This window comes from Lonchura striata, chromosome 36 (assembly GCF_046129695.1).
Source record: "Lonchura striata isolate bLonStr1 chromosome 36, bLonStr1.mat, whole genome shotgun sequence".
NCBI classification, from domain to species: Eukaryota; Metazoa; Chordata; class Aves; order Passeriformes; family Estrildidae; genus Lonchura; species Lonchura striata.
Genome location: NC_134638.1, coordinates 1,394,720 through 1,463,766, shown reverse-complemented (window position 1 = coordinate 1,463,766; position 69,047 = coordinate 1,394,720). Strand labels below are relative to the sequence as shown.

The 69,047-nt window shown below is 61.6% G+C and overlaps 2 protein-coding genes across 2 annotated transcripts; both read right to left on the bottom strand.

The window, feature by feature from the left end:
- Nucleotides 1-153: 153 nt before the first annotated feature.
- RENBP (renin binding protein) lies at nt 154-15,276 on the bottom strand. Its single transcript, XM_077789657.1, has 11 exons — nt 15,209-15,276; nt 14,535-14,630; nt 13,566-13,641; nt 13,326-13,478; nt 12,115-12,657; nt 9,784-10,023; nt 8,421-8,502; nt 6,200-6,375; nt 3,476-3,607; nt 1,480-1,567; nt 154-382 (listed from the first exon to the last, which is right to left on the bottom strand). Exons 1-11 carry the CDS (start codon nt 15,274-15,276, stop codon nt 300-302), a joined length of 1,737 nt encoding a protein of 578 aa, XP_077645783.1. The 3' UTR covers nt 154-299.
- A 2,060-nt stretch (nt 15,277-17,336) lies between these two features.
- HCFC1 (host cell factor C1) lies at nt 17,337-60,094 on the bottom strand. The gene is given in 29 exon segments (XM_077789656.1): nt 17,337-17,412; nt 18,270-18,333; nt 18,959-19,165; nt 19,168-19,258; nt 21,778-21,963; nt 23,371-23,505; nt 26,658-26,779; nt 28,658-28,813; nt 28,878-29,045; nt 31,543-31,957; nt 32,980-33,158; nt 33,257-34,952; nt 36,036-36,241; nt 37,069-37,207; nt 37,823-37,965; nt 38,808-39,030; nt 41,613-41,717; nt 43,329-43,559; nt 45,260-45,457; nt 46,599-46,759; nt 47,960-48,026; nt 48,234-48,430; nt 49,688-49,805; nt 49,970-50,184; nt 54,255-54,361; nt 54,801-54,885; nt 55,808-56,016; nt 58,349-58,509; nt 59,946-60,094. Coding segments are annotated over 29 exon segments (6,069 nt in total). The 5' UTR covers nt 59,991-60,094; the 3' UTR covers nt 17,337-17,372.
- Between the last annotated feature and the right edge of the window lie 8,953 nt (nt 60,095-69,047).

Genomic DNA, 69,047 nt, shown 5'->3' with positions numbered 1-69,047 from the left:
GAGTTTGGGGTGGAAATTGGGGATTTTTTTTGAGGCGAAAATGGAGAATTTGGGGATTTTTTTTTTTTTGGTTGGATTTTGAAGAGATTGTGAGGTGATTTTTTTGGGATTTTGGGGGTCCCACTCCCACTTTTGGAGGGGTGGCCCGTGCTATTATTGTCTATTTTTCCCTTTATTTGAATTTTTTCTCTCTCCACTTTTATCAGGATTATCGGGAGTTAATCTCAGTTTCATTCAGGGAAATTCCTGATTTTTTGGGGGGTTCCAAAATTTTTTTAGGGGGTTCCCAAATCCCAAATTTATTGCGGAGGCTTCTCCCCTTCCAGGATGTCGTCCAGCATCTCCTCGCACATCAGCAGCGCCCGCGCCACGTGGAAACAGCCTGGAAAAACGGGGAAAAACGGGCAAAAAGGGGAAAAATTGGGAAAAATTAGGGTAAAATTGGGAAAAATCAGGGGAAAAACCAGGAAAAATCGGGGGAAAAATCAGGGGGAAAAATCAGGAAAAATTGGGGGGGGGAAAAAAATCAGGAAAAATCGGGGGAAAATTAGGGTAAAATTGGGAAAAATCAGGAAAAAAACCAGGAAAAATCGGAGGGGAAATCAGGAAAAATTGGGGGAAAATCAGGAAAAAATTGGGGGAAATTGGGGAAAAAACAGGAAAAATTGGGGGGAAAATAATCAGGAAAAATCGGGGGGGGGAAATCAGGAAAAATTGGGGAAAAATTGGCAAAAATTGGAGGAGAAATTGGGGGGAAATCAGGAAAAATTGGGGAAAAAACAGGAAAAATCGGGGGAAAAAGTAAGGAAAAACTGGGGAAAAATCAGGAAAAAACAGGAGGAAAATCAGGAAAAATTGGGGGAAAATCAGGAAAAATTGGGGAGAAATTGGGGAAAAAACAGGAAAAATTGGGGGAAAATAATCAGGAAAAATCGGGGGGGGGGAATCAGGAAAAATTGGGGAAAAATTGGCAAAAATTGGGGGAGAAATTGGGGGGAAATCAGGAAAAATTGGGGGAAAAACAGGAAAAACTGGGGAAAAATCAGGAAAAAACAGGAGGAAAATCAGGAAAAATTGGGGGAAAATCAGGAAAAATTGGGGAGAAATTGGGGAAAAAACAGGAAAAATTGGGGGAAAATAATCAGGAAAAATCGGGGGGGGGGAAATCAGGAAAAATTGGGGAAAAATTGGCAAAAATTGGGGGAGAAATTGGGGGGAAATCAGGAAAAATTGGGGAAAAAACAGGAAAAATTGGGGAAAAAGCAGGAAAAATCAGGGGGAAATCGGGAAAAATCAGGGTAAAATCAGGAAAAATTGGGGGCAAAAAATCAGGAAAAATTGGGGGGAAAATCAGGAAAAATGGGGGGAAAATTGGCAAAAATTAGGGGAAAAATCAGGAAAAAATGGGGGAAAATAAAGGAAAAATCAGGAAAAATCCCCTCGCCGACCCCCGTCGTGGATCAGAGACCCCAGACCCACCTTTGTAGGGTCCGCCCTTGATGGAGAGAGCCACGGAGCCGTCGCGGTTCAGGTACCCGAACCACTCCCCGTGCTCGGGGTCACGGAACTGAGGGGAAATTGGGGCATTTTGGGGACTTTTGGGGGGATTTGGGGAGGGGAGACCCCCTCACCTCAAATCAAAAGGGTGTGGGAGACCCCCCCCCCCCTCCCCTAATCCCAAAAAATGAGACCCTAAAAAAGGTTTAGGATGGGGAAATGTCAATGGGGAGAGGCTTTGGGGAGCCCCCCACCCCAAATTAGGAACCCCCCACCCCAAATTGGGAACCCCCCACCCCAAATTGGGAACCCCCCACCCCAAATTGGGAACCCCCCACCCCAAATTGGGAACCCCCCCACCCCAAATTGGGAACCCCCTACCCCAAATTTGGAACCCCCTACCCCAAATTGGGAACCCCCTACCCCAAATTGGGAACCCCCCACCCCAAATTGGGAACCCCCTACCCCAAATTGGGAACCCCCCCACCCCAAATTGGGAACCCCCTACCCCAAATTGGGAACCCCCCACCCCAAATTGGGAACCCCCTACCCCAAATTGGGAACCCCCTACCCCAAATTTGGAACCCCCTACCCCAAATTGGGAACCCCACCCCAAATTTGGAACCCCCTACCCCAAATTGGGAACCCCCCCACCCCAAATTGGGAACCTTTAGGACCCCCTTCCTATTTGGGAGCTCCTCGGGACCCCCCCAAATACCCCTCAAGACCCCAAATTTGCCCCTCAAGACCCCAAATTTCCCTCCACAGGGACCCCCAAGAATCCTCCCAATATCCCAAAGCCCCTCCAAGATCCCAAATTCCCCCAAATCTCCCTCAAATAACCCCAAAATCCCCCCAACTTTTCCAAAATCCCATCCAATCCATCGCAAATCCCCCCCAAAATCCCCCCTAAATCACCCAAATCTCCCCAAATCCCCCAAATTTCCTCCTCATTCCCCCCAAAATCCCCCCAAATCTCTCCAAATTTCCTCCTAATTCCCTCCAAAATTCCCCAAATCTCTGCAAATCCCTCAAATTCTCCCAAATTTCCTTGTTATTCCACCAAAATCCCCCAAATTCTCCCAAATTTCCTCGTAATTCCACCCAAATCCCCCAGATTCTCCCAAATTTCCTCCCAATTCCCCCAAAATCCCCCAAATCTCCTTAAATCCCCCAAACTTCCTCTTATTCCCCCCCAAATCCCCCAAATTTCCTCCTCATTCCCCCCAAAATCCCCCCAAATCTCTCCAAATTTCCTCCTAATTCCCTCCAAAATCCCCCAAATCTCTGCAAATCCCCCAAATTCTCCCAAATTTCCTTGTTATTCCACCAAAATCTCCCAAATTCTCCCAAATTTCCTCGTAATTCCACCCAAATCCCCCAGATTCTCTCAAATTTCCTCCCAATTCCCCTGAAATCCCCCAAATCTCCTTAAATTCCCCAAACTTCCTCTTATTCCCCCCCAAATCCCCCAAATTTCCTCCTCATTCCCCCCAAAATCCCCCCAAATCTCCCCAAATTTCCTCCTAATTCCCTCCAAAATTCCCCAAATCTCTGCAAATCCCCCAAATTCTCCCAAATTTCCTTGTTATTCCACCAAAATCTCCCAAATTCTCCCAAATTTCCTCGTAATTCCACCCAAATCCCCCAGATTCTCCCAAATTTCCTCCCAATTCCCCCAAAATCCCCCAAATCTCCTTAAATCCCCCAAACGTCCTCCTAATTCCCCTCCAAATCCCCCGAACTCTCCCAAAATTCTTCCTAATTCTCCCCAAATACCCTGAAATCCCCCTCAAATTCCCCCCAAATCCCCCAAATTCTCCCAAATCTCCTAATTCCACCCAAAATCCCCCAAATACTCTCAAATCCCGCCCAAATTTCCCCCAGATTTCCCATAAAATGCCCCAGATTTCCCCCAAATGCCTCCGACTTCCCCGGAAAATCCCCAAAATCGCCCAAATTTCCCCCAAATCCCCACCTTGTCGAAGGTGTACTGGGCCAGCCGCAGGAACTGGGAGACCAAACTGGGCCGGGGCTGGAAGCGCTGGGCGGCCAGGAGGGCAACCATGGCCTCGGCGTGGGGCCACCAGAGCTTCAGGGCCCACTCCAGCTGGGATTGGGGGAAAAAATGGGAATTTGGGGAAAAATGGGGAAAAAACGAGAAAAACGGGGAAAAAATATAGAAAATTGGGAGAAAAATGGAGAAAAAATGGGGAAAAAATGGGGAAAAAATGGGGAAACGGGGGTGAGGTCACTGGTGTGGGGCCACCAGAGCTTCAGGGCCCACTCCAGCTGGGAACGGGGGGAAAAATGGGAATTTGGGGAAAAATGGGGAAAAAATGAGAAAAAACGGGGAAAAAAGATAGAAAATTGGGAGAAAAATAGAGAAAAAATGGGGAAAAAATGGGGAAAAAATGGGGAAACGGGGGTGAGGTCACTGGTGTGGGGCCACCAGAGCTTCAGGGCCCACTCCAGCTGGGAACGGGGGAAAAATGGGAATTTGGGGAAAAAATGGGGAAAAAATGAGAAAAAAACGGGGAAAAAAGATAGAAAATTGGGAGAAAAATAGAGAAAAAATGGGGAAAAAATGGGAAAAAAATGGGGAAACGGGGGTGAGGTCACTGGTGTGGGGCCACCAGAGCTTCAGGGCCCACTCCAGCTGGGAACAGGGGAAAAATGGGAATTTGGGGAAAAATCAGAAAAAACGGGGAATAAAGATAGAAAATTGGGAGAAAAATGGAGAAAAAATGGGGAAAAAATGGGGAAAAAATGGGGAAACGGGGGTGAGGTCACTGGTGTGGGGCCACCAGAGCTTCAGGGCCCACTCCAGCTGGGATTGGGGGGAAAAATTGGAATTTGGGGCTCCCCAGGTGGGATTTGATGCCCCAGGTGCCATTTTGAAGCACCTGAGTGGGTTTTTTTGGAATTTGTGAGGTGAATTTTGGGGCTCCCAGTTGAATTTTGGGGTTCCCAGGTGAATTTTGGGGTCCCCAGGTGGATTTTGAGGTTCCCATGTCAGATTTTGGGGTTTCCAGTTGAATTTTGGGGCTCCCCAGGTGGGATTTGAGCTCCCTGGGTGCCATTTTGAAGCACCTGAGTGGGTTTTTTCTGAATTTGTGAGGTGAATTTTGGGGTCCCCAGCTGAATTTGGGCTTCCCATGTGAATTTTGGGGTCCCCAGGTGGATTTTGAGGTTCCCATGTCAGATTTTGGGGTTCCCAGACGAATTTTGGGGTTTCCAGGTGGGATTTGAGCTCCCTGGGTGCCATTTTGAAGCACCTGAGTGGGTTTTTTTTAGGATTTTTGAGGTGAATTTTGGGGCTCCCAGTTGAATTTTGGAATTCCCAGTAGAATTTTGGGGTCCCAGATGAATTTTGGAGTTCCCAGGTGAATTCTGGGGCTCTGCAGTTGAATTTTGGGGCTCCCCAGGTGGGATTTGATGCCCCAGGTGCCATTTTGAAGCACCTGAGTGGGTTTTTTTGGAATTTGTGAGGTGAATTTTGGGGCTCCCAGTTGAATTTTGGGGCTCCCAGTTGAATTTTGGGGTCCCCAGGTGGATTTTGAGGTTCCCATGTCAGATTTTGGGGTTCCCAGATGAATTTTGGGGTTTCCAGGTGGGATTTGATGTCCCGGGTGCCATTTTGAAGCACCTGAGTGGGTTTTTTGGGGGATTTGTGAGGTGAATTTTGGGGCTCCCAGCTGAATTTGGGCTTCCCATGTGAATTTTGGGGTCCCAGATGAATTTTGGAGTTCCCAGGTGAATTTTGGGGCTCTCCAGTTGAATTTTGGGGCTCCCCAGGTGGGATTTGATGCCCCGGGTGCCATTTTGAAGCACCTGAGTGGGGTTTTTTTTTTTAGGATTTTTGAGGTAAATTTTGGGGTCCCCAGCTGAATTTGGGATTCCCATTTGAATTTTGGGGTCCCAACTGAATTTTGGAGTTCCCAGGTGAATTTTGGGGCTCTCCAGTTGAATTTTGGGGCTCCCCAGGTGGGATTTGATGCCCCGGGTGCCATTTTGAAGCACCTGAGTGGGTTTTTTTGGGGATTTGTGAGGTGAATTTTGGGGTCCCCAGCTGAATTTGGGATTCCCATGTGAATTTTGGGGTCCCCAGGTGAATTTTGGGGTCCCCAGGTGGATTTTGAGGTTCCCATGTCAGATTTTGGGGTTCCCAGATGAATTTTGGGGTTTCCAGGTGGGATTTGATGCCCCGGGTGCCATTTTGAAGCACCTGAGTGGGTTTTTTGGGGGATTTGTGAGGTGAATTTTGGGGCTCCCAGCTGAATTTGGGCTTCCCATGTGAATTTTGGGGTCCCAGATGAATTTTGGAGTTCCCAGGTGAATTTTGGGGCTCTCCAGTTGAATTTTGGGGCTCCCCAGAAGGGATTTGATGCCCTGGATGCCATTTTGAAGCACATGAGTGGGTTTTTTTGGAATTTGTGAGGTGAATTTTGGGGTCCCCAGCTGAATTTGGGCTTCCCATGTGAATTTTGGGGTCCCCAGGTGGATTTTGAGGTTCCCACGTCAGATTTTGGGGTTTCCAGATGAATTTTGGGGTTTCCAGGTGGGATTTGAGGCCCTGGGTGCCATTTTGAAGCACCTGAGTGTTTTTTTTCTGAATTTGTGAGGTGAATTTTGGGGTTCCCATGTGAATTTTGGGGTTCCCATGTGAATTTTGGGGTCCCCAGGTGGATTTTGGGGTTACCTGGGTGGGGCAGTGCCCGTCAGCATCCAGGAAATAGAAGAGCCCCCCGTGCTGGGGGTCCCAGCCCCATTTCAGGGGTCCCTCCACCAGCGCTGCCACCGCCCTGGCCCCCAAATCCGCGTCCCCCCGGCGCCCCGAAAACTCCAGCAGCAGCCAGGCGGCCTCCAGGGCGTGGCCTGGGGCACCCCGAAACCCGGGGGGGCGAAAATTGGGGGGAAAAAGCAAAAAAAAAGAGAAAAAAAGACAAAAAAATGAGAAAAAAGAGCAAAAAAAACTGAGAAAAAAGAGCAGAAAATTGGGGTTATGTAGCTGGAAATTGGGGTTTAGGAGCCCAAAAATTGGGGGAAATGCCTCAAACAGGGGGGACCCCGAATTTGGAGGGGGGAAGAGCAGAAAATTGGGGGGAAAGGAGTAAAAAAATGAGGGAAAAGGAGAAAAAAACCCGGGGGAATCTTCCCCAAAATTGGGATCAACCCCCCCAGATTGGGATTTCCCCACAAAATCGGGGTCAAAGCTCCCCAAAATTGGGATTTCCTCACAAAATGGGCCTCCCACCCCAAATTTGGGTTTCACCCCAAAATCGAGCTCCAAACCCCCGAAATTGGGATCAACCTCCCCCAAAATCGGGATTTTCCCCCAAAATCAGCAACTCCCTTCCCCAAATCTGGGTTTCCCCCCGAAAATTGATCTCCAACCCCCCCAAAATCAGAATTTCTGCCAAAACCAGCTATTCCCTTCCCCAAATTCATATTTTTTCCCCCAAAAATCAAGCTCCAACCCCCCAAAATTGAAATTTCCCCCAAAATCAGCAACTCCCTTCCCTCAAATTCACTTTTTCCCCAAAAAATCAAGCTCCAACCCCCCAAAATCAGGGTTTCCCCTTCCCCAAATTCATTTTCCCCCCAAAAATCAAGCTCCAACCCCCCAAAATTGAAATTTCCCCCAAAATCAGGAACTCCCTTCCCCAAATTAATTTTTCTCCCAAAAAATCGAGCTCCAACCCCCCAAAATTGGAATTTCCCCCCAAAATCAGCAACACCCTTCCCTCAAATTCATTTTCCCCCCCAAAAATCAAGCTCCAATCCCCCAAAAATGAGGATTTCTGCCAAAATCAGGAACTCCCTTCCCTCAAATTCACTTTTTCCCCCAAAAATGGAGCTCCAACCCCCCAAAAAATCAGGATTTCCCCCCAAAAGCATGGTTTCCCCTTCCCAAATTAATTTTTTCCCCAAAAATCGAGCTCCAACCCCCCAAAATTGGAATTTCCCCCCAAAATCAGCAACTCCCTTCCCTCAAATTCACTTTTTCCCCAAAAATCAAGCTCCAACCCCCCAAAATCAGTGTTTCCCCTTCCCCAAATTCATTTTTTTCCCCAAAAAATCGGGATCAACCCCCCAAAATCGGGGTCCCCCCTCCCCAAATTGGGGTCCCCCTCCCCAAATCGGGGTCCCCCTCCTCAAATCGGGGTCCCCCCTCCCCAAATCGGGGTCCCCCCTCCCCAAATCGGGGTCCCCCTCCCCAGATCGGGGTCCCCCCTCCCCAAATTGGGGTCCCCCTCCCCAGATCGGGGTCCCCCCTCCCCAAATCGGGGTCCCCCCTCCCCAAAATCGGGGTCCTCCTCCCCAAATCGGGGTCCCCCCTCCCCAAATTCGGGTCCCCCCTCCCCAAATCGGGGTCCCCCTCCCCAAATCGGGGTCCCCCCTCCCCAAATTCGGGTCCCCCCTCCCCAGATCGGGGTCCCCCTCCCCAAATCGGGGTCCCCCATCCCCAATCGGGGTCCCCCTCCCCAAATCGGGGTCCCCCCTCCCCAAATTCGGGTCCCCCCTCCCCAGATCGGGGTCCCCCTCCCCAAATTGGGGTCCCCCCTCCCCAAATCGGGGTCCCCCCTCCCCAAAATCGGGGTCCCCCCTCCCCAAATCGGGGTCCCCCCTCCCCAGATCGGGGTCCCCCTCCCCAGATCGGGGTCCCCCCTCCCCAAATCGGGGTCCCCCCTCACCAAATTGGGGTCCCCCTCCCCAAATCGGGGTCCCCCTCCCCAAATCGGGGTCCCCCCTCCCCAAAATCGGGTCCCCCCTCCCCAGATCGGGGTCCCCCTCCCCAAATCGGGGTCCCCCTCCCCAGATCGGGGTCCCCCCTCCCCAAATTCGGGTCCTCCTCCCCAAATCGGGGTCCCCCTCCCCAAATCGGGGTCCCCCCTCCCCAAATCGGGGTCCCCCCTCACCGGGGTTCATGAGGCGCCCGAGGCTCCCCGGCAGCTCCTCCCCCTCGGGGCTGACGTTCTCCAGCACCACCGAGTCCCCCCGCTGACACCCCAAATTTGGGGGGGGTCCCCCGGTGAGGGGGGGGACCCCGATTTTGGGGAGCCCCCGGGGCTGCTCGTGGGGGAAAAGAGCCCCCGGGGGGATTTTGGGGGTCCCAGGGGAGATTTTGGGGGGCCCAGGAGGGATTTTGGGGGGCCCAGGAGAGATTTTGGGGGGCCCAGGAGGGATTTTGGGGGGCCCAGGAGAGATTTTGGGGGTCCCAGGGGGGATTTTGGGGGGGCCAGGGGGGATTTTGGGGGTCCAAGTGTAATTTTTTTGGGTTCCCAGGTGTGATTTTTTTTGGGGGGGGGTTCCCAGGCTGAATTTTGGGGTCCCCAGGCTGGTTTTCAGGATGCCCAGGCTGATTTTTGGGGTTCCCAGGCCAATTCTGGGTTCCCAGGCTGATTTTTGGGTTCCCAGGATAATTTTTGGGGTTCCCAGGCTGGTTTTTGGGCTGCCCAGACCGATTTTGGGGTTCCCAGGCCGATTTTGTGGTCCCCAGACCGATTTTAAAGTTCCCAGGATAATTTTTGGGGTGCCCAGACCGATTTTGGGGTTCCCAGGATAATTTTTGGGGTTCCCAGGCTGTTTTTTGGGGTTCCCAGGCCGATTTTGGGGTTCCCAGGCCGATTTTGGGGTCCCAGACCGATTTTGGGGTTCCCAGGCTGTTTTTTGGGGTCCCCAGACCGATTTTGGGGTGCCCAGGCCGATTTTGGGTTCCCAGGATAATTTTTGGGGTCCCCAGGATAATTTTTGGGGTCCCCAGACCGATTTGGGGTTCCCAGGCCGATTTTGGGGTGCCCTGGCCGATTTTGGTGTCCCCAGACCGATTTTGGGGTCCCCAGGCTGATTTTGGGGTCCCCAGACCGATTTTGGGGTTCCCAGGATAATTTTTGGTGTCCCCAGGCCGATTTTGGGGTGCCCTGGCCGATTTTGGGGTGCCCAGGCCGATTTTGGGGTTCCCGGGATAATTTTTGGGATTCCCAGGCCGATTTTGGGGTCCCCAGGCTGATTTTGGGGTCCCCAGACCGATTTTGGGGTTCCCAGGATAATTTTTGGGGTTCCCAGGCTGTTTTGTGGGGTGCCCAGGCCGATTTTGGGGTGCCCAGGCTGATTTTGGGGTTCCCAGACCGATTTGGGGTTCCCAGGCCGATTTTGGGGTCCCCAGACCGATTTGGGGTGCCCTGGCCGATTCTGGGGTTCCCAGACCGATTTTGGGGTCCCCAGGCTGATTTTGGGGTGCCCAGGATAATTTTTGGGGTGCCCTGGCCGATTTTGGGGTACCTGCAGGTGCATCAGGACGTGCCGCGCCCCCCACTCCGCCATGGCCTCGGCCTCGGGGTCGGGCTGATTTTGGGGGTCCCTCCGGGGGTCCCCCCAGAGCTGCAGCCCCACCTTCAGCACCATCAGGGCCTGGGCCAGCGCCTGCTGGGGGGGGGTCCCCGAAAACCGGGGGCGCCCCAATTCCATGGGGGCCCCCCGGGCCCAGCCCCACACGGCCCCGGCCCAGCGCCGGGCCCAGGCCTGCGGAAATGGGTCAGGGGGCTTCGGGGGGCTGGGGGGTCTCACCCGGAATTGGGGTCAGGGGGGGTTTGGGGGGGTCAGGGGTGGTTTGGGGGGGTCAGGGGGGTTTGGGGGGGTCTCACCCAGTATTGGGGGTCAGGGGTTGTTTTGGGGGGTCAGGGGTGGTTTGGGGGGGGGGGTCTCACCCAGAATTTGGGGTCAGGGGTGGTTTGGGGGGTCAGGGGGGGTTTGGGGGGGGGTCTCACCCAATATTGGGGGTCAGGGGGGGTTTGGAGGGGGGTCTCACCCAGAATTGGGGTTTGGGGGGGTCAGGGGTGGTTTTTGGGGGGGGGTCTCACCCATTATTGGGGTCAGGGGGGGTTTGGGGGGGTCTCACCCATTATTGGGGTCAGGGGTTGTTTTGGGGGGGGGGGTCTCACCCAGTATTGGGGTCAGGGGTGGTTTTGGGGGGGGTCTCACCCGGAATTGGGGTCAGGGGTGGTTTGGGGGGGTCAGGGGTGGTTTTGGGGGGGGTCTCACCCAGAATTGGGGTCAGGGGGGTTTGGGGGGTCAGGGGTGGTTTGGGGGGGGTCTCACCCAGAATTGGGGTCAGGGGTGGTTTGGGGGGGGGTCTCACCCATTATTGGGGTCAGGGGGGGTTTGGGGGTCCCAGGGTTATTTTGGGGGGGGGGTCCCTGCATTATTTTCGGGGGGTCTCAGGTTTATTTGGGGAGGGGTCTCACCCGGCCCCAGGGTAATTTGGGGAGGGGTCCCGGGTAATTTGGGGAGGGGTCCCAGGTTATTTTTTGGGGAGGGGTCCCGGGTAATTTGGGGAGGGGTCCCAGGTTATTTTTTGGGGAGGGGTCCCGGGTAATTTGGGGAGGGGTCCCGGGTAATTTGGGGAGGGGTCTCAGCCGGCCCCAGGTTATTTTGGGGAGGGGTCTCAGCCGGCCCCAGGGTAATTTGGGGAGGGGTCTCAGGTTATTTTTTGGGGAGGGGTCCCGGGTAATTTGGGGAGGGGTCTCAGCCGGTCCCAGGGTAATTTGGGGAGGGGTCCCGGGTAATTTGGGGAGGGGTCTCACCCGGCCCCAGGGTAATTTGGGGAGGGGTCTCACCCGGTCCCGGGTAATTTGGGGAGGGGTCCCGGGTAATTTGGGGAGGGGTCTCAGCCGGTCCCGGGTAATTTGGGGAGAGGTCCCGGGTAATTTGGGGAGGGGTCCCGGGTAATTTGGGGAGGGGTCTCACCCGGCCCCAGGGTAATTTGGGGAGGGGTCTCACCCGGCCCCAGGGTAATTTGAGGCGGGGTCCCGGGTAATTTGGGGAGGGGTCTCAGCCGGTCCCGGGTAATTTGGGGAGGGGTCCCGGGTAATTTGGGGAGGGGTCTCAGCCGGTCCCAGGGTAATTTGAGGAGGGGTCCCGGGTAATTTGGGGAGGGGTCTCACCCGGTCCCGGGTAATTTGGGGAGGGGTCCCAGGTTATTTTTTGGGGAGGGGTCTCACCCGGTCCCGGGTAATTTGGGGAGGGGTCCCAGGTTATTTTTTGGGGAGGGGTCCCGGGTAATTTTTTGGGGAGGGGTCCCGGGTAATTTGGGGAGGGGTCTCACCCGGTCCCAGGGTAATTTGGGGAGGGGTCTCACCCGGTCCCAGGGTAATTTGGGGAGGGGTCCCGGGTAATTTGGGGAGGGGTCTCACCCGGTCCCAGGGTAATTTGGGGAGGGGTCCCAGGTTCTTTTTTGGGGAGGGGTCCCGGGTAATTTTTTGGGGAGGGGTCTCACCCGGTCCCAGGTTATTTTGGGGAGGGGTCTCACCCGGTCCCGGGTAATTTGGGGAGGGGTCCCAGGTTATTTTTTGGGGAGGGGTCCCGGGTAATTTTTTGGGGAGGGGTCCCGGGTAATTTGGGGAGGGGTCTCAGCCGGTCCCGGGTAATTTGGGGAGGGGTCCCGGGTAATTTGGGGAGGGGTCCCAGGTTATTTTTTGGGGAGGGGTCCCGGGTAATTTGGGGAGGGGTCCTAGGTTATTTTTTGGGGAGGGGTCCCGGGTAATTTGGGGAGGGGTCTCAGCCGGTCCCGGTTAATTTGGGGAGGGGTCCCGGGTAATTTGGGGAGGGGTCTCACCCGGCCCCAGGGTAATTTGGGGAGGGGTCCCAGGTTATTTTTTGGGGAGGGGTCCCGGGTAATTTGGGGAGGGGTCTCAGCCGGTCCCGGGTAATTTGGGGAGGGGTCCCGGGTAATTTGGGGAGGGGTCTCAGCCGGCCCCAGGGTAATTTGGGGAGGGGTCCCAGGTTATTTTTTGGGGAGGGGTCCCGGGTAATTTGGGGAGGGGTCCCACCCGGCCCCAGGGTAATTTGGGGAGGGGTCCCGGGTAATTTGGGGAGGGGTCCCACCCGGTAGCGCTCCTCGCCCGCCGCCCGGCCCAGCTCGTCCAGCCCCAGCGCGCAGAACGCTTCGCTGTAGAAGCTGCGCTGGAGCCGCTCCGGGCGCCCGTCCCGCCTCAGCGCGAAGGCGGCGCGGCTCGAGCCGGGCTCCGGCCGCACGTGGCTCTCCAGGAACTCCCCGGCTGCGGTTTGGGGGAAAACCCGCCGATTTCGGGCAAATTTGGGCGGATTTTGGGTGAATTTTGGAGGAATTGGGGGCGGCAAAAACTTCGGGCGCGCCCATAGAGATCAATGGGGCAGCGCCGCTTAGCGGCCAAAGGGGAACTGCAGCCGTTGAGATCGATGGGGGAATTTGGGGAATTTTAGGAAATTCGAACGATTTGGGGGAGTTTTAGGAAATTCGAACGAATTGGGGGATTTGGAGAATTTTAGGAAATTCGAAAGATTTGGGGGAGTTTTAGGAAATTCGAAAGATTTGGGGGAGTTTTAGGAAATTCGAACGATTTGGGGGATTTGGAGGAATTTTAGGAAATTCGAAAGATTTGGGGGAGTTTTAGGAAATTCGAAAGATTTGGGGGAGTTTGGGGGAGTTTTAGGAAATTTGAAAGATTTGGGGGAGTTTTAGGAAATTCGAACGATTTGGGGGAATTTGGAGGATTTGGGATTTTAAGGCGAATTGAGGGGAAATTGGAGGGAACTCAGAGGGATGGTAAAATGGGGGAGCTGCACCCATAGGGATCAGTGGATTTGGAATTCCCCGGCTGGAATTGGGAGGAATTTCAGGGAATTTTTGGGAATTTTGGGAGGTGGAAAAAAAAACAAAAACCGGGAAACTGCGCCTGTGGGGGAAATGGGGGAAAATTGGATTTGGGGCAACTGCGGGGAGGAAAAAGGGGAATTGAACCCAAAATTCAAAGGAGGAACTGCGCGTGTGGAGGTCAGTGGGGGATTTGGGGGAAAATTGGGAATTTGGGGATGGAAAAAGGGCGGAATTGCCCCAAAATCCCCCCCCCGGACCCCTCCCCACCTTTGCGCGCCGCCTCGAGCAGCTGGGGCCGGCGGAAGAGGGGCACGGTGCGGTACAGGCGGGAATAGACCCAGATCTGGGGGTGCGGGGGGAATTTGGGGGGGTCCCGGGGGTCTCCCCGGACCCCCCGGCTCCCGGCCCACGCCCCCCGCCCCACACGGACCTGCCGGCCCTGCAGCCACACGAATTTGGTGTCGTCGTAGACGGAACCGTCGCGGCTCAGGCAGGAGAAGAAACCCCTGGGGGGGAATTTGGGGGGAGATTTGGGGGTCCCGGGGGTCCCCTGTGGGAATCTGGGGGGTCCTGAGCTCATTTGTGGGACTCAGCTGTGGGGAAATTTGGGGGTGGTCCCAGAGCTTGGAACCCCCGTGGGGCTGGGGGGGCACTCGGGGTCTCTGGGGCATTTGGGGGGCACCGGGGGGGTCCCCGACCTCGGGGTCAGGGACATGTGGGACACCTGGGGGGTCCCGGGGTCATTCGGAGGGGCCCGGGAGGTTTTGGAGGGTCCTGGGGGTCCTGAGGGTGTTTTTGGGGGGTCCCGGGGGGTTTTTGGGGGTCCCGGGGGTGTTTTTGGGGGTCCTGGGGGGGTGTTTGAGGGTCCTGGGGGGGGTTTTGGGGGTTCCGGGGATGGTTTCGGGGGTCCCGGGGGTGTTTTGGGGTCCTGAGGGGGTGTTTGGGGGGTCCTGGGGGGGTTTTTGGGGGTCCCGGGGATGGTTTTGGGGGTCCCGGGGGGGGTTTTGGGGGTCCAGGGGATGTTTTTGGGGGGTCCCGGGGGTTTTTGGGGGGTCCCGGGGGTGTTTTTGGGGGTCCCGGGGGTGTTTTTGGGGGTCCCGGGGGGGGTTTTGGGGGTTTCGGGGGTGTTTTTGGGGGTCCCGGGGGGTTTTTGGGGGTCCCGGGGGGGTTTTTGGGGGGTCCCGGGGATGGTTTCGGGGGTCCCGGGGCTGTTTTTGGGGGTCCCGGGGATGTTTTGGGGGTCCCGGGGGGGTTTTTGGGGGTCCCGGGGGGTTTTGGGCGTCCCGGGGATGGTTTCGGGGGTCCCGGGGGTGGTTTCGGGGGTCCCGGGGATGGTTTCGGGGGTCCCGGGGCTGTTTTTGGGGGTCCCGGGGCTGTTTTTGGGGGTCCCCGCCCTCACCCGTGCTCGGGGTCGTGCGAGTGCCGCTCCCAGAACGCCACGGCCGCGTCCAGCTCGGCCGCGATGCGGCCCGCCACGCCCGGAGCTCCTCCATGGCTGGGGAGGGGGCGTCCCGTGGGACCCCAGACCCACAAATACCCCCTGTCCCACCCGTGGGACCCCAGACCCACAAATAAATACCCCCGTGACCCACCCGCGGGACCCCAGACCCACCCGTGAGACCCCAGACCCACAAATACCCCCTGACCCACCCGTGAGACCCCAGACCCACCCGTGAGACCCCAGACCCACAAATAAATACCCGCGGGACCCAGACCCACAAATACCCCCTGACCCACCCGTGAGACCCCAGACCCACCCGTGAGACCCAGACCCACAGAAACCCCCTGTCCCACCCGTGAGACCCCAGACCCACCCGTGAGACCCCAGACCCACCCACAGAAACCCCCCATGGGACCCAGAGAAATCGCCCCCAAAGCCCCCAGACCCCCAAATCCCCCCTCAGCCCAGCCAGGGGGGTCCCCAAAATCCCTCAAATTCCCCCCCAGCCCCACCCGGAGGGTCCCCATGGACCCCCGGCCCCCCTCAGCCCTGGGGGTCCCCTCAGCCCCCCCGACCCCCACCCAGGTCACTTTTGGGGTCCCCAAAATCGCCCCCCCCCACCCCGGACCGACCGCTGCCCGGTCACGAGACCCGCGGCAAGGCCCCGCCCCCTTCCCTGGCCACGCCCCTTTCCGCCCATGGCCACGCCCCCCACGTGGCCACGCCCCCAGACCCAAATTGGGGGGCTCAAAGGGGCTGGAGACCCCAAAACCCCCCAGGACCCCCCAGTGACCCCCAGACCCAAATTGGGGGGTTCAAAGGGACTAGAGCCCCCCAAAACCCCCCCAGTGACCCCCAGACCCAAATTGGGGGGTTGAAAGGGGATGGAGACCTCCGAAACCCCCCCAGGACCCCCCAGACCCGAAACTGGGGGGTTCAAAGGGGCTGGAGACCCCAAAAAAACCCCCAGACCCGAAATTGGGGGGTTCAAAGGGGCTGGAGACCCCAAAACCCCCCCAGGACCCCCCAGACCCGAAATTGGGGGGGTTCAAAGGCGCTGGAGACCCCAAAAACCCCCCCCAGGACCCCCCCAGTGACCCCCAGACCCAAATTGGGGGGTTCAAAGGGGCTGGAGACCCCAAAAACACCCCCCAGACCCGAAATTGGGGGGTTCAAAGGGGCTGGAGACCCCAAAAAAAAACCCCAGACCCAAATTGGGGGGCTCAAAGGGGCTAGAGCCCCCCAAAACCCCCTCAGACCCGAAATTGGGGGTTCAAAGGGGCTGGAGACCCCAAAAACCTCCCCAGGACCCCCCAAGTGACCCCCAGACCCAAAACTGGGGAGGCTCAAAGGGGCTGGAGACCCCAAAACCCCCCCCCAGGACCCCCCAAGTGACCCCCAGACCCAAATTTGGGGGTTCAAAGGGGCTGAAGACCTCCAAACCCCCCCCAGGACCCCCCCAGTGACCCCCAGACCCAAATTGGGGGGTTCAAAGGGGCTGTAGACCCCAAAAAAACCCCCAGACCCGAAATTGGGGGGTTCAAAGGGGCTGGAGACCCCAAAAAAAACCCCCAGACCCGAAATTGGGGGGTTCAAAGGGGCTGGAGACCCCAAAACCCCCCCAGGACCCCCCAGACCCGAAATTGGGGGGGTTCAAAGGCGCTGGAGACCCCAAAAAAACCCCCCCAGGACCCCCCCAGTGACCCCCAGACCCAAATTGGGGGGTTCAAAGGGGCTGGAGACCCCAAAAACACCCCCCAGACCCGAAATTGGGGGGTTCAAAGGGGCTGGAGACCCCAAAAAAAACCCCCAGACCCAAAATTGGGGGGCTCAAAGGGGCTAGAGCCCCCCAAAACCCCCTCAGACCCGAAATTGGGGGTTCAAAGGGCTGGAGACCCCAAAAACCTCCCCAGGACCCCCCAAGTGACCCCCAGACCCAAAACTGGGGAGGCTCAAAGGGGCTGGAGACCCCAAAACCCCCCCCCAGGACCCCCCAAGTGACCCCCAGACCCAAATTTGGGGGTTCAAAGGGGCTGAAGACCTCCAAACCCCCCCAGGACCCCCCCAGTGACCCCCAGACCCAAATTGGGGGGTTCAAAGGGGCTGTAGACCCCAAAAAAACCCCCCAGACCCGAAATTGGGGGTTCAAAGGGGCTGGAGACCCCAAAAAAAACCCCCAGGACCCCCCAGACCCGAAATTGGGGGGTTCAAAGGGGCTGGAGACCCCAAAAAACCCCCCAGGACCCCCCGAAGTAACCCCCAGACCTAAAATTAGGGGGGTTGAAAGGGGCTGGAGACCCCCAAAAACCCCCCCCCAGTGACCCCCAGACCCAATCCCCCCCCAATCCCCCCCTTCCCTAAACCCCCCCCCCGATTTTAGTAAATTTTTACTCCAAAAAAATGTCTTTTTTTAATTTTCAAAATAGCACAAAAACGACGGACACAACACTCGGGGGGAGGGGTCGGGGGGGTCTTTTTTTCCCCTCCCCCCCCCACTATGATACACAGGGGGTCCCCCCCTCCCCCTCCCCCGGGGGGGAGGGGTCTGTACAGGGTGGGGGAGGGTCCCGCGGGGGGATTTTGGGGAGGGGGGAGGGGCAGCGTTGTACAAAACTTTTCATTCCAGCAACTGCAACAGGTAAAAAAAAAGCCCCCCCCGACCCCCCCCTCCCCCCCGAGGCGAGGGGACCCCAAAATTTCCCCCCCCCCCCAAAAAAAGCCCCCCGGGGATGTTGGGGGTGAGGGGGGGGAGGCCCCGGGTTGGTTTTTTTTTTGGGGGGGGGTCCCGGGGGTCCTTCACTGCCCTTCAGCCTTGGGCTTCTTTGGAGCGGATTTCCTGGGGAGGGGGAAATTTGGGGAGGGGTCTGATGGAGACCCCTCCTCAAAATAACCCAAAAAAAAAACACCCCCGAGACCCCCCCCAACACAGCCCCACTGAGACCCCAAAACCCTCCATGCCCACCCAGCCCCCCGAAAACAGACACCTCCAGGACCCCCCCCCAAAAAAGCCCCCAGACCCCAAATTTCCCCCCAGACCCCTCAGAACAACCCCCAGACCCCCCAAAAGAGCCCCCAGACCCCTCAGAAGCCCCAACCCCCCAAAAAGAGCCCCCAGACCCCTCAGAACAACCCCCAGCCCCCAAAAAGAGCCCCCAGACCCCTCAGAACAACCCCCAGACCCCCAAAAAGAGCCCCCAGACCCTTCAGAACAACCCCAGCCTCCAAAAAGAGCCCCCAGACCCCCCCAGACCCTTCAGAACAACCCCCAGCCCCCAAAAAGAGCCCCCAGACCCCTCAGAACAACCCCCAGACCCCCCAAAAAGAGCCCCCAGACCCCTCAGAACAACCCCCAGACCCCAAAAAAGAGCCCCCGACCCCTCAGAACAACCCCCAGACCCCCAAAAAAGAGCCCCCAGACCCCTCAGAACAACCCCCAGACCCCCAAATTAGCCCCCAGACCCCCCAGACCCCTTAGAACCCCCAGACCCCCAAAAAGAGCCCCCAGACCCCTCAGAACAACCCCAGCCCCCCAAAAAAGAGCCCCCAGACCCCCCAGACCCCTCAGAACAACCCCAGCCCCCCAAAAAAGAGCCCCCAGACCCCCCCAGACCCCTCAGAACAACCCTAGCCCCCCAGAAGAGCCCCCAGACCCCCAAATACCCCCAGAAGAGCCCCCCGAAGCCCCCCACTCACAGGTCGGGGGACGCCAGGGGCCGTTTGCTGCCCGGCTTCCCGGCGGCTCCGTCCTTGCTCGACTCTGGGGGGACAGCAGGGGGTGAGGGGGACCCCCAGGTGTCTGCAGCCCCCCCCAGGGTGTGTGCAGCCCCCAGACCCATTTCAGAGCCCCCAGACTCATTTCAGAGCCCCCAGACCCACCTTGCAGCCACCACACCTGGGTGTCTGGGCTATAACCATTGTCACTGTGGGTGGGTGACAGGGGGACAATCCCACTCCCACAGCCTCCCCACGCTGTGTGCAGCCCCCAGACCCATTTGAGAGCCCCAGCCTCACCTGGCAGCCCCCAGACCCATTTGAGAGCCCCAGACCCATTTGAGAGCGCCCAGACCCACCTTGCAGCCACCACACCTGGGTGGCCAGGCCATAACCCTTGTCCTTGGCAGAGTGGGTGATGGGGACAATCCCCCTCCCACAGCCTCCCCAAGGCGTGTGCAGCCCCCAGACCCATTTGAGAGCCCCCAGACCCACCTGGCAGCCCCCAGACCCATTTGAGAGCCCCCAGACCCACCTTGCAGCCACCACACCTGGGTGGCTGGGCTATAACCATTGTCACTGTGGGTGGGTGACAAGGGGACAATCCCCCTCCCACAGCCTCCCCACGCTGTGTGCAGCCCCCAGACCCACCTGGCAGCCCCCAGACCCACCTTGCAGCCACCGCACCTGGGTGGCGGGGCCGTAGCCCTTGTCGTTGCGGGCGGCGATGCGGAAGATGATGGCCGGCTTGGTGGTGTGGTCGATGTGGGCGCTGGCCAGGCTGGAGGCCGGCACGAGGCACGAGGGGCTGGGCCCGCAGTAGACCCTCATGAAGGCCAGCTGGGCCCCCCCCCCGCGCGCCTCGGGACCCCCCCCGGGCCCCCCTGGATGGCCAGGTACACCGAGTACTCGGCGATGCGCCCCGACGTCACCGACGGCGGCTCCCACGTCAGGTGCGCTCCGTCGGGGCTCTGGGACACGGCACACGGGTCAGGGGACACGGGGACATGGGGACATGGGGACATGGGGGACACGGGTCAGGGGACACGGGTCAGGGGACACGGGGGACAGGGGACACGGGGGACACGGGGGACACGGGTCAGGGGACACGGGTCAGGGGACACGGGGGACAGGGGACACGGGGGACACGGGGACATGGGGGACACGGGGACATGGGGGACACGGGTCAGGGGACACAGGGACATGGGGGACACGGGGGACACGGGTCAGGGGACAAGGGACAGGGGACACGGGGGACAGGGGGACATGGGGGACAAGGTCAGGGGACACGGGGGACATGGGACACGGGGACACGGGTCAGGGGACAGGGGGACATGGGGGTCAGGGGACAGGGGGGACAGAGGGGTCAGGGGGACACGGGGGTCAGGGGGACAGAGGGGTCACAGGGGTCAGGGGGACATGGGGGGACACGGGTCAGGGGGGACACGGGGACAGAGGGATCACAGGGGTCAGGGGGACATGGGGGTCAGGGGGTCACAGGGGTCAGGGGGACACAGGGGACAGAGGGATCACAGGGGTCAGGGGTCAGGGGGACATGGGGGTCAGGGGGTCACAGGGGTCAGGGGGACACAGGGGACAGAGGGATCACAGGGGTCAGGGGGACATGGCGGGGGACACGGGTCAGGGGGGACACAGGGGACAGAGGGGTCACAGGGGTCAGGGGGGTCAGAGGGGACAGAGGGTCAGGGGGACATGGGGGACATAGCGGGGGACACGGGGCAGGAGGTGACATGGAGTTGGGGGATATGGAGGTATAGGGGGCTATGGGGGGTGAGGGACATGGGGGGGACACAGGAGGGTCCCCGCAGTGGGTCTGGGGTCCCCATGGAGGAAGCCGGGCAGGGATGGGGTTGGGGCTTGGGTTGGGGTTGGCGTTATGGGCTCTTGGAGGGGTTGGGGTCCCTGTTATGGGTCTGGGGTCTCCGTCATGGGTCTGGGGTCTCCATTATGGGTCTGGGGTCCCTGTTATGGGTCTGGGGTCTCCGTTATGGGTCTGGGGTCACCTTGCTGATCTTGATGGTGCCCCCAGGAAACCGAGCAGGGATGGGGCTGGGGGTTGGATCAAGTTGGGCTGGGGTTGGTGTTATGGGCTGCCCCATGGGCTGGTGTCTCTGTTATGGGTCTGGGGTCCCTGCCATGGGTCTGGGGTCTCTGTTATGGGTCTGGGGTCTCCGTTATGGGTCTGGTGTCCCTGTTATGGGTCTGGGGTCTCCGTTATGGGTCTGGGGTCACCTTGCTGATCTTGATGGCGCAGGGCGCCCCCGGGAAGCCGGGCAGGGATGGGGTTTGATCAAGTTGGGTTGGGGTTGGTGTTGTGGGCTGCCCCATGGGCTGGGGTCTCCATTATGGGTCTGGGGTCTCCGTTATGGGTCTGGGGTCCCTGTTATGGGTCTGGGGTCACCTTGCTGATCTTGATGGCGCAGGGCGCCCCCAGGAAGCCAAGCAGGGACAGGGCTGGATCGAGTTGGGTTGGGGTTGGTGTTATGGGCTGCCCCATGGGCTGGGGTCTCCGTTATGGGTCTGGGGTCTCCGTTATGGGTCTGGGGTCTCCGTTATGGGTCTGGGGTCACCTTGCTGATCTTGATGGCGCAGGGCACCCCCGGGAAGCCGGGCAGGGACGGGGATGGGGCTTGGGTTGGGGTTGGTGTTATGGGCTCTTGGAGGGGTTGGAGTCCCTGTTATGGGTCTGGGGTCTCTGTTATGGGTCTGGGGTCCCTGTTATGGGTCTGGGGTCTCCGTTATGGGTCTGGGGTCTCCGTTATGGGTCTGGGGTCCCTGTTATGGGTCTGGGGTCACCTTGCTGATCTTGATGGTGCCCCCAGGAAACCGAGCAGGGATGGGGCTGGGGGTTGGATCAAGTTGGGTTGGGGTTGGTGTTATGGGCTGCCCCATGGGCTGAGGTCTCCATTATGGGTCTGGTGTCTCCGTTATGGGTCTGGGGTTGGCGTTATGGGTCTGGGGTCACCTTGCTGATCTTGATGGCGCAGGGCGCCCCCGGGAAGCCGGGCAGGGACGGGGATGGGGCTTGGGTTGGGGTTGGTGTTATGGGCTCTTGGAGGGGTTGGGGTCCCTGTTATGGGTCTGGTGTCCCTGTTATGGGTCTGGGGTCTCCGTTATGGGTCTGGGGTCACCTTGCTGATCTTGATGGCGCAGGGCGCCCCCGGGAAGCCGGGCAGGGATGGGGTTTGATCAAGTTGGGTTGGGGTTGGTGTTATGGGCTGCCCCATGGGCTGGGGTCTCCATTATGGGTCTGGGGTCTCCGTCATGGGTCTGGGGTCTCCGTTATGGGTCTGGGGTCACCTTGCTGATCTTGATGGTGCCCCCAGGAAACCGAGCAGGGATGGGGCTGGGGGTTGGATCAAGTTGGGTTGGGGTTGGTGTTATGGGCTGCCCCATGGGCTGGGGTCTCCATTATGGGTCTGGGGTCTCTGTTATGGGTCTGGGGTCTCCGTTATGGGTCTGGGGTCACCTTGCTGATCTTGATGGCGCAGGGCGCCCCGGGGAAGCCGGGCAGGCAGGTTTTGAAGGCCGACAGCTCCGAGAAGGGCCCGCGGCCGCAGGCGTTCAGCCCGGCCACGCGGAACTTGTAGGCCGTGCCCGGCTGCAGCTCCTGGCGGCGCAGCTGGGAGTGGTCCGGGACCCCCGAGCCCTCCTCCTGCGGGGACACCGCGGGGACACCGTGGGGACACCGCGGGGACACCCCCAGACCCAGGGACACGGACAGAGAAACCCCCTGGATGTTGGGGACAGGTCCTGGGACCCCCGAGCCCTCCCCCTGTGGGGACATGGGGACACCGGGGGGACAGAGAACCCGGGGGTGTCCCCGCGGTGTCCCCAGGGGTGTCCCTGGGGTGTCCCAGGGGTGTCCCCAGTGCCACAGGGGTGTCCCTGGGGTGTCCCAGGGGTGTCCCAGGGGTGTCCCTGGGGTGTCCCAGGGGTGTCCCAGGGGTGTCCCAGGGGTGTCCCAGGGGTGTCCCCAGTGCCACAGGGGCGTCCCTGGGGTGTCCCAGGGGTGTCCCCAGGGGTGTCCCAGGGGTGTCCCCAGGGGTGTCCCCAGGGGTGTCCCAGGGGTGTCCCAGGGGTGTCCCCAGGGGTGTCCCCAGGGGTGTCCCTGGGGTGTCCCTGGGGTGTCCCCAGTGCCACAGGGGTGTCCCCAGGGGTGTCCCAGAGCTGTATCAGCTGTCCCTGGGTGTCCCCAGTGCCATTGATCCTATCCCAAGACTGTCCCCGTGTCCCCACGTCTGTCCCCATGTCCCCATGTCTGTCCCCGTGTCTGTCCTCGTGTCCCCACGTCCATCCCCGTGTCCCCATGTCCGTCCCCGTGTCCCCACGTCTGTCCCCGTGTCCGTCCCCATGTCCGTCCCCGTGTCCCCATGTCCATCCCCGTGTCCGTCCCCGTGTCCCCGTGTCCGTCCCCGTGTCCCCAGGTCTGTCCCTGTGTCCGTGCCCGTGTCCCCACGTCTGTCCCCACATCCGTCCCCGTGTCCCCATGTCTGTCCTCGTGGCTGTCCCCGTGTCCCTGTGTCCGTGCCCGTGTCCCCACGTCTGTCCCCATATCCCCAGGTCTGTCCCCATGTCTGTCACCATGTCCCCAGGTCTGTCCCCATGTCCGTCCCCGTGTCCCCATATGTGTCCCCGTGTCCCCACGTCCGTCCCCATGCCCGTGTCCGTGCCCGTGTCCGTGCCCGTGTCCGTCCCCGTGTCCCCCCCCGTGTCCGTCCCCCTGTCCCCGTGTCTGTGCCCGTGTCCGTCCCCGTGTCCGTCCCCGTGCCTGTGTCCCCGTGTCCGTCCCCGTGTCCATCCCCATGTCCCCGTGTCCCCGTGCCCGTGTCTGTGCCCGTGTCCCCGTCCCCGTGTCTGTCCCCGTGCCCGTGTCCCCGTGCCCGTGCCCGTGCCCGTGTCCGTCCCCATGTCCCCGTGTCCCCGTGTCCGTCCCCGTGTCCGTGCCCGTGTCCCCGTGTCCGTGTCCATCCCCGTGTCCGTGCCCGTGTCCCCATGTCCGTGCCCGTGTCCCCGTGTCCCCGTGTCCCCGTGTCCGTGCCGTGCCCGTCCCCGCGCTCACGTCGGGCGGGGGCGCGTCCTCGGGCGGCAGGAAGTAGTGGGTGACCATCATGGTGGTGCCCTTGATGACGCCCACGTCGAACCACTGGTTCTCCTTCTTGGGCAGCGCCTTGGGCGGCGCCCCCGGCTCCGGCTTCTTTTGAGGGGGAAATGGTGGGATTTTATTGGGGGAAATCGGGGATTTTATGGGGGGAAATCGGGAATTTTGGGGGATTTTATTGGGGGAAATTGGGGATTTTATGGGGGGAAATCGGGGATTTTATGGGGGGAAATTGGGGATTTTATGGGGGGAAATTGGGGATTTTATTGGGGGAAATTGGGGATTTTATGGGGGGAAATCGGGGATTTTATGGGGGGAAATCGGGGATTTTGGGGGATTTTATGGGGGGAAATTGGGGATTTTATGGGGGGAAATCGGGGATTTTATGGGGGGAAATTGGGGATTTTATGGGGGGAAATTGGGGATTTTATGGGGGGAAATCGGGGATTTTATGGGGGGAAATCGGGGATTTTATGGGGGGAAATCGGGGATTTTGGGGGATTTTATGGGAGGAAATGGTGGGATTTTATTGGGGGAAATTGGGGATTTTATGGGGGGAAATGGTGGGATTTTATTGGGGGAAATTGGGGATTTTATGGGGGGAAATGGTGGGATTTTATTGGGGGAAATTGGGGATTTTGGGGGATTTTTTGGGGGGAAATTGTGGGATTTTATGGGGGGAAATTGGGGATTTTATGGGGGGAAATCAGGGGATTTTTTAAGGGGAAATTGGGGATTTTATGGGGGAATTGGAGGATTTTTGTGGAATTTGGGGGGATTTTTTAGGGGGAAATTGGGGATTTTATAGGGGGAAATTGGGGGATTTTGGGGAGGAATTTGGAGGATTTTTTAAGGGGAAATTGGGGATTTTATGGGGGGAAATTAGGGGAATTTGGGGAAAGTTTTGGAGGGATTTTATGGGGGGAATAGGGGGATTTTGTGGGGAATTAAGGAAGATATTGGGGATTTTGAGGGAAAAAATTAGGGGAATTTGGGATATTTACAGAGAAATTAGGGAATTTTATGGAGGAAATTGGGGATTTTATGGGGGGGAATTTTGGGGGGAATTAAGGAGGAAATTGGAATTTGGGGAGATTTTTAGGGGGAAATTAGGGATTATATGGGGGAAATTGGGGGAATTTTGGTGGAGATTTTAGAGAAATTTCTAGTGGATTTAGGGTTGATTTGGAAGGATTTTGAAGGGAATTCTGGGGTTATTTGGGGTGGGTTTGGGTGGATTTGTGAGGATTTTGGGGGGATTTTGAGGTGGATTTGTGAGGATTTTGGGGGGATTTTGAGGTGAATTTATGAGGATTTTGGGGGGATTTTAGAGGTGGATTTGAGGATTTTGAGGTGGATTAGTGAAGATTTTGGGTGGATTTTGAGATGAATTTATGAGAATTTTGGGTGGATTTGTGAGGATTTTGGGTGGATTTTGGGTGGATTTGTGAGGATTTTGAGGTGGATTTGTGAGGATTTTGGGTGGATTTTAGGTGGATTTTGAGGTGGATTTTAGGTGGATTTTGGGTGGATTTGTGAGGATTTTGGGGGGATTTTGAGATGAATTTATGAGAATTTTGGGTGGATTTGTGACGATTTTGAGGTGGATTTGTGAGGATTTTGGGGTGATTTTGAGATGAATTTATGAGGATTTTGGGTGGATTTGTGATGATTTTGGGTGGATTTGTGAGGATTTTGGGTGGATTTTGAGGTGAATTTGAGGATTTTGGGTGGATTTTGGGTGGATTTGTGATGATTTTGGGTGGATTTGTGAGGATTTTGGGTGGATTTCGAGGTGGATTTGTGAGGATTTTGGGTGGATTTGTGAGGATTTTGGGTGGATTTTGAGGTGGACTAGTGAAGATTTTGGGGTGTTATTGAGGTGAATTTGAGGGTTTTGGGGGGATTTTAAGAGGTGAATTTGAGGATTTGGGGTGGATTTCCGGATGAATCTGAGGATTTTGGGGATTTCGGGGTGAATCTGAGCATTTTGGGTGGATTTCGGGGTGAATCTGAGGATTTTGGGTGGATTTTGAGGTGGATTAGTGAAGATTTTGGGGTGATTTTGAGGTGAATTTGAGGATTTTGGGGGTTTCAGGGTGAATCTGAGGATTTTGGGGGTTTCAGGGTGAATCTGAGCATTTTGGGGGTTTCGGGGTGAATCTGAGCATTTTGAGGGTTTCGGGGTGAATCTGAGGATTTTGGGGTGGATTTCTGGGTGAATCTGAGGATTTTGGGGATTTTGGGGTGAATCTGAGGATTTTGGGTGGATTTTGAGGTGGATTAGTGAAGATTTTGGGGTGATTTTGAGATGAATTTGTGAGGATTTTGGGGGTTTCGGGGTGAATCTGAGGATTTTGGGGTGGATTTCTGGGTGAATCTGAGGATTTTGGGTGGATTTTGAGGTGGATTAGTGAAGATTTTGGGGTGATTTTGAGATGAATTTGTGAGCATTTTGGGGGTTTCGGGGTGAATCTGAGGATTTTGGGGGTTTCGGGGTGAATCTGAGGATTTTGGGTGGATTTTGAGGTGGATTAGTGAAGATTTTGGGGTGATTTTGAGATGAAATTGTGAGGATTTTGGGTGGATTTCCGGGTGAATCTGAGGATTTTGGGGGTTTCGGGGTGAATCTGAGGATTTTGGGTGGATTTCTGGGTGAATCTGAGCATTTTGGGGGTTTCGGGGTGAATCTGAGGATTTTGGGTGGATTTTAAGAGGTGAATCTGAGGATTTTGGGTGGATTTTGAGGTGGATTAGTGAAGATTTTGGGGTGATTTTGAGGTGAATTTGAGGATTTTGGGTGGATTTCTGGGTGAATCTGAGCATTTTGGGGGTTTGGGGTTAATCTGAGCATTTTGGGGGTTTCCGGGTGAATCTGAGCATTTTGGGGGTTTCGGGGTGAATCTGAGGATTTTGGGTGGATTTTGAGGTGGATTAGTGGAGATTTTGGGGTGATTTTGAGGTGAATCTGAGCATTTTGGGGGTTTCGGGGTGAATCTGAGGCTTTTGGGGGTTTCGGGGTGAATCTGAGCATTTTGGGTGGATTTTGAGGTGGATTAGTGAAGATTTTGGGGTGATTTTGAGGTGAATCTGAGCATTTTGGGGGTTTCCGGGTGAATCTGAGCATTTTGGGGGTTTCGGGGTGAATCTGAGGATTTTGGGTGGATTTCCGGGTGAATCTGAGGATTTTGGGGGTTTTGGGGTGAATCTGAGCCTTTTGGGGGTTTCGGGTGAAGCCCCCCACTCACCACGGGGGTGCTCTCGATGCCGTTGGCCACCTCGGCCAGGGCGGCGGCCGCCTGCAGCTTGGCGGGGCTGGGGGCCACCGCGGGGCCCGGGGGGGCCACGAAGGCGCTCGAGGGGGCCAGGCCTGGTGGGGGGGCACAAAAAATTGGGGAAGGGGCTTAAACCCCCCCTTGGGATTCCCCACCCACCCCAATGGCAGCAGGGGGGTCTCCAACCCACCCACCCTCGTCATGGGTGACCCCTCAAGGGGTCCCAGACCCCCCCACCCCGGGGATCCTAAATCCCCCCCCCCAGCCCATAAACATCCCCCAAAAGGACCCCTCCCCAAAATGGGCACCCCCCAGGGATCCCAAAGCCCCCCATGGGACACCTCCCACCCCATAAACACCCCCCCAGAAGACCCCTCCCCACAATGGGTGCCCTTCCAGGGACCCTCTAAACCCCCCCATGGTGCTCCCCCCACCCAATAAACAACCCCCAAAGGACCCCTCCCCAAAATGAGCAACCCCCAGAAAGCCCAAACCCCCTGTGGGACCCTCCCCACCCCATGAATACCCCCCAAAGGACCCCTCCCCACAATAGGCGCCTCCCCAGGGACCCCCCCACCCCCTAAACAGCCCCCAAAATACCCCTTCCCACAATGGGCGCCCCCTAGGGACCCCCCCACCCCATGAACAGCCCCAAAAGACCCCTCCCCACAACAGGCACCTCCCTAGGGACCCCCCCCACCCCATGAACACCCCCCAAATACCCCTCCCCACAATAGGCGCCCCACTAGGGACACCCCCCACCCCATAAACACCCCTCCCCACAATAGGCGCCCCCCAGGGACCCCCCCCCACCCCATAAACACCCCTCCCCACAATAGGCGCCCCCCAGGGACACCCCCACCCCATAAACAGCCCCAAAAGACCCCTGCCCACAACAGGCGCCCCCCAGGGACACCCCCCACCCCATGAACACCCCCCAAAAGACCCCTCCCCACAATGGGTGCCCTTCCAGGGACCCCTCCCACCCCATGAACACCCCCCAAATACCCCTCCCCACAATAGGCGCCCCACTAGGGACACCCCCACCCCATGAACACCCCCCAAAGGACCCCTCCCCACAATAGGCGCCCCCCCAGGGACCCCCCCACCCCATGAACACCCCCCAAAGACCCCTCCCCACAATGGGTGCCCTTCCAGGGACCCCTCCCACCCCATGAACACCCCCCAAATACCCCTCCCCACAATAGGCACCCCCCTAGGGACCCCCCCCCACCCCATAAACAGCCCCAAAAGACCCCTCCCCACAACAGGCACCTCCCTAGGGACCCCTCCCACCCCCTAAACACCCCCCAAAAGACCCCTCCCCACAATGGGTGCCCCCCCAGGGACCCAAATCCCCCCATGGTGCTCCCCCCACCCCATGAACACCCCCAAAAGACCCCTCCCCACAATGGGCGCCCTTCCAGGGACCCCCCCCACCCCCTGAACACCCCCCAAAAGACCCCTCCCCACAATGGGCGCCCCCCCAGGGACACCCCCCACCCCCTGAACACCCCCCAAAAGACCCCTCCCCACAATAGGCGCCTCCCCAGGGACCCCCCACCCCCTAAACAGTCCCCAAAATACCCCTTCCCACAATGGGCGCCCCCTAGGGACCCCCCACCCCCTGAACACCCCCCAAAAGACCCCTCCCCACAATGGATGCCCTTCCAGAGACCCCCCCACCCCCTGAACACCCCCCAAAAGACCCCTCCCCACAATAGGCGCCCCACTAGGGATACCCCCCACCCCATGAACACCCCCCAAAAGACCCCTCCCCACAATAGGCGCCCCCCAGGGACACCCCCCACCCCATAAACACCCCTCCCCACAACAGGCACCCCACTAGGGACCCCCCCCACCCCATAAACAGCCCCAAAAGGATTCCTCCCCACAATAGGCGCCCCCCAGGGACCCCCCCCACCCCCTAAACACCCCTCCCCACCCTCCTTTGCCACGGGCGGGGGTCTCACCGTCGGCGGGGGGGGGCAGCAGGGCGGCGGGGGTGCCCCCCCCGGGCACGGCGCCCAGGTCCCCCAGGCCGTTGGCGTCGCCCGCGGGGTCGTTGAGGCTGTCGGCGGGGGCCAAGGCCTCGGTGGGCAAATGGGGAGGGGGCGCGGCCGCCTGGGGGGGGCGGCGGGGGCGGGGGGGGGAGGGGCGGGGGGCGCGGGGGGGCGGCGGGGGGGGTCCCGGCCTCGGCCAGGTGCTGCTGGTGCTGCACCAGCGCCGCCAGCTCCTGCTGGGTCAGCACCAGGGGCAGCGTCCCCCCCGCGCCCCCCGCCCCCTCCGACACCCCCAGGGCCCCCCCCAGCTCCGAGGGGCCCCCCCCGGGCTCGCCGGGCTCCAGCGGCTCCGATGTGCCTGTGGGGAGGGGGGAGAGCGGGGTCAGCCCAAAATCCACACTGTGGGGTCAATGGGGTCAGCCCAAAATCCACCCCGTGGGGTCATCGGGGTCAGCCCAAAATCCACCCTGTAAGGTCATTGGGGTCAGCCCAAAATCCACCCCGTGGGGTCATTGGGGTCAGCCCAAAATTCACCCCGTGGGGTCAATGGGGTCAGCCCAAAATCCACCCTGTAAGGTCATTGGGGTCAGCCCAAAATTCACCCCGTGGGGTCATCGGGGTCAGCCCTAAATTCACCCCGTGGGGTCATCGGGGTCAGCCCAAAATCCACCCTGTGGGGTCATTGGGGTCAGCCCAAAATCCACACTGTGGGGTCAATGGGGTCAGCCCAAAATCCACCCCGTGGGGTCATCGGGGTCAGCCCAAAATCCACCCTGTAAGGTCATCGGGGTCAGCCCAAAATCCACCCCGCGGGGTCAATGGGGTCAGCCCAAAATTCACCCTGTGGGGTCAATGGGGTCAGCCCAAAATCCACCCTGTAAGGTCATTGGGGTCAGCCCAAAATCCACCCCGTGGGGTTATCGGGGTCAGCCCAAAATTCACCCAGTGGGGTCAATGGGGTCAGCCCAAAATTCACCCCGCGGGGTCATTGGGGTCAGCCTAAAATCCACCCTGTGGGGTCAATGGGGTCAGCCCAAAATCCACCCCGTGGGGTCATCGGGGTCAGCCTAAAATCCACCCTGTGGGGTCAATGGGGTCAGCCCAAAATCCACCCTGTGGGGTCATCGGGGTCAGCCCAAAATTCACCCCGCGGGGTCATTGGGGTCAGCCCAAAATGCACACTGTGGGGTCAATGGGGTCAGCCCAAAATCCACCCCGTGGGGTCAATGGGGTCAGCCCAAAATCCACCCTGTGGGGTCATCGGGGTCAGCCCAAAATCCACCCCGTGGGGTCATCGGGGTCAGCCCAAAATGCACCCCGTGGGGTCATCATGGCTATGGGGTCATTGTGGCCCCCACTGTGATACCCCCATAACCATGGGACCACCACCATGGGAACAAGACCCCAGTGACCACCCCCAACACCCCCCAGGACCCCCCAGAACCCCCCAAACTGACCCATGACTGCCTCCAGCACAGCCTGGATGGCCAGGGCCTGGCCTTGGGGCCACCTCCATGACCATGGGACCACCCCCAAACCCCCCCAGGATCCCCTAAACCCCCCCAGAACCCCCCAGACTGACCCATGACCACCTGCAGCACGGCCTGGATGGCCAGGGTCTGGGCTTGGGGCCACCTCCATGGGACCACCATGACCCCCAAACCCCCCAGGACCCCCCAAACCCCCCCAGGACCCCCCAAACTCCCCCCAGACTGACCCATGACCACCTGCAGCATGGCCTGGATGGCCAGGGCCTGGCCTTGGGGCCACCACCATGGGAACAAGACCCCAGCGACCACCCCCCAAACCCCCCCTGGACCCCCTAAACCCCCCCAGGACCTCCAAGATCCCCCCAGACTGACTCATGATGGCCTGGATGGCCAGAGCCTGGGGCCACCTCCATGGGAACAAGACCCCAAACTTCCCAGGACCCCCCAGAACCCCCCAAACTGACCCATGACTGCCTCCAGCACAGCCTGGATGGCCAGGGCCTGGCCTTGGGGCCACCTCCATGACCATGGGACCACCCCCAAACCCCCCCAGGATCCCCTAAACCCCCCCAGAACCCCCCAAACTGACCCATGACCACCTGCAGCACGGCCTGGATGGCCAGGGCCTGGGCTTGGGGCCACCTCCATGGGACCACCATGACCCCTAAACCCCCCAGGACCCCCCAAACCCCCCCAGGACCCCCCAAACTCCCCCCAGACTGACCCATGACCACCTGCAGCACGGCCTGGATGGCCAGGGCCTGGGCTTGGGGCCACCTCCATGGGAACAAGACCCCAATGACCACCCCCCAAACCCCCCCTGGACCCCCCAAACCCCCCCAGGACCCCCTAAACCCCCCCAGGACTCCCCAGATCCCCCCAGACTGACTCATGATGGCCTGGATGGCCAGAGCCTGGGGCCACCTCCATGGGAACAAGACCCCAAACTTCCCAGGACCCCCCAGAACCCCCCAAACTGACCCATGACTGCCTCCAGCACAGCCTGGATGGCCAGGGCCTGGCCTTGGGGCCACCTCCATGACCATGGGACCACCCCCAAACCCCCCCAGGATCCCCTAAACCCCCCCAGAACCCCCCAGACTGACCCATGACCACCTGCAGCACGGCCTGGATGGCCAGGGCCTGGGCTTGGGGCCACCTCCATGGGACCACCATGACCCCCAGGACCCCCCAAACCCCCCCAAGACCCCCCAAATCCCCCCAGACTGACCCATGACCACCCGCAGCACGGCCTGGATGGCCAGGGCCTGGGTTGGGGCTACCTCCATGGGACCACCATGACCCCCAAACTCCCCAGGACCCCCCAGACCCCCCCAGGACCCCCCAAACTCCCCCCAGACTGACCCATGACGGCCTGCTGGGCGGCCTGCAGCACGGCCTGGATGGCCAGGGCCTGGGCTTGCGCCTCCTCGCTGGCCGCCGCCGCCGCCGCCGCCTCGGCCGCCGCGGTGACCGCCAGCTCCTCGGGGGTCAGCCCGGGGGGTCCCCCCGCGCCCCCCGCCTCGGCCAGCAGCTCGGGGGGCAGCGCCAGCCCCTCGGCCGGGCCGCCCTCGGCCGCGGCCGGCGGCAGCACCACCACGGCCAGCGGCTCCGGGGACCCCCCGGCCTCGGGCCCGGCGGCGGCCTCGGGCCCGGGGGGGGACGGGGACGTGGCCGAGGAGGGGTCCTGGGGTGGGTGGGGGTCTCCGGGGGGGGTGGGCGTGGTGGTTGGGGGGGTCTCGGGGGGAGCCGGGGGGGATTCGGTCAGCGACGAGATGGTCTGGGGAGGGAGGGGAGAGGAAATGGGGTTGAGGGGAGGGGGAAGAGACCCCCACCCAAAATGGGGCCTCGGTGGCCTCCGGAGCCACCGCAGGTCCCTGGTGGCACTGCTGTGGTACTCAGGGAACCCTCGGTGGCACCACACCCCCCCAGTGTCCCCAAACCCCCGCTCAATGTCCCCAAATCCCCCTTTAATGTCCCCAATTCCCTCCCAGTGTCCCCAAACCCCCTTTTAATGTCCCCAAATCCTGTTTCAATGTTCCCAAACCCCCTCCCCAATGTCCCCAAACCCCTCCTAGTGTCCCCAAACCCCCTCCCAATGTCCCCAACCCCCTCCCAATGTCCCAAACCCCCTCCCAGTGTCCCCAAACCCCCTTTTAATGTCCCCAACCCCCTCCCAATGTCCCAAACCCCCTTTCAATGTCCCCAACCCCCTCCCCAGTGATCCCAAACCCCCTCCCAATGTCCCAAACCCCCTCCCAATGTCCCAAACCCCCTTTCAAATGTCCCCAAACCCCCTCCCAGTGTCTCTAACCCCCTCCCAATGTCCCAAACCCCCTTTCAAATGTCCCGAAACCCCCTCCCAATGTCCCAAACCCCCTCCCCAGTCTCCCAAACCCCCTCCCCAGTGTCCCCAAACCCCCTCCCAATGTTCCAAACCCCCTTTCAATGTCCCCAACCCCCTCCCCAGTGATCCCAAACCCCCTCCCAGTGTCCCCAAACCCCCTTTCAAATGTCCCCAAACCCCCTCCCAGTGTCCCCAAACCCCCTCCCAATGTTCCAAACCCCCTTTCAATGTCCCCAACCCCCTCCCCAGTGATCCCAAACCCCCTCCCAGTGTCCCCAAACCCCCTTTCAATGTCCCCAAACCCCCTTTCAAATGTCCCCAAACCCCCTCCCAGTGTCCCCAACCCCCTCCCAATGTCCCAAACCCCCTCCCAATGTCCCAAACCCCCTCCCCAGTCTCCCAAACCCCCTCCCAGTGTCCCCAACCCCCTCCCCAGTGTCCCCAGAGCCGCTCACCGGCACGGCCGGCCCCGGCGCTGGCGTGGACTGAGTGACCGTCGTGACCGCCCGGGGCTGGGGGGTCCCGCTGCCGCTGGGGCCGGGGCTGGGGGTCCCGGGGGGCACAGGGGGACCCCCACCCTCGCTGGGGGAGGTCTCCCCCTCTCCCTGCCCGTTGGCAGCCGGCGGGGGGGGCTCTGTGGGGACAACGGGGAGGGGTCAGTGAGGCGACCACCCCAAAAATAAGGGCGGAGGGGACGATCCGGGGACAGTTTGGGGACAAGGCGGGGGTCACCTTGGCTGGCGCCCATGCTGGCGGTGACCGTGGTGGCCGTGGCCGTCGTCCCCGTCTCGTGGGTCTCGCAGGGGGGGTTGGAGCAGGCGCGGGGGGGGCTGGTGGCGGTGGCACAGGGCGGGGACGGTGTCACCCCCTCGGTGGTGGCCGTGCTGGTGGCCCCGCTCTGGTGGCTCTGGCAGGGCGAGGACCCCGCTCTGGTGGCCGTGCTGGTGGTCCCGGTCTCGGGGGTCTCGCAGGGAGGGTTGGCACAAGGCGGTGACCCCCCCGTGCTGGTGGTGGCAGCGCTGGTGGCAGCGCTGGTGGCCGTGGTTGTGTCACCCGGCCGGGAGCCCGCAGTGGCCGTGGTGGCCGTGTTGGTGGTCCCGGTCTCGTGGGTCTCGCAGGGGGGGTTGGAGCAGAGCTGTGACGATGTCATTGTCACCGTGTTGGTCGTCCCCGTCTCGTGGGTCTCGCAGGGGGGGTTGGCGCAGGGGGGGACACCTCGAGGTGGTGGCACCGCTGTCCCCGACTCGGGTGGGGGGTGCGAGGTGGCCGTGGTGGTGGTGGCCGTGCTGGTTGTCCCCGTCTCGTGGGTCTCGCAGGGAGGGTTGGAGCAGAACCGTGTCCCCGTGGTTGTCACCGTGTTGGTTGTCCCCGTCTCGTGGGTCTCGCAGGGAGGGTTGGAGCAGAACCGTGTCCCCGTGGTTGTCACCGTGTTGGTTGTCCCCGTCTCGTGGGTCTCACACGGGGGGTTGGAGCAGGGTGGCCTCGGTGCTGTCACTGTCACCGTGTTGGTTGTCCCGGTCTCGTGGGTCTCACAGGGGGGGTTGGCACACAGCCGTGTCCCCGTGGTTGTCACTGTGTTGGTTGTCCCCGTCTCGTGGGTCTCACAGGGGGGGTTGGAGCAGAGCTGTGACCCTGTCACCGTCACCGTGTTGGTTGTCCCGGTCTCGTGGGTCTCACACGGGGGGTTGGAGCAGAGCTGTGACCCTGTCACCGTCACCGTGTTGGTTGTCCCGGTCTCGTGGGTCTCGCAGGGTGGGTTGGCACACAGCCGTGTCCCCGCGGGGGTCTCACAGCTCGCCGTGGTGGCCGCAGTGACCGCCCCGGTGGCCGTCCCCACCTCAGGCTGCCCCCAGGACGTTTGGCACGGGGTCGCCTCCTGCGTTTGGCACGAGGTGACAGCGCCGCCACCACCGCCCTCGGGGGGACACAACCGCGCCGTCATCGTCGTGCCCGTGGCCGCCGTCTGCTGCGTGGGGCACGGCGGCGCCCCGGGCGTCCCCAGGCGCGCCGTCCCCGTCGTCCCCGCCGCCGTGGGGGTGTTGGTGGTCCCCGTCTCGTGGGTCTCGCAGGGGGGGTTGGAGCAGGCCCGGGGGGGCGCCGGCACCGCCGTCCCCCCGCCCGCGTCCTCGCAGAGCAGCTGCAGCTGTGCCCCCCCCGTCCCCACGTTGGCCACCAGGCTGGTGGTGGCCGTGTTGGTGGTCCCGGTCTCGTGGGTCTCGCAGGGGGGGTTGGAGCACACCAGGGTGACGGTGCCCGGCGTGGCCTCGGCGGCGGGGGGCTCGGCCAGGCCGCCGCCCCCCGAGGTGGCCGCGGGGGGACCTTCGGCCGTGGGGGACGCCAGGATGGAGACGGGGAGGTCGTGGACGGGCTGGGCCTCCACGCCGCTGGGCGTGGTGATCAGCGTCACCTGCGTGGGCTGGGACACCGGCTGTGTCCCCACGGTGCGTCACGGGGGGTGGCACCGACCGCAGACAGCGCCCCCAGCCTCAAATCTCTGTGACCCGCCCCGTTGTGGCTCCCCAAATTCCTGTGTGTCCCCTCCCCGCTCCTGTCAGCAGCGCAGCTGGGGCTGAGCCGCGTCTGGGGACGCCCCCAAATGGTCCCAGTGTCCCCAGTGTCCCCTCACATGCATGGTGATGGTCAGTGTCCCAAATGTCCCAGTGTCCCCAATGTCCCCAGTGTCCCCTCACCCTCATGGTGATGGTCAGTGTCCCCTGTCAGCAGTGTCCCCAGTGTCCCCTCACCTTCATGGTGACAGTGTCCCCTGTCCCAAGTGTCCCCTCGCCCTCATGGTGACGGTCAGTGTCCCCTGTCCCAAGTGTCCCCTCGCCCTCATGGTGATGGTCAGTGTCCCCAATGTCCCCAGTGTCCCCTCACCTTCATGGTGACAGTCAGTGTCCCCTGTCCCCAGTGTCCCCTCGCCCTCATGGCGACAGTCAGTGTCCCCTGTCCCCAGTGTCCCCTCACCCTCATGGTGATGGTCAGTGTCCCCTGTCCCCAGTGTCCCCAGTGTCCCCTCACCCTCATGGCGACAGTCAGTGTCCTCTGTCCCCAGTGTCCCCTCACCCTCATGGCGACAGTCAGTGTCCTCTGTCCCCAGTGTCCCCTCACCCTCATGGTGATGGTCAGTGTCCCCAGTGTCCCCTCACCCTCATGGTGATGGTCAGTGTCCCCAGTGTCCCCTCACCTTCATGGCGACAGTGTCCCCTGTCCCCAGTGTCCCCTCACTCTCATGGTGATGGTCAGTGTCCCCTGTCCCCAGTGTCCCCAGTGTCCCCTCACCCTCATGGTGATGGTCAGTGTCCCCTGTCCCCAGTGTCCCCTCACCCTCATGGTGATGGTCAGTGTCCCCTGTCCCCAGTGTCCCCTCACCTGCATGGTGATGGTCAGTATCCCCAGTGTCCCCAGTGTCCCCTCACCCTCATGGTGATGGTCAGTGTCCCCTGTCCCCAGTGTCCCCTCGCCCTCATGGTGACGGTCAGTGTCCCCAGTGTCCCCGCTGTCCCCTCACCTGCATGGTGATGGTCGGTGTCCCCAGGCCGCCGCCGGCCGCGGTGGCCGTGATGGCCGCGGGGTTCAGGACCTGGCTGGACAGGGTGGCGATTGTCCCCAGGGTGGTGATGGGTGTGGCCAGCGAGGCCGTGGCGCTGTGGCCACCTGCCCCTCCGGCCAGGCTGGTGGACACTGTCCCTGTCACCGTCCCCAGCGTGGTCACACCTGCCAGGGACACGAGGGCAGTGAGTGACCGCTCAGGAAAGTGACCATAAAGTGACCCCGTGGTGACCCCATGGTGCCACAGTGACCCCGTGGTGACCATGACCTCCCCCCCCAAGTGACCTCTTGGTGTCCCCCCACTGTCCCCACAACCCCTCCACCCACCCGGTGCTACCCTTGACCACAAGGGTGGTCACCTCAGTGACCCCATGGTGACCCCAATGACCCCTCCAGTGACCCAATGACCCCCTGGTAACCACCCCCCCCTCCACCAGTGCTGTCCTTGACCACAAGTGACCACCCCAGTCACCCAGAGGTGACCCAATGACCCCCAGAGTGACCCACCCCACTCACCCGTGCTGCCCTTGACCACCAGGGTGACCACCCCAGTGACCCAGAGGTGACCTTTGACCACCAGGGTGGCCACCCCAGTGACCCAGAGGTGGCCCTTGACCACAAGTGACCACCCCTAGTGCCCACCCCAATGCCCCCAGAGTGACCCCCACTCATCCGTGGTGCCCTTGACCACCAGGGTGGCCACCCCAGTGACCCAGAGGTGACCCAGAGGTAACCCAATGACCCCCAGAGTGACCCCCCCACTCACCGGTGGTGCCCTTGACCACCAGGGTGGCCACCCCAGTGACCCAGAGGTGACCCCTGACCACCAGGGTGACCACCCCAGTGACCCAGAGGTGACCCTTGACCATCAGGGTGCCCACCCCAATGTCCCCAGGGTGACCCCCACTCACCGGTGGTGCCCTTGACCACCAGGGTGACCACCCCAGTGACCCAGAGGTGACCCAATGACCCCCAGAGTGACCCCCACTCACCCGTGGTGCCCTTGACCACCAGGGTGGTCACCGTGGGCTTGACGGCCGAGACGGTGACGGGGGTGACCAGCCGGACCCCGCCCATGGGCACCGTCCTCAGGATGGTCCCCGGCTGCCCCGGGGCCCCCTTCAGCACCACCTGGGGGGCACACGGGGACACCGCTGTCACCTGGCCACCCTGGGGGCTGGCACCCCTCGGGGACAGCCCGCCGGTGTCCCCAGTGTCACCAAACCCCCTCCCCACTGTCACCCATGTCCCCAACCCTTCAGCTGACCCCACCCATGTCCCCACTCAGCTGCCCACGGGGGAGTTCAGGTGTCCCCAGGGGGGTTCAGGTGTCCCCCAGGTGTCCCCGGGTGTCCCTGGGTGATGGTTCAGGTGTCCCCAGGGGGGTCCAGGTGTCCCCCAGGTGTCCCCGGGTGTCCCCAGGGTGGTTCAGGTGCCCTCCAGGGTGGTTCAGGTGCCCCCCAGGTGTCCCCAGGGTGGTTCAGGTGCCCCCAGGGTGCCCCCAAGGTGGTTCAGGTGTCCCCCAGGTGTCCCCAGGGTGGTTCAGGTGTCCCCCAGGTGTTCCTCCAGGGTGGTTCAGGTGTCCCCAGGGTGGTTCATGTGTCCCCAGGTGTCCCCAGGGTGGTTCAGGTGCCCTCCAGGGTGGTTCAGGCGCCCCCCAGGGTGGTTCAGGTGCCCCCCAGGTGTCCCTCCAGGGTGGTTCAGGTGTCCCCAGGGTGGTTCAGGTGCCCCCAGGTGTGCCCTCACCTGTGTCACGCCCTGCTGGCCGTGCCCCCCGCCCAGCTTGGGCACAGCCGTGATGATCTTGGCGGGGGTCCCGGTGCCCGAGGTCATCACCTTGGTGGTGATGATGGTGATGGGGGACTTGATCCCGGGGCTGCTGGTGACACCTGGGGACACCGGGAGGGACACGGGGGGGTCACGGACACAGGGGGGACACGGGGGGGACACAGGGGGACACTGGGGTCACCCCCCGTCACTCACTGGCAGCCCCTGACTGGGTGGTGATGGGGGATTTGGGGGGCTGGGGAAGTTTGGGGGTCTCAGGGATTTTGGGGATAATTTGGGAGTCTCAGGGATGATTTTGGGGGGGGGGGGGTCTCGGGGGGGGTTAAAGTTAATTTGGGGAGGGGTCCCACTCAATGGTAACTCCTGACTGATGATGGACGACATGGGGATGGTTTGGGTGGGTTCAGGGGGGAGGTTTGGGGGTCTCAGGGATTTTGGGGATGGTTTGGGGGTCTCAGGATGGGTTCAGTTAATTTGGGGAGGGGTCTCACACACCAGTAGCCCCAGATTGGGTGATGATGGCTGACATGGGGGTGGTTTGGGTTGGGTTGGTGGTCCCAGGGGTGGGGGTCTCAGAGGGTTTGGGGGTCTCAGGGAGGTCAAGGATGGTTTGGGGGTTTCAGGGTAATTTGGGGAGGGGTCCCACTCACCAGTAGCCCCAGATTGGGTGATGATGGTTGACATGGGGATGGTTTGGGTGGGGTTGGTGGTCCCGGGGGTGGGGGTCTCAGGGAGGTCAAGGATGGTTTGGGGGTCTCAGGGTAATTTGGGGAGGGGTCCCACTCACCAGTAGCTCCCAACTGGGTGATGATGGTTGACATGGGGATGGTTTGGTTTGGGTTGGTGGTCCCGGGGGTGGGGGACTTGGAGGGTTTGGGGGTCTCAGGGATGGTCTGGGGGTCTCAGGACGGGTTCAGTTAATTTGGGGAGGGGTCCCACTCACCGGTAGCCCCCGACTGGGTGATGATGGCCGACATGGGGATGGTTTTGATGATGGTGGTGGTCCCGGGCTTGGTGGTGCTGGGGGACACGCTGCTGATGCCCAGGATGGTGGGGGGCTTGGCCGCCCCCTGCCCCGCCTGCGTGCTGGTCAGGATGGTGGTGGGCTTCCCCTCCCCCGACGTCACCAGCTTCAGGATGGTCCCCGCAGGCAGCGGGCCCTTGGTCTGCGGGCAGCGGTCAGTGGTCACTCGGGGAGGGGTCACTCGGGGGTGGTCACTCAGGGAGGGGTCACTCGGGGTGGTCACTCAGGGAGGGGTCACTCGGGGGTGGTCACTCAGGATGGTCACTCGGGAAGGGTCACTCAGGGAGGGGTCACTCAGGGAGGGGTCACTCGGGGATGGTCACTCAGGGACAGTCACTCGGGGACAGTCACTCAGGATGGTCACTCAGGGATGGTCACTCGGGGAGTGGTCACTCGGGGAGGGGTCACTAGGGGAGGGGTCACTCGGGGTGGTCACTCGGGGAGGGGTCACTCGGGGTGGTCACTTGGGGGTGGTCACTCGGGGACGGTCACTCAGGGAGGGGTCACTCAGGGAGGGGTCACTCAGGGGTGGTCACTCGGGGAGGGGTCACTCGGGGAGGGTCACTCAGGGAGGGGTCACTCAGGGAGGGTCACTCGGGGAGGGGTCACTCGGGGGTGGTCACTCGGGGGTGGTCACTCGGGGAGGGGTCACTCGGGGAGGGGTCACTCGGGGGTGGTCACTCAGGGAGGGGTCACTCGGGGAGGGGTCACTTGGGGAGGGGTCACTCGGGGTGGTCACTCAGGGGAGGGGTCACTTGGGGACGGTCACTCAGGGGAGGGGTCACTCGGGGTGCTCACTCAGGGAGGGGTCACTCGGAGAGGGGTCACTTGGGGAGGGGTCACTCAGGGTCGTCACTCAGGGGAGGGGTCACTTGGGGAGGGGTCACTCGGGGGTGGTCACTCGGGGATGGTCACTCGGGGGTGGTCACTCAGGGATGGTCACTTGGGGATGGTCACTCGGGGACGGTCACTCGGGGAGTGGTCACTCAGGGTGGTCACTCAGGGTTGTCACTCAGGGGAGGGGTCACTCGGGGAGGGGTCACTCGGGGAGGGGTCACTCAAGGGAGGGGTCACTCGGGGAGGGGTCACTCGGGTACAGTCACTCGGGGGTGGTCACTCAGGATGGTCACTCGGGGCTGGTCACTCAGGGAGGGGTCACTTGGGGTGGTCACTTGGGGAGGGGTCACTCAAGGAGGGGTCACTCAGGGAGGAGTCACTTGGGGGTGGTCACTTGGGGGTGGTCACTTGGGGAGAGGTCACTCGGGGTGGTCACTCAGGGGTGGTCACTCGGGGGTGGTCACTCAGGATGGTCACTCGGGGGTGGTCACTCGGGGAGGGGTCACTCGGGGACGGTCACTCAGGGAGGGGTCACTCAGGGGAGGGGTCACTTGGGGAGGGGTCACTCGGGGAGAGGTCACTCAGGGAGGGGTCACTTGGGGTGGTCACTCAGGGGTGGTCACTCGGGGAGGGGTCACTCAGGGAGGGGTCACTCGGGGACGGTCACTCAGGGAGGGGTCACTCGGGGGTGGTCACTCGGGGAGGGGTCACTCGGGGAGGGGTCACTCGGGGAGGGTCACTCGGGGGTGGTCACTCGGGGAGTGGTCACTCAGGGAGGGGTCACTTGGGGTGGTCACTCGGGGAGGGGTCACTCGGGGTGGTCACTCGGGGGTGGTCACTCAGGGAGGGGTCACTCGGGGAGGGTCACTCGGGGAGTGGTCACTCAGGGAGCGGTCACTTGGGGTGGTCACTCGGGGAGGGGTCACTCGGGGTGGTCACTCGGGGGTGGTCACTCAGGGAGGGGTCACTCGGGGAGGGTCACTCGGGGAGGGGTCACTCAGGGTGGTCACTCAGAGTTGTCACTCAGGGGAGGGGTCACTCGGGGAGGGGTCACTCAAGGGAGGGGTCACTCGGGGAGGGGTCACTCGGGTACAGTCACTCGGGGGTGGTCACTCAGGATGGTCACTCGGGGCTGGTCACTCAGGGAGGGGTCACTTGGGGTGGTCACTTGGGGAGGGGTCACTCAAGGAGGGGTCACTCAGGGAGGAGTCACTTGGGGGTGGTCACTTGGGGGTGGTCACTTGGGGAGAGGTCACTCAGGGTGGTCACTCAGGGGTGGTCACTCGGGGGTGGTCACTCAGGATGGTCACTCGGGGGTGGTCACTCAGGGAGGGGTCACTCGGGGGTGGTCACTCAGGGAGGGGTCACTCAGGGAGGGGTCACTCAGGGAGGGGTCACTCGGGGGTGGTCACTCGGGGAGGGGTCACTCGGGGTGGTCACTCAGGGAGGAGTCACTCAGGGAGGGGTCACTCGGGGATGGTCACTCGGGGAGGGGTCACTCAGGGACAGTCACTCGGGGACAGTCACTCAGGATGGTCACTCAGGGATGGTCACTCGGGGAGTGGTCACTCGGGGAGGGGGGAGCGGTCAGTGACAGCCAAGGCGGGTTTTGGGGGGGTACGAGGAACTCGGGGGGGTCACAGTGATTTTACAGGATTTTGGGGTAACTTGGGGGTAATTTTGAAGTACTTTCGGGGTAATTTGGGATGATTTGGGGGCAGTTTTGGGGTGATTTCGGGTGTCACCTGGATGATCTGCGTGACAGGGCCGCTCGAGGCCTGCCCGGTGACAGCCGAGGGGGGTTTGGGGGGGGTCTCAGTGATTTGTGGGGGTCTCATCAATTTGGGGATAATTTGGGGGCAGTTTTGGGGTGATTTTGGGTGTCACCTGGATGATCTGGGTGACAGGGCCGCTCGAGGCCTGCCCGGTGACAGCCGAGCTCTGCACAGGTTTCGTCTGCACCACCGACATCACCTTGCCCAGGTTGGAGATCTGGGGGGGGCCAGAGGGGTCAGAGACCCCCCAAAATCTGTGTCCCTCCCACACCTCCATCTCCAAAACCCCCCCAAATCTGTGTCCCCACCCTCCCAAAATCCTCCCCGCCCCCAAACTGGGCTCCCCACACCCCCAGAGCCCTCCAGGACCCCCAAAATCTGTGTCACCACCCCCCTAACGTCCCCCCCATCCCCAAATCTGTGTCGCCCCCCCCCAATGTCCCCAAAATCATGTCCCCACTCCCCAATGTCCCCCCGTCCCCAAATCCATGTCCCCACCCTCCCAACGTCCCCAAATTGGGGTCCCCACTCCCAAAGACCCCCCCCAAACCCATATCCCACCTCCTCAATGTCCCCAAACCCATGTGCCACCCCCCAGTGTCCCCAAACCCATGTGCCACCCCCTCAATGTCCCCAAACCCACGTCCCACCCCCTCAATGTCCCCAGACCCGTGTCCCCACCTCCCCACTGTCCCCCCCATCCCCAAACCTGTGTCCCCCAATGTCCCCCGTCCCCAAATCCATGTCCCCACCCTCCCAATGTCCCCAAATTGGGGTTCCCACCCCGTAAGACCCCCCAAACCCATGTCCCCACCTCCCCACTGTCCCCCCATCCCCAAATCTGTGTCCCCACACCCCCTCAATGTCACCAAACCCATGTCCCACCCCCCAGTGTCCCCAAACCCATGATCCCCCACACCCCCAATGTCCCCACACCCATGTCCCACCCCCTCAATATCCCCAAATCCATGTCCCCACCCTCCCAACGTCCCCAAATTGGGGTCCCCACTCCCAAAGACCCCCCCCAAACCCATATCCCACCTCCTCAATGTCCCCAAACCCATGTGCCACCCCCCCAATGTCCCCAAACCCATGTGCCACCCCCTCAATGTCCCCAAACCCACGTCCCACCCCCTCAATGTCCCCAAACCCGTGTCCCCACCTCCCCACTGTCCCCCCCATCCCCAAACCCGTGTCCCCCAGTGTCCCCCTGTCCCCAAACCCACATCCCACCTCCTCAATGTCCCCAAACCCGTGTCCCCACCTCCCCACTGTCCCCCAGTGTCCCCCCGTCCCCAAACCCACATCCCCCCACCAATGTCCCCAAACCCGTGTCCCACCCCTCTCAATGTCCCCAAACCCGTGTCCCCCATTGTCCCCCCTGTCCCCAAACCCACATCCCCCCCCCCAATGTCCCCAAACCCGTGTCCCCCATTGTCCCCCCTGTCCCCAAACCCACATCCCACCTCCTCAATGTCCCCAAACCCGTGTCCCACCCCTCTCAATGTCCCCAAACCCGTGTCCCCCATTGTCCCCCCTGTCCCCAAACCCAAACCCCCCCCCCAATGTCCCCAACCCGTGTCCCCCATTGTCCCCCCTGTCCCCAAACCCACATCCCCCCCACAATGTCCCCAACCCGTGTCCCCCATTGTCCCCCCTGTCCCCAAACCCACATCCCCCCCACAATGTCCCCAACCCGTGTCCCCCAGTGTCCCCCCGTCCCCAAACCCACATCCCACCTCCTCAATGTCCCCAAACCCGTGTCCCACCCCTCTCAATGTCCCCAAACCCGTGTCCCCCATTGTCCCCCCTGTCCCCCAGCCCTCACCAGGGCGCTGCCCCCCGGCACAGAGATGGGGCTCTTGACCAGCGTGATGGTCTTGGTGACCCCTCCGACCACGGTGGTGACCACCTGGGCCTGCTGGGCCACCGTCACCGTGCCGGACTTGTGCACGGTGATGATGGGCCTGGTGGCCGCGTTGGTGGCCGCGGGGGACGCCCCGGCCGTGCCCACCTGGGCGGCCGCCGTCTTCAGCATGCGCGTGGCGGGGTTGCTCACCTGGGGGGACACGGTGGGGACATGGGGGGGCATGGTGGGGACACAGGGGGACAGCGTGGGGACATAGGGGGGGCATGGTGGGGACATGGGGGACATGGGGGGGACACAGGGGGACAGCGTGGGGACATGGGGGGGCATGGTGGGGACATGGGGGGACACGGTGGGGACAGCATGGGGACATGGTACGGACACAGGGGGACATGTGGGGACATGGGGAAGACACGGTGGGGACATGGGGGGACACGGTGGGGACAGTGTGGGGACATGAGGGGACAGTGTGGGGACATGGGGGGGCATGGTGGGGACACGGGGACAGCGTGGGGACATGGAGGGACATGGTGGGGACAGCGTGGGGACACAGGGGGACAGTGTGGGGACAGCATGGCAACATGGGGGGGACACAGTGGGGACAGCGTGGGGACATGGGGGGACATGGTGGGGACAGCATAGGGACATGGGGGGACATGGTAGGGACACAGGGGGACAATGTGGGGACATGGGGAGGACATGGTGGGGACATGGGGGGACACGGTGGGGACAGCGTGGGGACATGAGGGGACAGTGTGGGGACATGGGGGGGCATGGTGGGGATAGTGTGGGGACACAGGGGGGACACGGTGGGGACATGGGGGGGCATGGTGGGGACACAGGGGGACAGTGTGGGGACACGGGGGGACATGGTGGGGACAGCATGGCAACATGGGGGGGACACGGTGGGGACAGCGTGGGGACACAGGGGGGACACGGTGGGGACACGGTGGGGACAGCGTGGGGGCACAGGGGGGACATGGGGGGGACCCAGGGGGACAGTGTGGGGACATGGGGGGACACAGTGGAGACATGGTGGGACAAGGTGGGGTCAGCATGGGGACAGGGTGGGACGTGGTAGGGACACAGGGGGACAGCGTGGGGACATGGGGGGACACGGTGGGGACATGGTGGGACATGGTGGGGACAGCGTGGGGACACAGTGGGACAGTGTGGGAACACGGAGACATGGTGGGAACATGGTGGGGAGATTGAGGGGACATGGTGGGTTCAGCATGGGGACAGCGTGGGACGTGGTAAGGGACATGGGGGGACATGGTAGGGACACGGTAGGGACACAGAGGGACATGTTGGAGAGATTGAGGGATGAGATGGAGACAGCATGGGGACATTGAGGGGACAGCATGGGGACATGATGGGACATGGTGGAGACAGCGTGGGGACAGGGTGGAACGTGGTAAGGGACATGGGGGGACATGGTAGGGACACAGAGGGACATGTTGGAGAGATAGAGGGATGAGATGGAGACAGCGTGGGGACATTGAGGGGACAGCATGGGGACATGATGGGACATGGTGGAGACAGCGTGGGGACAGCGTGGGGACATGGGGGGACATGGTGGGGTCAGCATGGGGACAGCGTGGGACGTGGTAGGGACACGGGGGGACAGCGTGGGGACATTGAGGGGCGGCAGCAAGCACGGGGACATGGCAGGGACACGTGGGGGTATCACGGGGACACGGTGGGGACACCCACCAGGCTGCTGGTGACGCCACGGCGTCACCCTGAGTCCCCTGGTGACACCATGGGGTCAACCTCAAGTCCCCCGGTGCCACCCCAGGCCACCCAAGCCCCGGTGACACCGCGGTGACAATGACACCAGCACAGCCAGCCCCCATCAGCGCCACCCAAACCCCCCCAGCGTCCCCTACCATGACAGGTGACGAGGCCACCTTGACGGTGGCGGGCAGGGTGGTGGCCCCGGGGGTCACGGCCACCGTCTTGACGATGGTGGCCCCCGCGGGGACGCTGAGCACGGTGGGCGCCGAGGCCGGCGGGATCTTCTGGGTGGCCGCGGCCGCTGCGGCCAGCGCGGCCATGCCGCTCATCTGCGGGCTGCTGCCGATCACCTGCGGGGTGGGGGGCACACCTGAGCACAGCTGGGCACAGCTGGGCACACCTGAGCACAGCTGGGGACAGCTAGGGACAGCTGGGCACACCTAGGGACAGCTGAGCACAGCTGGGCACAGCTGGGGACACCTGAGCACAGCTGGGGACAGCTGGGGACACCTGAGCACAGCTGGGGACAGCTAGGGACAGCTGGGGACACCTGAGCACACCTAGGCACAGCTAGAGACACCTGAGCACAGCTGGGCACAGCTAGAGACACCTGAGCACATCTGGGCACAGCTGGGCACAGCTGGTGACATCTAGAGACACCTGAGCACAGCTGGGGACACCTGAGGACAGCTGAGCACAGCTGGGCACAGCTGGGCACACCTGGGGACAGCTAGAGACACCTGAGCACAGCTGGGCACAGCTGGGCACACCTGGGGACAGCTGGGGACACCTGAGCACAGCTGGGGACAGCTGGGCACAGCTGGGGACACCTGAGCACAGCTGGGGACACCTGAGCACAGCTGGGGACACCTAGGGACAGCTAGAGACACCTGAGCACAGCTGGGCACACCTGAGCACAGCTGGGGACACCTGAGCACAGCTGGGGACACCTAGGGACAGCTAGAGACACCTGAGCACAGCTGAGGACATCTGGGGACAGCTGGGGACACAGCTGGGGACACCTGAGAACATCCGGGGGCACACCTGGGGACTGCTGGGGGCACACCTGAGCACACCTGGGGACAGCTGGGGACACCTGAGCACAGCTGAGGACATCTGGGGGCACAGCTGGGGACAGCTGGGGGGACACCTGAGCACACGGAGGAACAGCTGAGCACACCTGGGGACTGCTGGGGGCACATCTGGGGACACCTGAGCACACCTGGGCACACCTAGGGACAGCTGGGGGGCACCAGGTCACACCTGGGTATACCTGGAACACACCTGGGCGCACCTGGGACAGCAAGGTGATACCCAAGGACCACCTGTGTCACACCTGTGTCCCCCAGGTACCCCTTGGAGCTCCTCTGTGTCACCCCCAGGTACCACCCGTGTCACACCTGTGTCCCCCAGGTACCCCCCAGGACCCCCTGGGACCCCTCCCCGTGCCCCCCACCTGTCCCAGGTGTCCCCAGGTGTGCCCGCTCTCACCGTGCCCTGGGGGCTCTGGGTGGGCACCACCATCCTGACGCCGGCGGGCAGCGACGTCACCGTCACCGGCGCCTTGCCGGGCCCGGCCGAGCGCACGGTGACCAGCGGTGGCCCCGCGCTGGCCGCAGGGGGACCGGTCACCTTCAGCACCGCCGGGACACCTGGGGGGGGACAGGGACACCCAGGGACATCCCCCATGTCCCCTGCCACCCCCAGCACCCTCCTGGCCCTCTCAATGTCCCCCGTGTCCCCATTTCTCCCCAACAATGTCCCCAGCGTCCCCCCCAATGTCCCCAGCGTCCCCCCCAGTGTCCCCAATGTCCCCCTCAATGTCCCCCCAATGTCCCCAATGTCACCCCCAATGTCCCCAACACCCCCCTCAATGTCCCCCCAATGTCCCCAATGTCCCCCCCAATGTCCCCAACGCCCCCCTCAATGTCCCCCAGGTGTCCCGAATGCCCTCCTCAATGTCCCCAACGTCCCCCCCAGTGTCCCCAATGCCCCCCTCAATGTCCCCCAGGTGTCCCAAATGCCCCCCTCAATGTCCCCAATGTCCCCCCCAATGTCCCCAACGTCCCCCCCAGTGTCCCCAATGTCCCTAATGCCCCCCTCAATGTCCCCAACGCTCCCCTCAACGTCCTCCCAGTGTCCCCAATGCCCCCCTCAATGTCCCCAACGTCCGCCCCAGTGTCCCCAATGCTCCCCTCAATGTCCCCAAAGTCCCCCCCAATGTCCCCAGCGTCCCCCCCAGTGTCCCCAATGTCCCCAATGCCCCCTTCAATGTCCCCAAAGTCCCCCCCAGTGTCCCCCCCAGTGTCCCCAATGCCCCCCCTCAATGTCCCCAATGTCCCCCCCAGTGTCCCCAATGTCCCTAATGCCCCCCTCAATGTCCCCCCGAATGTCCCCAGCGTCCCCCCCAGTGTCCCCAACGCTCCCCTCAACGTCCTCCCAGTGTCCCCAATGCCCCCCTCAATGTCCCCAACGTCCCCCCCAGTGTCCCCAATGCCCCCCTCAATGTCCCCAATGCCCCCCTCAATGTCCCCAACGTCCCCCCCAGTGTCCCCAATGTCCCTAATGCCCCCTCAATGTCCCCCCCAATGTCCCCCTCAACGTCCCCCCCAGTGTCCCCAACGCCCCCCTCAATGTCCCCAACGTCCCCCCCAGTGTCCCCAATGTCCCCAACGCCCCCCTCAATGTCCCCCCCAGCGTCCCCAACGCCCCCCAGTGTCCCCAAAGCTCCCCTCAACGTCCTCCCAGTGTCCCCAATGCCCCCTCAATGTCCCCAATGCCCCACTCAATGTCCCCAGCGTCCTCCCAGCGTCCCCAACGCCCCCCAGTGTCCCCAACGCCCCCCAACTCACCGGGCGCCCTCCCGGCCGTGGCCGCTCCGCTGGCCGCGGTGGCCGCCGCGCCCGCGGCCGGCAGCACCTGCAGGGTGGCACCGGGAGCCGCGGCCACCGCCGCCCCGGCCCCGCCCGCGGCCGCCACCGCCGCCACGGCCGCCGTGCCGCCGCCCGCGCCCGCCGTGCCCGCGGCGGCGGCGCCGGGCGGGTTGGGGGGCGCGGCGGGCGGGGGCAGCAGCGTGAGCCCCACGCCGCCCAGCTGGGGCAGGGCGGGCGGCGCGGGCGGCGGCGCGGGCGCGGCGGGCGCGGGGCTCTTGGGCGGGTTGGCGGGCACCGAGGGCACGGGCGGCGGCGCGGGCGCGGCGGGCAGCTCGTACTTCTGCAGCTGCAGCAGGTACGAGTCGGCCGTGGGCACCGCGCCCCAGCTCACCTCCAGCGACGTGGTGTTGGCGCGCACCAGCTGCACGCGGCCCGGCGCCGGCGGGCGCTCTGCGGGGACAGGGGGGCACGGGTGGGCACGGGGGCGGCACACCTGGGCTGCTCCAAACACACCTGGGTGCACCTGGGCTGCTCCTAACACACCTGGGTGCACCTGGGTACACCTGGGCCGCTCTGAACACACCTGGGTGCACCGGGGTACACCTGTGCCACTCACAGCACAGCTGGGTGCACCTGGGTACACCTGTGCTACTCCTAACACACCTGGGTGCACCTGTGCCGGTCATATCGCACCTGGGTACACCTGGGCTGCTCCTAACACACCTGGGTACTCCCAGGGTACACCTGTGCCACTCCTAACACACCTGGGTGCACCTGTGCCACTCATATCACACCTGGGTACACCTGGGCCGCTCCAAACACACCTGGGTGCACCTGGGTACACCTGGGCCGCTCCTATCGCACCTGGGTACTCCCGGGGTACACCTGTGCCGCTCATAGCACAGCTGGGTACACCTGGGTACACCTGTGCTGCTCATATCGCACCTGGGTGTACCTGGGCACACCTGTGCCGCTCCTATCACACCTGGGTGTAGCTGGGTACACCTGTGCCACTCATATCACAGCTGGGTACACCTGGGTACACCTGTGCCACTCACATCACACCTGGGTACACCTGACTTATACCCACGCAACACCTGGGTACACCTGTACCACTCGTATCACACTCTATTACACCTGGGCTACAGCTATCACACCTGCGTTGCAGCACAGCTAGGATCCCCCCAACCCCCCCCCAGACTCACCTGTCCCCAGGTACCACAGGTCCTTGCAGCCCCCTCAGACTCACCTGTCCCCAGGTACCACAGGTCCTTGCAGCCCCCTCAGACTCACCTGTCCCCAGGTACCACAGGTCCTTGCAGCCCCCCAGATCCTTGCAGCCCCCGCAGACTCACCTGTCTCCAGGTACCACAGGTCCTTGCAGCCCCCCAGGTCCTTTCAGCCCCCTCAGACTCACCTGTCTCCAGGTACCACAGGTCCTTGCAGCCCCCCAGATCCTTGCAGCCCCCCAGGTCCTTGCAGCCCCCCCAGACTCACCTGTCTCCAGGTACCACAGGTCCTTGCAGCCCCCCAGGTCCTTGCAGGCCCCCCAGACTCACCTGTCTCCAGGTACCACAGGTCCTTGCAGGCCCCCCAGACTCACCTGTCCCAGGTACCACAGGTCCTTGCAGCCCCCCAGACTCACCTGTCTCCAGGTACCACAGGTCCTTGCAGCCCCCCAGGTCCTTGCAGCCCCCCCAGACTCACCTGTCTCCAGGTACCACAGGTCCTTGCAGCCCCCCAGGTCCTTGCAGCCCCCCAGGTCCTTGCAGCCCCCCAGACTCACCTGTCCCAGGTACCACAGGTCCTTGCAGCCCCCCAGGTCCTTGCAGCCCCCCCAGACTCACCTGTCTCCAGGTACCACAGGTCCTTGCAGCCCCCCAGATCCTTGCAGCCCCCCAGATCCTTGCAGCCCCCAGGTCCTTGCAGGCCCCCCAGACTCACCTGTCTCCAGGTACCACAGGTCCTTGCAGCCCCCTAGGTCCTTGCAGCCCCCCAGGTCCTTGCAGCCCCCCCAGACTCACCTGTCTCCAGGTACCACAGGTCCTTGCAGCACACCTGGTTGTTCCAGGCCTTGCGGTAGCCGTCGCGGCCGCTCCAGATGTAGAGGCGGGTGGCGATGGCCACGGCGCAGTGCCCGGCGCGAGCCCGCGGCACGTTGTCCTCCAGCGTCTCCAGCACCAGCGGCTCCCAGGCCATCGAGTCTGGGGGGCACGGGGGGGTCACAGAGGGGTTTGGGGGGTCACAGAGGGGTTTGGGGGGTCACAGAGGGGTTTGGGGGGTCAGAGAGGGGTTTGGGGGAATTGAGGAGGGGTTTGGGGGGGGCACAGAGGGGTTTGGGGGGGTGACAGAGGGGTTTGGCGGGCTCACAGAGGGGTTTGGGGGAATTGAGGAGGGGTTTGGGGGAATTGAGGAGGGGTTTGGGGGGGTCACAGAGGGGTTTGGGGAGGGGTCTTAGATGTTCCTCCAGGGTCTCCAGCACCAGTGGCTCCCAAGCCATCGAGTCTGGGGGGCACGGGGGGGTCAGGGAGGGGTTTGGGGGGGTCACAGAGGGGTTTGGGGGGGTCACAGAGGGGTTTGGGGGGGCTCAGAGTGGGGTTTGGGGAGGGGTCTTGGGGGTTCCTCCAGGGTCTCCAGCACCAGCGGCTCCCAGGCCATCGAGTCTGGGGGGCACGGGGGGGTCACAGAGGGGTTTGGGGGGGGTCACAGAGGGGTTTGGGGGGTCAGAGAGGGGTTTGGGGAGGGGTCTTGGGGGTTCCTCCAGGGTCTCCAGCACCAGCGGCTCCCAGGCCATCGAGTCTGGGGGGCACGGGGGGGTCAGGGAGGGGTTTGGGGGAATTGAGGAGGGGTTTGGGGGGGGTCACAGAGGGGTTTGGGGGGTCAGAGAGGGGTTTGGGGGAATTGAGGAGGGGTTTAGGGGGTCAGAGAGGGGTTTGGGGGGGGCACAGAGGGGTTTGGGGGAATTGAGGAGGGGTTTGGGGGGGTCACAGAGGGGTTTGGGGGGTCACAGAGGGGTTTGGGGGGGTCACAGGGGAGTTCGGGGGGGTCAGAGAGGGGTTTGGGGGAATTGAGGAGGGGTTTGGGGGGGTCACAGAGGGGTTTGGGGAGGTCACACAGGGGTTTGGGGAGGGGTCTTGGGGGCTCCTCCAGCGTCTCCAGCACCAGCGGCTCCCAGGCCATCGAGTCTGGGGGGCACGGGGGGGTCAGGGAGGGTCACAGGGGAGTTTGGGGGGTTGCAGAGGGGTTTGGGGGAATTGAGGAGGGGTTTTGGGGGGCTCAGAGTGGGGTTTGGGGAGGGGTCTTGGAGGTTCCTCCAGGGTCTCCAGCAGCAGCAGCTCCCAGGCCATTGAGTCTGGGGGCAGGGGGGGGTCAGGGAGGGTCACAGGGGAGTTCGGGGGGGTCAGAGAGGGGTTTGGGGGGGTCACAGAGGGGTTTGGGGGAATTGAGGAGGGGTTTAGGGGGTCACAGAGGGGTTTGGGGGGGTCACAGAGGGGTTTGGGGGAATTGAGGAGGCGTTTAGGGGGTCACAGAGGGGTTTGGGGGGGTCACAGAGGGGTTTGGGGAAATTGAGGAGGGGTTTAAGGGGTCACAGAGGGGTTTGGGGGAATTGAGGAGGGGTTTGGGGGGGTCACAGAGGGGTTTGGGGAGGGGTCTTGGGGGCTCCTCCAGCGTCTCCAGCACCAGCGGCTCCCAGGCCATTGAGTCTGGGGGTACGAGGGGGTCACTGAGGGGTTTGGGGGAATTGAGGAGGGGTTTGGGGGGGGTCACAGAGGGGTTTGGGGGGTCAGAGAGGGGTTTGGGGAGGGGTCTCAGATGTTCCTCCAGCGTCTCCAGCACCAGCGGCTCCCAGGCCATCGAGTCTGGGGGGCACGGGAGGGTCAGGGAGGGGTTTGGGGGGTCAGAGAGGGGTTTGGGGGGGTCACAGAGGGGTTTGGGGGGGTCACAGAGGGGTTTGGGGAGGGGTCTTGGGGGCTCCTCCAGCGTCTCCAGCACCAGCGGCTCCCAGGCCATCGAGTCTGGGGGGCACGGGGGGGTCAGGGAGGGGTTTGGGGGGTCACAGAGGGGTTTGGGGGGGGCACAGAGGGGTTTGGGGAGGGGTCTTGGGGGCTCCTCCAGCGTCTCCAGCACCAGCGGCTCCCAGGCCATCGAGTCTGGGGGGCACGGGGGGGTCAGGGAGGGGTTTGGGGGGTCAGAGAGGGGTTTGGGAGGGGTCACAGAGGGGTTTGGGGGGTCAGAGAGGGGTTTGGGGGGGTCACAGAGGGGTTTGGGGGGTCAGAGAGGGGTTTGGGAGGGGTCTTAGATGTTCCTCCAGGGTCTCCAGCACCAGCAGCTCCCAGGCCATTGAGTCTGGGGGCAGAGAGGGGTTAGGGAGGGTCACAGGGGAGTTCGGGGGGGTCAGAGAGGGGTTTGGGGGGGTCACAGAGGGGTTTGGGGGAATTGAGGAGGGGTTTGGGGGGGTCACAGAGGGGTTTGGGGGGGTCACAGAGGGGTTTGGGGGGGCTCAGAGTGGGGTTTGGGGAGGGGTCTTGGGGGTTCCTCCAGGGTCTCCAGCACCAGCGGCTCCCAGGCCATCGAGTCTGGGGGGCACGGGGGGGTCAGGGAGGGGTTTGGGGGAATTGAGGAGGAGTTTGGGGGGGGTCACAGAGGGGTTTGGGGGGTCAGAGAGGGGTTTGGGGGGGTCACAGAGGGGTTTGGGGGAATTGAGGAGGGGTTTAGGGGGTCAGAGAGGGGTTTGGGGGGGCACAGAGGGGTTTGGGGGAATTGAGGAGGGGTTTGGGGGGGTCACAGAGGGGTTTGGGGGGTCACAGAGGGGTTTGGGGGGGTCACAGGGGAGTTCGGGGGGGTCAGAGAGGGGTTTGGGGGAATTGAGGAGGGGTTTGGGGGGGTCACAGAGGGGTTTGGGGAGGTCACACAGGGGTTTGGGGAGGGGTCTTGGGGGCTCCTCCAGCGTCTCCAGCACCAGTGGCTCCCAGGCCATCGAGTCTGGGGGGCACGGGGGGGTCAGGGAGGGTCACAGGGGAGTTTGGGGGGTTGCAGAGGGGTTTGGGGGAATTGAGGAGGGGTTTTGGGGGGCTCAGAGTGGGGTTTGGGGAGGGGTCTTGGAGGTTCCTCCAGGGTCTCCAGCAGCAGCAGCTCCCAGGCCATTGAGTCTGGGGGCAGGGGGGGGTCAGGGAGGGTCACAGGGGAGTTCGGGGGGGTCAGAGAGGGGTTTGGGGGGGTCACAGAGGGGTTTGGGGGAATTGAGGAGGGGTTTAGGGGGTCACAGAGGGGTTTGGGGGGGTCACAGAGGGGTTTGGGGGAATTGAGGAGGCGTTTAGGGGGTCACAGAGGGGTTTGGGGGGGTCACAGAGGGGTTTGGGGAAATTGAGGAGGGGTTTAAGGGGTCACAGAGGGGTTTGGGGGAATTGAGGAGGGGTTTGGGGGGGTCACAGAGGGGTTTGGGGAGGGGTCTTGGGGGCTCCTCCAGCGTCTCCAGCACCAGCGGCTCCCAGGCCATTGAGTCTGGGGGTACGAGGGGGTCACTGAGGGGTTTGGGGGGGTCACAAGGGGGGTTTGGGGAAGTGGGGAGGGGGTTTGGGGGAATTGGGGAGGGGGTTGATGGATTTGGAGGAACTGGGGAGAGGTTTGGGGGATTTGGGGGAATTGGGGAGAGGTTCGGGGGGTCAACCCAGGGTTTGGGAGGCTCAGAGTAAGGTTTGGGGGGGATTTGGGGGGTTCAGAGTGGGATTTGGGGGGATTTAGAGGGAAATGGGGAGGGGTTTGGGGCAATTGGGGAGGGGTCTGGAGGGATTTGAGGGGGCTCAGAGTGAGGTTTGGGTGGGATTTGGGGGAATTGGGGAGGTGTTCAAAGGTTTTAGGGTGGATTTGGGGTCAGTTTTGGGGGTCCCATTAAAAGATTTGAGGTGGGTTTGGGGGTCCCAAGCCCCCTCCTCACCCAGGTTGAGGTTTGGGGGGTTTCAGGGTGGATTTGGGGTGGGTTTGGGGGTCCCAAGCCCCCTCCTCACCCGGGCTCAGGTTTGGGGGGTTTCAGGGTGGATTTGGGGTGGGTTTGGGGGTCCCAAGCCCCCTCCTCACCCAGGTTGAGGTTTGGGGGGTTTCAGGGTGGATTTGGGGTGGGTTTGGGGGTCCCAAGCCCCCTCCTCACCCGGGCTCAGGTTTGGGGGGTTTCAGGGTGGATTTGGGGTGGGTTTGGGGGTCCCAAGCCCCCTCCTCACCCAGGTTCAGGTTTGGGGGGTTTCAGGGTGGGTTTGGGGGTCCCAAGCCCCCTCCTCACCCAGGTTCAGGCAGGCCAGGGTGTTGGTGCACTTCCATTCCTTCTCGTGCGTCGCCACCTTCACGTCATCCATCACCAGGGGCACCCACCCCCCAAACACGTACATCCTGTGGGGGGGGGTCAGAGGTCAGGGAGGGGTCAGGGGGGGACCCAGAGACCCCCACCCCAAAAATCTGCACAGCCCTGGGGGGTCCACAGGGGTCACAAAGATCACAAGGACACCCAGACCCCAAAAATGTCCCTCCTGGGGTGTGGTGGGGGGTTTATAGGGGCACCCACCCCCCAAAAATGTCCCTCCTGGGGGGGGGGGGGGTCAGAGGTCAGGGGGACCCAGAGACCCCAACCCAAAATTTTCATCTTTGCGGGGGGGTAATTAGACCACCCATATTGATTAAAAAATTAAAATAAAACAAAACACCCCCCACTAAGGACCCCCAACCCACCCTGGGGTGGGGACAAGGACACAAAGGGACCCCCCAGGACAAAGGGGGGGGTCAGGGGGGGACTTTGGGGGTTTTTTTTGGGGGGGGTCGCCCCCAGACTCACTTGTTGCCGATGGTGGTGGCCGAGTGGAGGCTGCGGGGGAGGGGAGCGACCCCGCTCAGGCTCGGCTTGTTCCAGGTCAGCGTCTCTGAAAACCCCCAAAATGTGAGGAAACAGCCCCAAAACGTGAGGAAATGGACCCAAAATGTAAGGAAAGGGACCCAAAATGTGAGGAAACGGGCCCAAAATGTAAGGAAATGGACCCAAAATGTGAGGAAACGGGCCCAAAATGTAAGGAAATGGACCCAAAATGTGAGGAAACGGGCCAAAAACCACCCAGGATTTGAATAAATTAATCAAAACTGAGAGAAAACAGCCCCAAAATGACCCAAGATTTGAAAAAATTGATTAAAAAATGTGAGGAAACAACCCCAAAGTGTGAGTGAACAACCCCAAAATGAGAGGAAACAACCCCAAGTTCATCTGGGATTTGAAGAAATTAATCCAAAATGTGAGGAAACGACCCCAAAATGTGAGGGAATGGGCCCAAAACCACCGAAAATGTAAAGAAACAGCCACTCACACCCCTGTAGATACCAACATCCCCCAGTGTCCCTCACTGCCCTCCATTGCCCTGAGTCCTCTAGACCCTAAATCCCCTAAAAATCCTCAAAATCCCCAAAAACCCCCCCAAAAAAACCCAAAACTGCCCCAAAATCCCCCATACCGATATCCAGGGTCCACAGATCCCCCAGCCTGCAGCCGCTCATGCCCCCGTAGATGACGATATCCCCCAGTAACCCCCATTCCTCTAACCCCAAAACTCCCCAAAACCCTTTAAAAACCCACAAAACCCCTTAAAAACCCCAAAACTGCCCCAAAATCCCCCATACCGATATCCAGGGTCCACAGATCCCCCAGCCTGCAGCTGCTCATAGCCCCTAGTGTCCCTCACACCTTCCACTCCTCCAAGTTCTCCAGACCCCAAACACCCCCAAACCCCCCCAAATTCCCCCAAATCCCCCCAAAACCCCTTAAAAACCCCAAAACTGCCCCAAAATCCCCCATACCGATATCCAGGGTCCACAGATCCCCCAGCCTGCAGCCGCTCATGCCCCCGTAGATGACGAGGCGCGAGCGCCGCCCGTCGCGCTCCGTGTACACCACGGCCGTGTGGGACTCCCGGGGAGGGGGCAGCACCCCGTAAGTGATGGGGATGTCCCAGGCCAGCACCCCCGAGCCCGGGCGCAGCTCCAGCACGTACAGGTCGTTCAGGTAGCTGAGGAAAGGGATACGGGGTCAGGAGATCCCATAAAAGATCCTAAAAGGGCGGTTGGATGTGTGGGATTGATCTAAAAGGTCCCTTAAATCCCATAAAATGCACCCAAGATGGTCCCAAAAACACCGGGGCCATGGGTGCAGGTGTTCAGATGTCTGTAGAAGGGATTGAGATCTGGACACCCCCAAAAAAAATCCTAAAATACGTGTTTGGATGTGTGGGACTGGCCTAAAAGGGTGACCAGGGACATGGGATTGGCCTAAAAGATTCCTTAAATCCCACAAAATGCACTCAAGATGGTCCCAAAACCACCTGTGTCTATGTGTACAAATGTTTAGATATCCGTAGAAGGGACTGAGAAGACCCCAAAAAAATCCTAAAAGGGTATTTGGATATGTGGGAGTGGCCTAAAAAATCCCTTAAATCCCATAAAATGTACTCAGGATGGCCCTAAAAACACCTGCGTCCACGTGTACAGGTGTTCAGGTATCTGTACAAGGGACTGAGAAAATCTGGGCACCCCAAAAAACCCTAAAAGGGTGTTTGGATATGTGGGACTGTCCTAAAAAGGTGATTTGGAATATGGGATTGGCCTAAAAGGTCCCTTAAATCCCATAAAATGCACTCAAGATGGTCCCAAAACCACCTGTGTCTATGTGTACAAATGTTTAGATATCCGTAGAATGGACTGAGAAGGTCTGGAGACCAAAAAAATCCTAAAAGAGTATTTGGATATGTGGGAGTGGCCTAAAAAATCCCATAAAATGTACTCAGGATGACCCTAAAAACACCTGCGTCCACATATACAGATGTTCAGGTATCTGTACAAGGGACTGAGAAAATCTGGGCACCCCAAAAAACCCTAAAAGGATGTTTGGATATGTGGGACTGTCCTAAAAGGGTGATTTGGAATATGGGATTGGCCTAAAAGGTCCCTTAAATCCCATAAAATGCACTCAAGATGGTCCCAAAATCACCTGTGTCTATGTGTACAAATGTTTAGATATCCGTAGAATGGACTGAGAAGGTCTGGAGACGCCAAAAAAATCCTAAAAGAGTATTTGGATATGTGGGAGTGGCCTAAAAAATCCCTTAAATCCCATAAAATGTACTCAGGATGGCCCTAAAAACACCTGCGTCCACATGTACAGATGTTCAGGTATCTGTACAAGGGACTGAGAAAATCTGGGCACCCCAAAAAACCCTAAAAGGATGTTTGGATATGTGGGACTGTCCTAAAAGGGTGATTTGGAATATGGGATTGGCCTAAAAGGTCCCTTAAATCCCATAAAATGCACACAAAGATGGTCCCAAAAACACCTGTGGCCATGGGTACAGGTGTTCAGGTATCTGTAGAAGGGATTAAGATCTGGACACCCCCAAAAAAAATCCTAAAAGATGTGTTTGGATGTGTGGGACTGGTCTAAAAGGGTAATTGGGAATATGAAATTGCCCTAAAAAGTCCTTTAAATCCCACAAAATGCAGCCAGGATGGTCCCAGTGTCACCCGTACCCCTGTGTGCAGGTGTTTCAGAAAACCAGGAAACCCCAAAAAAACCCCAAAAGGGTGTTTGGATATGTAGGACTGCCCTAAAAGGGTGTTTGGGAACATGGGACACCCCAAAAAGAGTTCTTAAAACCCCTAAAATTCACCCCAAACCATGCTCCTCCACCAGGAATCCCTGAATCCCCCCAAAGATGACCCGAATGTTTTAGGGTCACTCCTGAGCCCCCCAAAAATAAGAAATGTCTCCAAGTCCCCCCATCCCAACCCTATTCCCAAGGTTTTGGGGTGTTCCCCTGCCCTCCCCAAAACTCCCAGGGTTTTGGGATCACCTGTGTGGCCCCACAAGGGTCCCTGAGCTCCCCTAAAAATGATCCCAATGTTTCAGGCTCAACCCCATGCCCCCCAAAATCCCTGTGCCCCCCCCAACCAGGCCCGAGCCCCCTCCCCACATTGATTCCCAAGTTTTTGGGGTGCCCCCAAGGGTTTTTGGGGTGCCCCCCAGGTTTTGGGGTGGCCCCCTAAATGCAATCCCAATGTTTCAGGCTCATCCCCACAACCCCCAAAATCCCTGTGTGCCCCCAAACCCCTTTTCCTCCAGTTATCCCCAGGGTTTTTGGGGTGCCCTGGAGGTTTGGGGTGCCCCCCAGGTTTTGGGGTGGCTCCCTAAATGCAATCCCAATGTTTCAGGCTCATCCCCCACACCCCCCCTAAAATCCCTGTGTGCCCCCAAACCAGCCCCACGCCCCTCTCCCCATTGATTCCCAAGTTTTTGGGGTGCCCCCAAGGGTTTTTGGGGTGCCCCCCAGGTTTTGGGGTGCCCCGTACCGGGGGATGTTGTTTTTGGGGTCCTCGCTGTCGTTGGCCAGCCCCCCGAACAGGTAGCACTTGTTGCCCACCAGGGAGAAGCTGTGGCCCAGCCGGGGGCAAGGGGGGGGCCCGTTTTTGGGGGTCTTCGCCTTCAGCCGCTTCCACTCCCACCTGGAGGCCTGGAACGGGGAGGGGGATGTGGGATTTGGGGAGGGGGTCTGGGATTGGGGGGCACCCAGGGGCATGGGGGACCCCAAAACTGGGGGGTCCAGGTGTTCGGGAGGGTCCCAGGGGGGTTTCCAAGGTGTTTTGGGGGGGTCCCAGGGTGTCTGGAGGGGCTCCCCAGGTATTTGAGGGGGTTTCTGAGGAGGTCTTGGAATTTTTGGGAGGGTCCTGGGGGTTCGCCCATGGTTTGGGGGGGTTCTGGAATATTTTGGGGTGGGTCCTGGGGGGGGAGAGGGTCCTCAGATGTTTGGGGGGTGTTCTGGGGAGTCTGGGGGGCAGTTCCAGGGTATTTGGGGAGGAGAGGGGTGGGTCCCAGGGTTGGGGGGGACTCCCCAGGTGCCCGGGGGGACTCCCCAGGTGCTCAAAGGGGTTCACAGGTGCCCAGGGGGGTTCCCCAGGTGCCCGGGAGGGGTCCCAGGTGCCATGGGGGATTCCCCAGGTTCTCCCCAGGTGCCCAGGGGGGTTCCCAGGTTCTCCCCAGGTGCCATGGGGGGTTCCCCAGGTGCCCAGAGGGGGTCCCAGGTGCTCCGGGGGTTCCCCAGGTTCTCCCCAGGTTCCCAGAGGGGTTTCCCAGGTTCTCCCCAGGTGCCCAGGGGGTTCCCAGGTGCCCAGAGGGGTTCCCCAGGTTCTCCCCAGGTGCCCAGGGGGTTCCCAGGTGCTCCGGGGGTTCCCAGGTTCTCCCCAGGTGCCCAGGGGGGTTCCCCAGGTTCTCCCCAGGTGCCCGGGGGGGGTCCCAGGTGCCCAGGGGGGTTCCCCAGGTGTCCCCCAGGTGCCCAGGAGGGTTCCCCAGGTTCTCCCCAGGTGCCCAGAGGGGTTCCTCAGGTGCCCGGGGGGGGTCCCAGGTACTCTGGGGGTTCCCCAGGTTCTCCCCAGGTGCCCAGGGGGGTTCCCAGGTTCTCCCCAGGTGCCATGGGGGGTTCCCCAGGTGCCCAGGAGGGGTCCCAGGTGCCATGGGGGATTCCCCAGGTTCTCCCTAGGTGCCCAGAGGGGTTCCCCAGGTGCCATGGGGGGGTCCCAGGTGCCCAGGGGGTTCCCCAGGTTCTCCCCAGGTGCCCAGGGGGGTTACCCAGGTTGTCCCCAGGTGCCCAGGGGGGTTCCCCAGGTGCCCAGGGGGGTCCCAGGTGCCATGGGGGGTTCCCCAGGTTGTCCCCAGGTGCCCAGAGAGGGTCCCAGGTGCTCCGGGGGTTCCCCAGGTTCTCCCCAGGTGCCCAGAGGGGTTCCCCAGGTGCCCAGGGGGGTTCCCAGGTGCCCAGGGGGGTTCCCCAGGTTCTCCCCAGGTGCCCAGGTGGTTCCCAGGTGCTCCGGGGGTTCCCCAGGTTCTCCCCAGGTGCCCAGGGGGGTTCCCCAGGTTCTCCCCAGGTGCCCAGGGGGTTCCCAGGTGCCGGGGTACCTGCAGCTCGTAGAGGTCGTTGCTGTACTTGCCGTACTCCACCATGCCCCCGAACACCAGCAGCCGCGTCCCGTCACACACGAAGCCGTAGGCGGCGCAGCCCGGGGGGATGTCCCCCCGCACGGCCGGGATGAACCACTGGTTGGTGGCTGTGGGGACAGAAAGGGGACAGTGACACACTGAGAATGACCCCTGAACCACTGGTTGGTGGCTGTGGGGACAGAAAGGGGACAGTGACACACTGAAAATGATCCCTGAACCACTGGCTGGTGGCTGTGGGGACACAGGGGACAGTGACACACTGAGAATGACCCCTGAACCACTGGTTGGTGGCTGTGGGGACACAGGGGACAGTGACACACTGAGAACAACCCCCTGAACCACTGGCTGGTGGCTGTGGGGACACAGGGGACAGTGACACACTGAGAACAACCCCCTGAACCACTGGCTGGTGGCTGTGGGGACACAGGGGACAGTGACACACTGAGAACAACCCCCTGAACCACTGGTTGGTGGCTGTGGGGACACAGGGGACAGTGACACACTGAAAATGACCCCTGAACCACTGGTTGGTGGCTGTAGGGACACAGAGAGGACACTGAGTGACCCCCTGAACCACTGGCTGGTGGCTGTGGGGACACAGGGGACAGTGACACACTGAAAATGACCCCCTGAACCACTGGCTGGTGGCTGTGGGGACAGAAAGGGAACAGTGACACACTGAAAATGACCACCGAACCACTGGCTGGTGGCTGTGGGGACAGAAAGGGGACAGTGACATGCTGAGAGTGCCCCCCTGAACTACTGGCTGGTGACTGTGGGGACACAGGGGACATTGAAAATGACCCCTGAACCACCGGCTGGTGGCTGTGGGGACACAGAGAGGACACTGAGTGACCCCCTGAACCACCGGCTGGTGGCTGTGGGGACAGAAAGGGGACAGTGACACACTGAGAGTGACCCCTTGACCCACTGGTTGGTGGCTGTGGGGACAAAACAGCGACAGGGGCACGGGGGGGGGTTACCGGGAATGAGCCCCAATCCCATCCCTGGGGGGATCCCCCCTGTGCCCCCCCCATGTTGTACACCTGCAGCTCATCCCCAGTGCCACCCCCACAGGTGCCCCCCCTGGTGCCCACCTGTGTTTTACACCTGCAGCTCATCCCCAATGCCACCCCCACGCCCACAGGTGCCCACCTGTGTTGTACCTGTGCACCCCACGCCCCCAGGTGCCCCCCAGGTGCCCACCTGTGTTGTACCTGTGCACCCCACGCCCCCAGGTGCCCCCCAGGTGCCCACCTGTGTTGTACCTGTGCACCCCACGCCCCCAGGTGCCCCCCAGGTGCCCACCTGTGTTGTAGACGTGCAGCTCATCCCCAATGCCCCCCCAGGTGCCCCCAGGTGCCCCTCAGGTGCCCACGTGTGTTGTAGACGTGCACCCCACGGCCCCAGGTGCCCACCTGTGTTGTACCTGTGCACCCCACACCCCCAGGTGCCCCCCAGGTGCCCACGTGTGTTGTACCTGTGCACCCCACGCCCCCAGGTGCCCACCTGTGTTTTACACCTGCAGCTCATCCCCAATGCCACCCCCACACCCCCAGGTGCCCCCCCAGTGTTGTACCTGTGCACCCCACGCTCCCAGGTGCCCCCCCAGGTGTCCCACGTGTGTTGGACCTGTGCACCCCATGCTCCCAGGTGCCCCCCAGGTGCCCACCTGTGTTGTAAACATGCAGCTCATCCCCAATGCCCCCCCAGGTGCCCCCCAGGTGCCCACCTGTGCTGTACCTGTGCACCCCACGGCCCCAGGTGCCCCCAGGTGCCCACCTGTGTTGTAGACGTGCAGCTCGTCCACGATGCCCTCGTTGCCCCCCCGAAGACCACGATGAGCTCCTTGATGGCCACGGCGCGGTGGCCGTGCCGGGGCCGGGGCACGGGCCCAGCCCAGCCCACCACCCGCTTCCAGCGCGGCTGCAGCGCGGGGGCGCCCGGGGGGCCCGCGGCGGGGACCCCCCCCCGCCCAGGCCTGCCATGCGTCCCCCGCTGCGGTCCTGGGGGGACACGGGGGGTGAGACACGGGGGACACTCCAAAAATCACCAAAATTATCTGAAACCCTCACACTGACAGTGACCATCCCCCGCTGCGGTCCTGGGGGGACACGGGGGGTGAGACACGGGGGACACCCCAAAAATCACCAAAATTAGCTGAAACCTCCCCCACTGCCTGTCCTGGGGGGACACGGGGGGTGAGACACGGGGGACACCCCAAAAATCACCAAAATTAGCTGAAACCTCCCCCACTGATAGTGCTGGGGGGACACGGGGGGTCAGACACGGGGGACACCCCAAAAATCACTAAAATTATCTGAAACCCTCACACTGACAGTGACCACCCCCGCTGCAGTCCGGGGGGGACACGGGGGGTGAGACACGGGGGACACCCCAAAAATCACTAAAATTATCTGAAACCTCCCCCACTGACAGTGACCACCACCCGTTGCGGTCCTGGGGGGACACGGGGGAGTCAGACATGGGGGACACCCCAAAAATCACCAAAATTATCTGAAACCTCCCCCACTGACAGTGACCACCCCCCGCTGCAGTCCTGGGGGGACACGGGGGTGAGATGTGGGGGACACCCCAAAAATCACCAAAATTAGCTGAAACCTCCCCCACTGATAGTGCTGGGGGGATATGGAGGGTCAGATGTGGGGGACACCCCAAAAATCACCCAAATTATCTGACACCTCCCCCACTGCCTCTCCTGGGGGGACACAGGGGAGTCAGACACGGGGGACACGCAAAAATCACCCAAATTATCTGAAACCTCCTCCACTGACAGTGCTGGGGGGACATGGGGGGTGAGACGTGGGGGACACCCCAAAAATCACCCAAAATTATCTGAAACCTCCCCAACTGCCTGTCCGGGGGGACATGGGGAGTCAGACTTGGGGGACACCCCAAAAATCACTAAAATTATCTGAAACCTCCCCCACTGCCTGTCCGGGGGGACATGGGGGGTCAGACACGGGGGACACCCCAAAAATCACCCAAAATTATCTGACACCTCCCCCACTGACAGTGACCACCCCCCGCTGTGGTCCTGGGGGGACACGGGGGGGTGAGACGTGGGGGACACCCAAAAATCACCAAAATTATCTGACACCTCCCCCACTGCCTGTCCTGGGGGGACACGGGGGGGGGGGTCAGACACGGGGAACACCCCAAAAATCACACGAATTATCTGAAACCCCCACACTGCCTGTCCTGGGGGGACACGGGGAGTCAGACATGGGGGACACCCCAAAAATCACCAAAATTAGCTGAAACCTCCCCAACTGCCTGTCCTGGGGGGACACGGGGGGGGTGAGACACGGGGGACACACCAAAAATCACCAAAATTAGCTGAAACCTCCCACACTGACAGTGCTGGGGGGACATGGGGGGTCAGACACGGGGAACACCCCAAAAATCACCCAAATTAGCTGAAACCTCCCCCACTGATAGTGCTGGGGGGACATGGAGGGTGAGACAAGGGGACACCCCAAAAATCACCCAAATTATCTGACACCTCCCCCACTGCCTGTCCTGGGGGGACACGGGGGGGGTCAGACACGGGGGACACCCCAAAAATCACTGAAATTATCTGAAACCCTCACACTGACAGTGACCACCACCCGCTGCGGTCCTGGGGGGACACGGGGGGTGAGATGTGGGGGACACCCCAAAAATCACTAAAATTATCTGACAACTCCCACACTGACAGTGACCACCCCACACTGCAGTCCTGGGGGGACACGGGGGGTGAGACGTGGGGGAGACCCCAAAAATCACCAAAATTAGCTGAAACCTCCCCCACTGATAGTGCTGGGGGGACATGGGGGGTCAGACACGGGGGACACCCCAAAAATCACCCCAAAATTATCTGAAACCTCCCCCACTGCCTGTCCTGGGGGGACACGGGGGGGGGTCAGACACGGGGGACACCCCAAAAATCACCCAAAATTATCTGAAACCCTCACACTGACAGTGACCACCCCCACACTGCCTATCCTGGGGGAACATGGGGGGTGAGACGTGGGGGACACCCCAAAAATCACCCAAATGTAATGGCACCCCAAAAATGAACTGCCCCCCCTCCCGCAACTGCCTGTCCTGGGGGGACATGGGGTGGTGAAATATGTGGGACACCCCAAAAATCACCCAAATTGACTGGCACCCCAAAAATTGCTAAAATGAACTGACACCCCTAATTTCAGTCCTGGAAGGATAAGGGTGAAGTCAGATATAGGGGGACACCCCAAAAATCACCAAAATGTAACTGACACTTCCCCCCCCACCACTGCCTGTCCTGGGGGGGACATGGGGAGGAGTGAGATATTGGGGGACACCCCAAAAATTACCTGACACCCCAAAAATCACTGAAAGTACCTGACCCCCCCCCCCCCCACACACAGCCTGTCCTGGGGGTGGGGTGTGTGCCAGATTTGGGGGATGCCCCAGAAATCCCCAAAATAACCTGCTCCCCCCACCCCAGGTACTGGGGCTAGTCAGGGGGTGGGGGATACCCCAAAAATGACCTGACACCCCCCCCCCACCCGTCCTGGGGGGGAAACACCACAAAACCCCCCCAAAATGACCTGACCACAGCCCTGCTGCCTGTCCTTTGGGGTTTGGACACCCCAAAATCAATAACCTGAAACCCCCCAACGACGGTCAGGGGGGGTCTGGATGTGAGGGTCACCCCAAAAAACCCCCCAAATTAACACTGACCCCCCCCCACACCCATCCAAAGGCGGGTTTGGATATAGAGACCCCCCCCATGGCATTTCTCTGGGGGGGGTGTCCCCAAATCTGGGGGTCAATCCCCTTCTGCACCCCCCCAAAAATCTCCAGGGTCACCTCCGACCCCTCCCCACAAATACCCCAAGGGCTTGACACGCCCTCCCCCCTCACAAATCCCTCGTAGGATGTTTAATTACACCCCCCCACCGCAATTACACCGAAAGAGTTAATTACCCCCCCAGAGCGGGGGGTGTGACAATGGGGGAGGAGTCCACTTGAGGAGGAGGGGAGCATTTATTCCTCCCCGTTAATTAATTTCTTCATTATGCCTCCTCTAAATTACCCCTCCTCACACCGTGACGACCCCCCCCCAAATTATTTATCTCCCTTAAGCTTCATCTCCCCCTCCCCCCCAAATTTCCCCTCAGGCCGTGCCCCCCCATTATCAAACCCCCCCTCCCCCCAAATTATCCCCTCAGACTGTGCCCAAACCCCCCCCTAAATCCCCCCTCAGGCCGTCCCCCCCCTCAAATTCATCTCCCCCCTCCCCAAATCCCCCCTCAGGCCGTGACCCCCCCCTCAAATTCATCTCCCCCCTCCCCAAATCCCCCCTCAGGCCGTCCCCCCCCTCAAATTCATCTCCCCCCTCCCCAAATCCCCCCTCAGGCCGTGACCCCCCCTCAAATTCATCTCCCCCCTCCCCAAATCCCCCCTCAGGCCGTGACCCCCCCCTCCCAAAATGCCCAACCCCCCCCAGCGCTGCCCCTCCCCTCACGCCCCCTCCCCCCCCCTCAGGCCCCTGCGCGCCGCCATCTTGTCTCTGCCCGGGCGGAAAATGGCGGCCGCCTCCTCCCCCCCCACCGCCGCCCCCCCCGCTCACCGCGGCCCCGCGGCCGCCTCCCCCTCCCGGCCCGCGGCCGCTCCCCGATTCCCGGCGGCGGCTCCGGGGGTCGTGCGGCTGCGGCGGCTCCCGGCGCGGGGCTGCGGCTGCGGGCGGAGCGCGGCGGCGGCGGCCCCTCACGCCGCCCTGGGAGCCGCCATCTTGCGCCTGTGTCCGGCGGCCGCTGAGGGTGGGCGGGAAGCGACGGGAGCGGGCGGGGCCAGCGCGGACACGCCCCCTCCGGACCCGGGCGGCGCCATCTTGGCCGGGGACGGGGGGCGACATTGTGGGCAAGGCGGGACGGGAGGAGGCGGCGGCATTTTGGGAGGGGGACCGGGAGGAATTTCACCGCCAAATCGGTGGCCCCCCCGGGTCGGGCCCGGTAGCGGCAAGGCTGGGGCGAACGGCGGAGGGGCGCGGGGGGAACTGTACGGAGCCGCCTGAAGGGGCGCGGCCATGGCGCCAACGGAGGGGGTGTGGTCACGGAAGGGCGTGGCCACGCCCACTCCAACCGCCTCTTAAAGGAGCCGCCCCCCCTTCTTATCCCGCCTTTTACGCGGTTTTCCCTCCTCGCCCCCCCCCCCCCCACCCCGATCGCCGCCATCTCCCGGTGCCGCCCCCTCCCGGCCTTCCCGCATCCCCGGAACCGCTCCCCGGCATTCCCGGCCTCGTCCCCCCACACACACCGAATCCCCCGCGGCCTGGTTGCCGGCGGCGCGGCCCGTTTCCCCGCGGCGCAGCCCTGTACGGAGCGCTCAGCCCGCCATGGGCGCCGCCATCTTGGGCACCCCGCCTCTCCTTGGGTGCCGCCCCCTCCGCAAACCGCGCCCCCTCCCCCTCTTCTCCTTCCCCTGCCGCGGGGCTCCCTCGCTCTCCCCACCGCCCCCCGGAATTAACGGGACGCCGGAGCCGCTCTGAGGCCTCACGGCCCCGCGGATCCGAGCGGTTCAAACGGGCCGGGGACCCCCGGCGCTGCCATCGCCCCCCGCCCCCCCACCCCGGACTCCCAATATGGCGGCGCGCGGGACCCGGATGCGGCGGCGCCTCCCAGGACGGCGCCCCGGGGGCGGCGTGGGGGAAGGACCCGGATGTCCCCTCCCAAGATGGCGCCGGCCAGCCGGCAGAACCGATATTGGGTGTCAGCCCTCACGGGGTCCCCGCGCTCCCTCCCCTCCCTCCCAGCGCTCTCCGCTTCATTCCGCCCTTACCGGGTGCGGCTCCGCTACCGCAGCGGCTCCAAGGCGGCGGAGCGGCCGGTGCCCGGGTGCGCAGGGGAGGGGTCACAAGATGGCGGCGCGCTGCTGCGGGAAGGGGGGGGGGTCCAAGATGGCTCCGCCCGGTGCCCGGATCTTCCTCCTCCTCCTCCTCCTCTTCCTCCTCCTCGCCGCTCGCACCAGATGGCGGCGCCTGCCCGGGACGGGAGCGGAGCTTTGAGCGCTCCCCGCGCTCTTGGCTCAGGCCCCGCCGCCCCCTCCTCTTGTCCCCCCTCCGGAACAACCCCGATGCGGCGCCCCAAGATGGCGCAGGTGGGAGCAGCAGCAGCTCCGCGGCGGCCCAAGATGGCGGCGGCCGCGGGACCCGGATGCGCCGCTCTCCGCGCCGCTCCGCCGCCGCTCCGCACCTGCAGCCACCCGCCGCCCGCCGACCCCGGGCGCCGCTTGCCGCCGCCGCCGCCGCTCGCTCCGGGCCGCCGCCGCCGCGCTGAAAAGCCGAGAAAAGCCCGCCCGCCTCGCCGGCTACTGGCGCTTGGGAGCCGCCATTTTGGACGCGTCTCCTCCACCCGCCACAAAGATGGCGCCCGCCAGTTCCCGGATGGTGGCGCGTAACGGCTGCGGCGCTCACCGCGCGTGCGCGACCGCGCGGGTCGTGACGGCGCATGCGCGGCTTCACATGGGTTTTACGCATGCGCTTTCCCCGCCTTTCCCGTAACGGAATTTTTGTTCAAACACCCGAATTTGGCGCTTTTCGCCCCAGTTTTGCCCTTCCGGGACCCCAAAATGCTCCAGGGGGGTGGGGAGAAAGGAAGAGGGGGAGAGGTTCCTCAGCAAGGGGTTCGGGATGAAGATCCGAGAGTTTGGGGAGGTTTTGGGGAAGATTTAGGGGGTTTTGGGGTGTCCTCACCTCAGGCTCAGGTGTGAAACAGCCCCAGGTGTGACAATGAATTCTCAGGCGTGACAATAAAATCCAGGTGTGAAAATAAACCCCAGGTGTGACAATAAACTCCAGGTGTGACAATAAATCCCAGGTGTGACAATAAATCCCAGGTGTGACAATGGATTCCAGGTGTGACAATGAACCCCAGGTGTGACAATAAAATCCAGGTGTGACAAAGAACCCCAGGTGTGACAATGGATTCCAGGTGTGACAATAAATCCCAGGTGTGACAATAAAATCCAGGTGTGACAATGGATTCCAGGTGTGACAATAAAATCCAGGTGTGACAATGGATTCCAGGTGTGACAATAAAATCCAGGTGTGACAATGAACTCCAGGTGTGACAATAAATTCCAGGTGTGACAAAGAACCCCAGGTGTGACAATAAATCCCAGGTGTAACAATGAACCCCAGGTGTGACAATAAATCCCAGGTGTGACAATAAATTCCAGGTGTGACAATGGATTCCAGGTGTGACAATAAAATCCAGGTGTGACAATGGATTCCAGGTGTGACAATAAAATCCAGGTGTGACAATGAACTCCAGGTGTGACAATAAATTCCAGGTGTGACAAAGAACCCCAGGTGTGACAATAAATCCCAGGTGTAACAATGAACCCCAGGTGTGACAATAAATTCCAGGTATGACAATAATCTCCAGGTGTGACAATGAACCCCAGGTGTGACGCGGATCCCCCTGAGGGTCCGGGGAGCGGGTTCGGTGTTTGGGGGATTTTGGGGAGGGGGTTGGAGCCCCTGCCCCGGCCAGAAATGAGTCTGGGGGTGCCCCGGTCCTTTTGGGGGGAGTGCTGGAGGTTCCATTTCCTCCCAGTCCATCCCAGTTCATTCCCAGTTTATCCCAGCCTCTCCCAGTTCATACCAGTTTATCTCAGTTCATCCCAGTGCCTCCCAGTTTATCCCAGTCCCTCCCAGACCATCCCAGTTCCCTCCCAGCCCCTCCCAGTTCATCCCAGTCCCTCACAGTTTATCCCAGTCCCCTCCCAGTTTATCCCAGTCCCCTCCCAGTCCCTCCCACTCCCCTCCCAGTTCCCTCCCAGTTTGTCCCAGTCCCTCCCACTCCCCTCCCAATCCCTCCCAATTTATCCCAGTCCCCTCCCAGTCTCTCCCAGACCATCCCAGTTCCCTCCCAGTCCCTCTCAGTCCCTCCCAATTTATCCCAGTTTATCCCAGTCCCTCCCAATCCCTCCCAATTTATCCCAGTTTATCCCAGTCCCCTCCCAGTCCCTCCCAGTTTATCCCAGTCCCCTCCCAGTCCCTCCCAGTTT

Bases quoted from the DNA above. Each gene is read 5' to 3' on its own strand.
- RENBP (XM_077789657.1), bottom strand. From the start codon at position 15,276: ATGGGCGGAAAGGGGCGTGGCCAGGGAAGGGGGCGGGGCCTTGCCGCG. The intron at 10,024-12,114 runs TGAGACCCCTCC...CCATTTCCGCAG, and splicing joins CAAATTACCCTGGGGCCGGG to GCCTGGGCCCGGCGCTGGGC. The intron at 6,376-8,420 runs GTGAGGGGGGAC...GGGGTGCCCCAG, and splicing joins CGGGCGCCTCATGAACCCCG to GCCACGCCCTGGAGGCCGCC.